Source organism: Carya illinoinensis, chromosome 14 (genome assembly GCF_018687715.1).
Source record: "Carya illinoinensis cultivar Pawnee chromosome 14, C.illinoinensisPawnee_v1, whole genome shotgun sequence".
Taxonomy (NCBI): Eukaryota; Viridiplantae; Streptophyta; class Magnoliopsida; order Fagales; family Juglandaceae; genus Carya; species Carya illinoinensis.
In genome coordinates this window covers 3,488,982-3,546,324 of record NC_056765.1, presented here as the reverse complement: position 1 = coordinate 3,546,324, position 57,343 = coordinate 3,488,982, and the positions used below count along the sequence as shown (strand labels likewise).

At 35.1% G+C, this 57,343-nt stretch overlaps 5 protein-coding genes and 1 non-coding gene across 7 annotated transcripts; 4 read left to right on the top strand and 2 right to left on the bottom strand.

Moving 5' to 3' along the window:
* Positions 1-5,972: 5,972 nt before the first annotated feature.
* Positions 5,973-9,160, bottom strand: LOC122293275. Its single transcript, XM_043101798.1, has 2 exons — positions 8,628-9,160; positions 5,973-6,263 (listed from the first exon to the last, which is right to left on the bottom strand). The coding sequence occupies exons 1-2, from the start codon at positions 8,931-8,933 to the stop codon at positions 6,147-6,149; spliced, it is 423 nt and encodes a 140-aa protein (XP_042957732.1). The 5' UTR covers positions 8,934-9,160; the 3' UTR covers positions 5,973-6,146.
* Positions 9,161-17,297: 8,137 nt separating this feature from the next.
* On the top strand, positions 17,298-26,567 carry LOC122294413 (pyruvate kinase 1, cytosolic-like). Its single transcript, XM_043103121.1, has 16 exons — positions 17,298-17,490; positions 17,795-17,891; positions 18,081-18,178; positions 18,357-18,512; positions 19,457-19,534; positions 19,930-20,061; positions 20,834-20,914; positions 21,158-21,229; positions 21,345-21,434; positions 22,745-22,889; positions 23,109-23,197; positions 23,604-23,699; positions 23,856-23,923; positions 25,195-25,294; positions 25,573-25,632; positions 26,230-26,567. The coding sequence occupies exons 1-16, from the start codon at positions 17,422-17,424 to the stop codon at positions 26,380-26,382; spliced, it is 1,584 nt and encodes a 527-aa protein (XP_042959055.1). The 5' UTR covers positions 17,298-17,421; the 3' UTR covers positions 26,383-26,567.
* Positions 26,568-28,633: 2,066 nt separating this feature from the next.
* TRNAR-UCU lies at positions 28,634-28,706 on the top strand. Its single transcript has one exon. It is a non-coding gene; the product is annotated as a tRNA-Arg (tRNA).
* Positions 28,707-34,951: 6,245 nt separating this feature from the next.
* Positions 34,952-35,677, top strand: LOC122295154. Its single transcript, XM_043104222.1, has one exon. It carries the CDS (start codon positions 35,172-35,174, stop codon positions 35,448-35,450), a length of 279 nt encoding a protein of 92 aa, XP_042960156.1. The 5' UTR covers positions 34,952-35,171; the 3' UTR covers positions 35,451-35,677.
* A 319-nt stretch (positions 35,678-35,996) lies between these two features.
* LOC122295153 (bark storage protein A-like) lies at positions 35,997-38,548 on the bottom strand. 2 transcript variants are annotated; one of them, XM_043104219.1, is made up of 6 exons: positions 38,231-38,548; positions 38,072-38,139; positions 37,273-37,428; positions 36,962-37,171; positions 36,622-36,801; positions 35,997-36,324 (listed from the first exon to the last, which is right to left on the bottom strand). In XM_043104219.1, the coding sequence occupies exons 1-6, from the start codon at positions 38,496-38,498 to the stop codon at positions 36,127-36,129; spliced, it is 1,080 nt and encodes a 359-aa protein (XP_042960153.1). In that variant the 5' UTR covers positions 38,499-38,548; the 3' UTR covers positions 35,997-36,126. The 2 variants fall into 2 exon arrangements, with proteins under 2 accessions (XP_042960153.1, XP_042960154.1); XM_043104220.1 differs by having other exon boundaries at positions 35,997-36,282; positions 38,231-38,539.
* A 2,765-nt stretch (positions 38,549-41,313) lies between these two features.
* LOC122294699 lies at positions 41,314-53,189 on the top strand. Its single transcript, XM_043103617.1, has 3 exons — positions 41,314-41,420; positions 44,925-45,148; positions 52,709-53,189. Exons 1-3 carry the CDS (start codon positions 41,314-41,316, stop codon positions 53,155-53,157), a joined length of 780 nt encoding a protein of 259 aa, XP_042959551.1. The 3' UTR covers positions 53,158-53,189.
* Positions 53,190-57,343: the final 4,154 nt, after the last annotated feature.

Sequence of the window (57,343 nt, the reverse complement as noted above, 5' to 3'; positions counted from 1 at the left end):
AGTTTTGTATAAGAAAACTTTTGTGAATGTGATGACTTGCATAATTTAATATATTTTACCATCTTTAACTTTAAAATTTATTTTAATTTTATTTATTTGTGTTAATTTTAGACTTCATTGTTGTTATTTAAATTTTATTTCAGATTTGAAGAAAAATAAAGATCTAAATTTTAGAAGTTTATTATCTAAAAACTTAGATTTAAATGAAGATTTATTTGAATATAAGAATTGATCATAAGTGCTATTTGAAAATAAAAATTAAGTTAAATTTTTGAAGAAGTTAAAGATAGAAGAAGATTTGTAAATTTAAAAAGAAGAGAAGTAGATATAGAGATGATTTATATAGAGTTTTGCTATATACAAACACAGTTATGTACTAATCTGTGTATCAATACTGATTCATTCATACTTAAAATTTAAATTAATACTGTTTTTAATAAAATATATTTTTTAATCAATTATATCATATTAATACATAAATTAGTATATAATTATATTTTTTTATTTATATATATTATTGGCGTCTACCACCACTTGAGAAAGGGTTAAAAAAAAAATAAAAGAAAGTATCAAATTCAAAAAGAGAAAAGGATGAGGGAGGCTTAGATTTCTACCTATCTATGAATCTAACGTTAGACCCATCGTAATTATTACTTCCAAATTAAAAGTCTATTGGTTGTAACTTGGTCAATGGGTGAAAGATGGAGAAATGGTTTTCTTGGGGCACAAAATACGGAGAGTTATTGTCTTTGACAATTTGACTTGGATAGAAATAAGAGTAATATTATATACAATCGTGAAAATATAAATATTATATAATTATTTTGTAAAAGAGTAGAGTCTATGATTAAAAAGTTAGTCTTTTTTTATGTAAATTCTATATTAATTCATTTTTTTTAAAATGACTACATATTATTTACACAACTACGACTACAAATACTATTTTTCTAGAAATAAACAGCTGGAAGCTTAGAAAAAAAAAATGCAGAAGCTGGGAGGACGCAACAAACGGACGGCAGTATTTGGAAAATAATTTTTTTTTTTTTTCGGATTGGCTCTTGGAGGACGCACGCACGGAGAAGAGTTCTGAAATTTTTTTTTCCGGAGGAAGCTACGGCTCGAAGGAGGAGATTGTAGACTGCAATACGAGCATTTTTTAGTGTGAATTTTCTTTTTATTATTCTAAAAAAAATTATGATAAATTGGTTTATGTTGAATTTAATCTTTAGCATAATCTAAATTTTATTTATAGTAAAAAAATGACGTAATTTAGTTCCGAACTATACTTGATTTTTTATATTAGTTTAAAGCAATTTTTTCTTTTTTTTATCTAATTTATTCTGAGTTTATTACTTCTAATTAACTGGTCATTAATTAGATGATTTTAATCTTATGATTTGCTATCGAAAGAGGGAATTATAGGATAGATATTGAATATTTCAACATAGGTAAATATAGAAATTGAAAGACTTATATGAACCTATGTAGTATTTAAATCATTAGTCTTATTACTTTCTTGTTTTAATAATTTGCATACTCTTGTGTAAAATGATGAACAAGAATAATTTCAATTGACTATCGAAAGAGAAAGAGGCTTTTGGATGAATTAGAGATTTGTTAATAAACAAAAAGAATTAAATTCAATTAGTTAGATGAATAAAGTATAGTGAGAAATTAGGTGAAATCGATTTCCTAGAAGTTTTATTTTCCATTAATTTGATCTTCGAACATCATTTTTGTGACGCCCCCAAATTCCGTTTGGGATCGGACGGACATTTGAAGCGTCAAGACATGTAACACAAGGTTACCTGCCCCCGTTCATGACATATAAGATGCAATAATCCTAACATGCATCTAACATTATGCAATATTCGCAGCGGATAATTTTTTTTTTTTTTTAGCAATACTATGCACCAAACTGAAAATATCCCAATACTTAAAACATACTTCATACATAAAGATCCATTGAATAACTAAGATCACAGCACTATTCCAAAATAGTTATGATCCAAAAGTACTGGAGATGTAACTCCATCGTACAAGTAGTAATTTAACTACTATATTAACATTAACGACGCACCGTAGTTCAGTCGACTGTGTCTAGTTGGTCAGCTCCTGATCCTCCTTCAGGTCCTGTAACAAGATCTACCATTCGGGGGGAATGGTAGTTGGGACTACCACAGTGAGATTTGATTACAAATCTCAGCAAGTTAACAAAAAACTTCCATACAGACTAATGATGCATGTATGACAGTAAAAGCATAAATGCATAATCAAATTCATAAGTAATTAAAGCATAACTTAGCGTACAACATAGCATAATTGACATAGCTTAAATTGAATCATAAACTGAACTTGACTTGACATGAACTTGATCTGAAACTTGACTTAGCATGAACTTGCTCTGAAACTTGAATTTAACATGAAAAATACATACTCCACAGTTGTTGTGGCCCCATGTATTCTACGTGTAAATACATACTCAACAGTTGTTGTGGCCCCATGTATTCTACACAAACTTGACTTAACATTAAAAATACATACTCCATAGTTGTTGTGGCCCCATGTATTCTATGTGTAAATATATACTCCACAGTTGTTGTGGCCCCATGTATTCTACACATCACTATGCAGTTAAATACATACTCCACAGTTGTTGTGGCCCCATGTATTCTACATAAACTTGACTTAACATGAAAAATACATACTCCACAGTTGTTGTGGCCCCATGTATTTTACGCATCACAATTGTAGTTAAATACATAACCAACTTGAGATAGTAACATTTCGTAACATGGCATAACATATAACAGACAACATATTTAACATAACATATTTGTAATGTATAGTAATACATGACAGAATATATTGTGTAACAGATAAAAATTGATGACAGAATAAATTCTGTATAATAGACAATTACATGATAACTTGGCATGGCATGACATATATGATAACATACATACATACACTGTAATTCTTTTACTTAGCACACATACACAGTAGACTGCTAGTAAGTTAAAAGCTAACTTACCTCGATCTCCGCGTTTCTTATAAAACTTCAAGTGCGATCACGAGGAACTGTAATTAGTGATTCTAAAAATTAGAACTAAATCACTAATAATTTGAAATATGGAAAATACTAACTTAAAGAGTAAAATTTTCATTTTACTCTCTACATGTGAGAAATTGACCGTTTTACCCATAACTTAAGGATTTTGCATACTAACTTCAAAAGTTTCCAAAATTTACATTCCTCATGTAAATTTTGTCATAAACTTAAATATCAACTCATAAAAATTTAAAACAAAACACAACCATGAAGAACACACTATGGTCGAAACATCCATAGGCCATTTCCCTTTATTTTTGTTGCAATTCCTTCCAACTTCAAAACTCATGCTTAAACCAAAATTTTGCAACAAACATCTTCCAATCCTAAGTTCAAAACCATACTTAAAACATCCATTTAGAAAAATCTAATAATCAACACCAAACTTTTTTTTGTAAAAAGATCCAAGCACTTGAATCACAAGTTTTGACCTTAAATCAAAACATCTCCAAGAATTTCAAAAATCAAATCTTACTTCTAACATATTCATAATATCATCCTAACATCAACCATGCTTTAAATCATCAAACTAAAGTCACCAAAATCACAAAATAACATTTGGAGTTTTTGGTTTTACACTTAGTCCAAAAACAGGAACTTTTTCCTCAACTAGTTTTGATAAATCTCTTGATCTATGACTTATAAATATATGATCTTCAAACCAAACCATTACATGGTTTAAAAAGATGTCCTAAAACATATACAAGCTTCTAATTCAAGATCACATGGTTAGAAATTAACCAAAACATAAATTTAGCCAAGAATATCCACACTTTGGCTTATCTGAATATCTCTTTGCATAAAATTTTATATCTTTGAAACTAACATCAAATATCTTCAAAATAATAATATAACATGTATATAAGATGTTTAGGATCCTCCAATAAAATTATCAAAGTCATTAGAATAGGTTTAGACCACCAAAGAGTTAAACTTTCTCAAAACAGAAACTGTTTTTCCTCTTCCAGTTTCTAAGTTTCTAAATCTAAGAACATCTTTCATCAAAACCTTTAATCATGCAAAAATCTTCAACCAATAGTCACATATATATGTTAACAATACTCCATAAAAATTTCGGATCAATATCTAACCATTAGCTTGGTCAAAAACTCCAAACTATAACATATTCTCCAGTTTATCTCCCAGAATGACCTTTCTATAGTTTACACAATATTTGACTGACCAAATGATCTTCAAATGGGGCAAATAAGATATCCATGTAAACTAGACTCAAAAAGGAACAACTTATATGAAGGAGACTTTATGATAAAACACTTACAACAGCTTCGAAATGGGCGTGCAAAAGATCTCCTAAAATCTGTCCGAGAGAGAGTGTTTGATAATCTTTTATTAGAAGGAGTAATTGAAGATAAGTTCATGGGTGCTGGCTGGACACATTTATGGACGAGATAAGGGAGGTGATAAGGCTGGAGTTGAGAGTTGAGTGTGGTTTTCTCCTACCCAAAATATCTATAAAAGATTATCTCATAATATTCTATCCAATAATATCTACAAAAATCAACTTAAGATATTCTTATCTAATAATATCTATAAAAATCAACTCAAAATATTTTTACCCAATAAAATTCACGAAAATTACCTCAAGATATTTCTTTTTATCCAAAAATATCTACAGTTTTGAACAGGGTCCGAAAATATGAAAAAATGTTATTGCGCCATAAGACTTTAAATAACCCTCCGAGTCTAATGGCACAAATCATAATACATTTTGACACTTCTAACTATCTCCAATAATCAAAAATACACTTCTGATACCATAGTAAATAATAACACTAACTATGTAGTTAGACAAAAACTTATACGATTAATGGATTCGTGAAAACTTATGGGTTTTTCACGAAATTCCTAAAGTTAATAGAAATTTCACAATTGAATTTCTAGCGGGCTGTTACAATTTTTATTTTTTTGTGCCTATTTTTTTTTAATTGATTTTATTTTAAATTGTAATTACAAAAATCTAAATGACTTCTCTAAATAAAATCAAGATTGGTATAATTTCGATATTTGTCAAAAGTAAGTTACCAATCCTTGAGGAAGATATTTTTTTTATCACTTTACTATAAAATTACGATATTGTACACTTGTAATTTTGTACTGATCAGAATGTAGTGCATGGAACCGAGATTTAGTTTACAAGAGTGAATTCAAAGAGCCCGGCCTTGGAGAGGTCCCGACATTCCCAAAAAAAAAAAATGGGAAGAAGAAGAGAAGATAATGCTTATTATGATTTAGAATGAAAAGCGAGCTGTTGCCTCATTTAGAGCTTTGAGCTCTCTCTTCGCTGGATTATAAAGCCACAAAGTGACCAGAAATATTTTGGGTTTTAATATATTATTAGGTAAGAGGATTGGATGAGGCATGCATCCTAAAACAGCTGCATGCATCTGCCAACTGACACATTCAAGAGGCCATCATGCATAAAACCCTTTGGTTTCGAGTTTTTTTTTTTTTTTAAGCAACAATGCATGGTGAGAGTAAATGACAATTCAGTGGCCATCATTATAAATGGTCAGGCAACATTGCCCTAACATTTCAACCATGTAACTGAAAAATACAATATCAACTTTCTCAAGATAAAAAATCTTTGACATAACTGAGAGTTTATAACAATTTCTGATGAACATTGTCATTGAATTTTATTAAAAATTGCAGCCATCCTCCGCACATCTGCACACAAATTTCTTCCTGACACACCTCCTCTGTGACACCATATTAACTCCACAATTATGAACACATTCACAATTTTGTAACTCTATTTTTACCGGATACCAGCATGATGAGGATATTGCTAGGAACATTGATTGGAAAATGAAATAAATTCATAAAACAAGTTCACGAATTGAGAAATAAACATGTAAGGCAATTGGTAAACATGAAACCCTATGAGTTGAAAACAATTGTTTGCTAGTTCAGTGACCCAACTAGTTTTCACATTCATAAATGAAAAGAAACCATGTATTAGCATTTATTTTCTAGTATTCTTCATACATTGAGATTTAAGCAAATGATAAACCTATTCAACATCTGAAGATTCCTCATTATCACTCTCAGAAGACCCCTTCTTGCCCCTCCTCTCTTGCCATCTTGCCCATATCCACCTCAATACAAGGAACCCTCCAAGAGCATAAACCTGTATGTAGCCGGAGTATGTTTATTACTATAAAAATATTTAAAAAGAAGCATGAGTAGGAGGAGGAGAATTACAACCTCAGTTGGTTGAAAAAATAAATTTACAATCTTCCCTTTGTTTATGGCCTCAGTTTACGCCAAAAGAGCGATACAAAATGCAATAAATTATATACGCCCAACTTAGGTAATTTATTTACAGTGCCAAAAATCAGCTAAAACTAGCTAGGGTAAAACTGTGCAGTTAATGCCTTTGAAATAAGGAGACCAACAACATAATAAACTACCAAACAAAAGCTGACAGTTGGCTCTGAATAAAGAGATAATAAAGAAGGTGAACAAATGCATTATCACCATTATTAAAGATCAGAGTGATTGTACATAGGACTTAAATAATGCTTTGAGTTTACCCAACCCAGTTCCTGCCCTTTTTAACTATTTTTCCCCTTTTCTCAAATATTCTTGTAGTTAAACTAAATTTCACAAATATTCAAATGGCATGCATCTCAAATCTGGAACCCATTAATAGAACAAATTCCACGTTACAATATATCCTCAATGTTTGTGATAATCAGACAAATAGAACCCGTTAAGAGCAAGAATGAATGACAGAAAGGCAACTGCATGAAGTATCATCGACACTTCATGGTAGGGCCAAGAACACTAAAAATGGTGGAAAAAAGTAGCACATCAAGAAAACAAATGCAAGAGTGAATGGGAGAGTTATAATGAGAAGTGTCATAGTAAAGGCTGATGGTGTTTAAGGGTAGCATCACTGGCAAAGTCACTAAAGGCATTGCATGGCAGAGTAGCCACGGCTATGGTGCAGAAGGCTACAATAAATTTTTCCACACGGTGGTAGGCTCATTAGAGTTGTCAGAAGGAAAGGACTGTCTCTAAGAAGGCCAGATTAGTGCACATGCATCCCCTTTGATCTTCATGTTAACCAATTAAATAAAAGAAAAGATAATCAGAAAAGAGGAGAATTTGATATCACAAAAAAAAAAAAAAAATGCACACTTATACATGTGGGTGGGTGGGTGTGTGTGAGAGAGAGAGAGAGAGAGAGAGAGACAGACAGACGGACGGACGGACAGACAGGTGACTTATCACAACTCCAGACAATCCTCCAACCATTTCTATGTTTTAAAAGTATCAGCTGTAGAGCTGTTTAGTATGAAAATGGAACATGCATTAGCAAAAGAAAAAAAGGGCATATCCATGATCTCCTTTACTAGAGCATTACAGTGACCATTCAACAAGAAATTTGGCAGTTGTTGCAAAAATGTACTGGACCACCTCGAAACCAACTAAATATAACTTTCTCTGAGAACTCCGGGTATACTCCCAACCCACACCTACATGTTATGCTGTCCCCAGCAGCAATAACAGCATTTTAAGAGTTTCGACTCCAATTGAAGATACTAGATTTCAGAAAACACACCAGAATATTTATCTGATCAAGATAACTCTGCTTCGACAAGGGTAAAACAAACTCATTGTGTGCTCAGAATAAGCCTGAAGTGAACAGGGCATAGATTAACAATCAAGTGATGTAGCCAACCGTACTCAGAATAAAAAATCAATGTCCAACCTTCTCGTGAAAATTCAAACTCGTCCAATCCTCATTAACCAAATAAAACACAAGTTCATGTTCCAAGTCCTCATGGTTTCTTACAAGACGGAATAATCAACTAACAGTATCTGCTATTCCTCTTTCTCAAAAATGAAAATCCTGCACTTTGCTGATGCTTTCCATGTTCCACTATCTTCACAAAATAATCAACTACTAACAACATTTGGTCCCACTCTCCCCTAATCATCAAGAGTTTCCAATACTCGTGATTGATTTACTTATGCCTTCGTTACTTTCTGCAACTTCTCCTTCCCATAGTATTCTATTACTGTGAAAAACCTTTTTTACTCATCTTATCCTATCCCACTTTCCCCGTTTCTATAGTTTTTACAGACATGTTCAATGGACAACTTCACCATTAAGTTCCTCCTTTTGAGAGTGAAAGTGGACTTTCGAACACCTTTCGTGAAAAATCAGTATTTGCCATTATAAGGGCCTCTCGATTTTTTGGAATTTACACGTAAAATTTATTTTTAGGAGGAAGAATTTTCCGTAAAAACTCTTGCACTCAAACAGAGGAGGCAAAACAACATTAAGGAAGGTCCTCTCTCAGAACAAGCAAAGCGTAAAATCATAAATATCACGCAAACTTTTTCCAACCCCAGTCTTAAAATGTTACTCAACCGAGCAAAATAACAGCATCCAATGGTCAAAAAAGAAACAATCTCGAAGCCGTAACATTCAAAGCAACAAAACACAAAGAACAAGGAGAAATTTGAAGTGCATACAGACCTGCCAGAGAATGACAGGGTTGGAAGTCTTCGCAGAAGACTCTTCCGCCTCTGTAACCAAAGGGGCTGGGACCAATGCTCTTCTCTCTGAAAACCTCACCACGTCCGGTTTCTGATTCGTAGTTTCTGATCCTTCATCACCACCAGTCACTATTTCTCCTTTCACTTCCTCTACAACACGAACCTCCGGTTTAGGTCCCGGCTTCAGAAAAGGGAGTTCGAGCTTAAACTTGGGGAACAGCGAGAACAGGTTTTTGGGTGCTTTTGGGTCTTCTTTACTGCTTGCGATTTGGGTGTTTTCAGCCATTTTCTTGTCAGGTCAAAATCGGTTTTGGATTAGAATGTGGGGTTGATTTGGAGGTGGCGGTGAAAACAGAGCAAGTAAAAATGAGGGGTTTTGAGTTTTCTTGAAGGTACGAAGCTGTATCCGGAACCGAAATGTCTTAGCATTCGACATCAACGTGTCAAGATTCGGCTCCATTATTCCATATATGCATCAATCAATCATTTTTTTCTTGCCCAAAAAAAGGGAAAAAAATTACAGATAAAAAGAAAAGAATCCTGTTCCTGTGAATTTGACGATGCGATCCAGTTAAATTTTTTTTTTTTCCCTAATTTTTTAGAAGACAGAATGAAATCATCATATTCATACGTACTCATGCTAAAGGGTGGTGAGAGGTTTATTACGATATTACTATTCATCTATTATTTTAGTTCATTTTAAGTTTTTTTTATTTTTTTATTATTTTCTTTTAAGTATTTTTTTAACATTTTTAATCATTAAAAAAAATTAAAAAAATATATAACTTTACTAATATTCACTTTCTTAATCATTAAATAAAATTAAAAATTAAAAAAAATTAAATATAAAAATAGCAGTAGATGAGTAGTAAGTGGATTGTAACCTTATCATTATTCCATGCTAAATATGACAGGAGATTGCTTGGAGGCACAGATCTAAGTATAAAATAAAGAGAAATCATGTCTTAAAAAAATAAATAAATAAAGAGAAATCATATATACAATCCATTTGATATAAATATATATATATATATATATATATACAATTCTTAAATGAAAAAATATTAGGAGCAGTCACTATTTATCACTGCACACTACATATTTTATAAAAAACATCTATATATCTTATAAAAAATATCCATATATCCTATAAAAACCTATATGTGTATGGTATGCGACATGAATAGTGACTGATCCCTATCAAACCTCTTCTTAAATATATATGTCTCGCTTAAGTCTTTTATTAAAAAAAGTGGATTACACCATAGAAAAGTATGAAAACTCACCTATTTTTACGAGACCTATATTTTTATAAAAGATTTGTACATTCAAAATTTATACCTAACATTAATTTAGAGAAAATAAAAGACGGAACAATGTGCACGGATCAGTGCCTTGAAGACTACTGCCTTTCCCATTTAATTTATACGAATATCTCTTTATATAATTTTTCTAAATATCAAGTAAACTTTCTAAGATAAAATATTTAAAGTGCTTGTGTTTTATGAGAAAAAGGGTTATTCTAATTAATGCATCTTCCTTGATGACGTGGCAGGGATTAAGTCCAGCTATGGAAATGTAGTAGGCAGAGCAGAAGTTATTGTAGACTTGGGGGATAATTCCATGAAGTTAAGAGATGATCAGTAAACTTACCATGGAGAGGAGCTAGTAGCAGCCAAAGATCACATATCCCATAAGGAAAGTGGAGATTTCACGGAGGAGCCATCAGAGGAAGGTACTGATAATTTATTTAAGAAAATTTTGAAATCTAAGGACACCTATATGTTAAGTGTTCAGGAAGGCAACCTAGAGAAGATCTCTCATCTGGACACGTGTGTGTTAAGCAATGTTAAGGAGGATGACTTGCACATGACCAACTCTATTAAGGCTACAAAATGAAAGATGAGGGCACATGACAAACAAGTTCAGAGTATTGATGGTCATACTTCTATGCAAATACGTCTTGACAGCAAAAGGACTAGAAGAGAAGGGGGGAGGGGGAGGAAGAGAAATAACTCTGGTGCTAAGAAAAGCAAACACTGGTGCTAAGAAAAGCAAACACTTGCTGGATGAGAATGAGGAGGTTATGGCTGGTCTCCAATCCTACCAACATCAATGAGTCTATTAAGCTGGAATTACTGAGAGTTTGAGAACCCTCAATGGGGGTGTAAAATAAACCGGTAAACCGGACTGGACTGGACCAAACCAGTGGCATCAGTCCGGTACTGATTTTAGTTTTTTTAAAACCGGTTAAAATTGATCCAGTTCCAATTTTTCTTTTTCTAAAACTGGACCAGACCGGATCGGACTGATTTATATATATTTTTTAATTTTTTATATTGTATATAATATTTATATATAATATATAACTATATATAAAATAGTTTTGTACTATATGATAAATTATTAATTAATATAATATTAAATTTTAAAATCTTATATCATTTTGCTTATTATATTAATAGTTATACTTATACTATATCACTATATATTATAATAAATTATAATATATCATTATATTCTATAATACAATTATAATATATAATACAATTATAATATATCATTATAGTCTATAATACAATTATAATATATAATATAGTACATTAAAACCGGTAAAATCGGACTGAACCGAATCGAAAACCGGTAAAACCGGAGTATCGGTTTAGGAGGGTAACCGGTGCGTAATTGGTTTTGAAAAATGTAAAACCGGTACATACCGGTTCGGTCCTAAATTTTGTTCAAAACGGACCAAACCGGACCGGTTACACCCCTAACCCTCAACTCTTGGACAATCAGATTACTTACTATTTTGATTAAGAAAAAGTACTCCAACATGGTTTTCTTAATAGAGACTAAATGTTATAAGAACGATATGGAGGAAGTTAGAAGATTTTTGAAATTTGATTGCTGTCTTACTATTGAAAGTGTGGGCTATAGTGGTGGACTAGCTTTAATGTGAAAAACTAAATGGAGTGCCAAAATTTGCAACTACACCAGATGGCACATCAGTTCTACAGTTCAGAGGATGAGAATGGACCTAGTTGGATGTTCACAGGGTTCTATGGGTATCCTAACACTTCAAAAATGGATGATAGTTGGGTGCTTCTGAAATATCTCAAACCTCCATCATCTATGGCTTACTTATACACAGGTGACTTCAATGAAATTACTTGCTAGAGTGATAAGTTGGGACAGCCTATAGACCTTATAAATAGATGGAATCTTTCAGACAGTCTATTGATTTTTGCCCTCTTAATGACTTATCTACCTCATGCCAAAAGTTTACATGGTCTAATAACAAACCTGGAAGGGAATTCACTAAAGAGAGAATTAATAGAGCCATGGCAAACCAAGAGTCGAAGGATTTGTTCCCAAATGTTATGTGTAATGTGCTGCCTATTGTCAAGTCTGGTCATTCTCCTCTTCATGTCAACATGGCTACGAACTTTATAGGGAGGAGGAGGTCAAATGTTATCTTCAGATATGAAGCAGCTTGGGCTTCAAGCGAGAACTATTCTAAAACAATAGAAACAGCTCGGTGTAAAGGGATTGTAGGAGATAACGAGGCTTCTATGATAAGAAACAAGCTAGCAAACTATCAAGTAGCTCTCTAGAAGTGGAATGCCGTAAGGATTAGACAAGACTCAAGAGTAATCAGTAGAAGCTTGCCTATCATTGGAGAACTTCAAGAGCATGGAACTGATGATCATATTGACAAAGTTAAGAAGCTGCAACTAGAGGTGGAACAATCACTAGCTGAAGAGAGAACTAAATGGAAGCAATGGGCCAAGCGACACTGGCTAAAAAATGGTGATAGAAATACTAAGTTCTTCCATATGCAGGCCAATTAGAGAAGGAAAACAAATACCATCAAAAGTATCATGGACTAAAATGGAGTGTTAGTCACTGAGCATGATCATATTGTTCACTGAAGAGGAAGTTAGGGAGATAGTATTTCAAATGAATCCATTGGGATCCCTAGGTCCTAATGGTTTCCCTGCTCAGTTCTATCAAAATCAGTGGGAGGTAGTTGGGAAGGATATATGCAATTTCACTCTCCATATCCTCAACTAGGGTGGGCTGCTTAATGGTATCAATGATACCTTCATCACCCTCATTCCCAAAATCAAGGAACTAAAGAAATTGGTTGACTTTATGCCTATTAGCTTATACAATATGATTTATAAAATAATTTCAAAAACACTAGCTAATAGGCTTAATTCAATATTACATGAGATCGTCTCCTTCAACCAAAGTGCTTATGTACCAGGAAAGCTTATTACTGACAACATTTTAGTGGCTTATGAGACACTCCATTTAATGAACTCTCAGATGAAAAGGAAAACAGGTCTTATGGCTTTTAAGCTTAATATGAGTAAAGCTTATAATAAAGTTGAGTGAGGTTTTCTTAAAGCAGTGATGATCATATTAGGTTTTTATAAAAAATAGATCTCCCTCATTATGACTTGTATTACATCAATGTCCTATGCAATATTAATTAATAGAGAGCCCCAAGCAGCTTTCAATCCTTCTAAGGGTCTCAGATAGGGAGATCCCATCTCTCCCTACTTGTTTGTTATTTGTGCAGAAGTTTTGTCTTTCCTATTATCTTAAGCTGAGGCTAGTGGCAATATTATTAGTGTTCCAAATGGATTTATCAGATCCTAGAAACTTATGAACTGGCTTCAGGACATATCTTAAAGGGATAACCTTAGGACCGGTCGGGCTGTAAAAGAGTGAAAAACAGTCAGCCAATAAAAACCCAACATGTAAGCCTTCCACCGAGACGGACGTAGACCTGCATTACATGTGAGTATAATTTGGGGCACTTGAAATCAGAAACACGAAACGGGAGGCGTCTTCTCTCCTCAAGCCCTAACATTCCAGATCATGTCGGGCTGTAAATCGATTCCTCCATTCCTCCACCAAGCTCGATTTTCTCATCCGTGGATCGTGTTTTCTCCACCAATCGCAATTCGGCCGTGGCTCGATTTCTCCAGCAAACTACCTGACTGTTAGCCATGAAAAATCAGGGAGTGATAACAGTGGCAGAGGGGCAGCGGTAGAGGGGCAACGACGTCGGCCTCAGCGTCGGGTTCAGACTGATAAGGCGTAGATTTCTCATCGTCTACACTCTCGGCGTCATGCAGAGCTGCGGACGGGGCTACGGATGGGCCGTGAGATGCATTCGTCTGTCGCTGTTGTGCTGGCTGGGAGGCGTCCGTCGGCCTCGCCGTCGCCTTCAGACTGGGAAGGTGCTAAGCTCTTCATGTCGATTTCTCCCACTCGGCTTCACGTCGATTTCTCATCTAAAGCTTTTCACGTCGATTTCTCCCACTCGTCTTCACTTCGATTTCTCTCACTCGGCTTCTACACTTTCGGGGTCCGTCAGCGTTGTGCTGTGAGGCGTCCGTCGGCGTCGTGCTGAGATGGGACGTCCGGGAGAAGGAAGGGCCTCCGGGAGAAGGGCTATGCGAGATGGGGCGTCCGGGAGAAGGTAGAAACAGACGGATTACATGTGATGAATTGATGATTCCCTGTGGTTGACCCCATTTGTCTACAGACTGCTTTTTCCTACGTGGCACTACATGAATGGAGGGCTGTTTTTCACTCATTTACAGCCCTATCGGTCCTAAGCATTTCTGTATCTTAAACACCTATATTCTTTAGTAGGAACACAACTAAAGCTACTCAGAGAACTATTCTAAGCGTTGCTAGGAACCTGGGTAAGGATTTCAAATTGGAAAACAAAATTCATTTCAACTGCTAGTAAAGAGGTACTTTTAAGGCTGTTCTTCAAGCAATTCTCACTTATGATATGAGAATCTTTCTTCTTCCCCTCTCTATTACTCAAAAACTTAACATGCTCCTGAAAAAATTCTGGTAGGGTTATAATGAAGATCACTTGAAGATTCAGTGGGTTAAATGGAACCAGGTGAGCCATTCCAAGGACTACGGTGGGTTGGGTTTTAGAGGTTTCAGGAGGTTTAATGTTGCCATGATTTCCAAACAAAGCTGGAGGATGCTTCAGAATCTCATATCTCTTCTTGCACAAATTTTTAAGCAGAAATACTTCAAATATGAGAACCTGTTGGAGGCTAAACTGGGCTATAACCCCTTTTATGCTTGGAGGAGTATTTTTGCTCATTCGAAGCTGCTAAAGAAAGGCCTATTCTAGAGATTTGGTAATGGCAAATGAGTGAAAATTTAGGAAGATAAGTGGATTCCAAGACCTCATTCATTTATAGTTTTATCACCTAAAGTGGATTCTAGAAGTTATAATCAAATGGCTGACTTAATAGATTCTGATGTGAAAGCATGGAAAGAAGACTCTTTGCAACCGTTATTTTCCCCTCAAGAAATGGATTTGAACAAGTTCATTCTAATTAGTCTGGGGGGCAGAGAAGACAAACTGGTGTAGATTCATTCTAATAATGGCTTCTTCTCTTTTAAGAGTGTCTATCACATCCACAAAGATCTTGAAGCCAGCTCTGTAGGTGAATTATCAAATGGAAGGAGGAACCAGGGAGGTTGGAAAGCTATTTGGAAAATGAAGGTTCCAAATGCAATGAAAATGTTCATTTAAAGGGCTTGTAGTGAAGCTCTTTCCAATTTAGTGAAGAGGAAGATAGTAGAGGATGGTGCATGCCCTATTTGTGGATTGATTTTTGAAACCTCATGCCATGTGTTGTGGGGTTGTGATACAACCAAAGATGTTTGGAGTCAGGGTTGTAGAAAAATTTTAAAAATGGTGCGCCAGAGTGAACTTTTTTTTGGATATATGGAACCACATGGTTAAAACTTTGGAGTACGATGAGCTTGAGGAAGATGTTGTAACCACAAGATTGATATGGACAAGAATAAATGAGCTCACACACGAGAAATGATTCAAACACTCAACTGTGCTTCTTAGAAATGTAAGAGATGAGTTGGTGTTGTTTAAAACCTCCACTAACCATCCCCATAAAGAGACAACCAGGTTAGTTCAATTCCCACTCAAATGGTAGAAACTTACAGAGGGAGTTTATAAGCTTAATTGAGATGTTGCGACTAAGAGTACAAAGTCAAAATTGGCATTAGTGTGATAGCTAGGGACTTTAAGGGTTCAAGTTCTTGGCACTCTTAGAGCTCCTAGACAAACGATTGATAATTCTTTCACTGTAGAAGCTTAAGGTTTGTTGGTAGTTGTTAATTTTGTTTGCAAAGAACTCGATCTGACAAAGATCATTCTTGAGGGGGATGCGATGCAAGTGATTAACATGCTAAATAATACTACTACAAATTGGAGTTTAGGGGACTTATAGATCGAGGATGCAAGAAAAGTCATAAATTCTTTTGCTACTTGGTCAATGATTCACACCGGTAGATATGCTAATATGATAGCTCATTTTCTAGTTAAAGATGTTCTTAATTTTGATGAATATTTTGAAAGATTTTCCTCAATGTATCCAATTTATTATTATTAGTAAAATGCAATAAGTCTTCAGTTATGAATAAAGATTAGTTTCATTTCAAAAAAAAAAAAAAAATTGATCTAAGATAATATAAGATGATCGTGTTCGGTTTGGGACCAAGGTGAGCTAGGTTTTGTGTTTTGTATGAATCAAATCGGAAGACTTTGTTTCCCTCAAAACCTTAATTAAAGGGACTATCCATTGTTAACTCGATGGAAACTCCTAGATATTATATATATACAATAACGTTAGATATAATAATAGACATAAATGAGTATGTTTACATTGTATCCATGTCGGCGTCCGTGTCACACCGGTCCTTACGATCAAATGAAAATAAATTATCCCGAAAATAAAAAAGAATAAAAAAATATTGTCAACAATACGAAAATCGTGTGTTAAATAACTTTATTATTTAAGCGGTTGATATAAAAATCTACTTAAAGCACTTTTTATAAAGCAATGTAATTAAAAATAACAAAGTTAGAATAAATAAATTTAAGGCTAGTTTAGATGTCGGGTTAAGTTGAAATGAGTTGAGTTTTTTATAAATAATAATGAGTTAAAATGATGTAGTAAATTTTATATGACATGGATTTAGATATATTTAAATATTAATATGAATTTATATGCATTTATAGAAAGTTAAAAAATATTATAAGTTCTACATGTAAATATGTGTTGAGTTGAAAAAAATCATAAATATCACGTGTAAAAAAATTTTAAAATAGATAAATTTAATAATTTGACAGTTATTTATTAAATATTAAATCCAACTTAAAATTAGACTCAAATCTCATTTCAGTCCCTCAATCCAAAATCATTGGCTTGCCGAGGTGACAACCATAGTTTATGACTGTAATCAACCCACAGGATGCCAAACCACAGTGCTTGCCCAGAAGCAAAAAATCAACCTTTTTAATCTGTCGATAAAGGAAACAATACCACACAGTAATAATAATAAAAAAAATGAAATCAAAAGCCCATGAACCTGGACCGTTCAAATGCTAAAAAAATAGGAAAATAAAATTATCTCAACCGTTAAAAAGCTTACTCGGATATTATCGTTATTTTTTTTCCGGGGGCTTCTTTCCTGCGCAATCGTCTTGGGGTACAAGACTCTAGCGCGTGGAAGACACGCCACTCGCTTTCCACAATGATCTACAGTAATGGAATATTTATATTGATATTTCGCCGATCAAGATATAAAACTCGGAAAGTGTAGTATAGAGACCCAACAAGCTTGTTCTCACGAACTCGAATCTGAAGTCTCGAAGTTTCTGTCTTTGGTTGATACACTGATCTCCGATCATCGAGAAAATGCATGCCAATCACTTGCTTCTGGAGGAGCCTATAAGGATGGCCTCCATTCTCGAGCCCTCAAAGCCTGTAAGTATAAACACTGATACAGTGTGATTTTGGTTTTTTTCTTTAGTGTTCCTTCTATGCACTGTGGCTATTACGAGAAAAAGTCAAAAGAAAAAGTTTCATTTTCGTCAGCCTGACTTCGTTTGAACAGATTATGATAAAATTGAATCTTTTATATCCCGTTGTTTACTTAATTCACTTGGTACCATCGACATAGCTGTTTTTCCAGATTGATCTGGTTGGTGGGTTCTGGTTCTGATTGGAAGCATGAGTAGTTTGGATGTATCATCATTCATGTTTCGGAATTGGACTATGTTATGTGCAGACTTTCTTTCCGGCGATGACGAAGATTGTTGGAACCCTTGGTCCGAAATCAAGATCTGTCCAGATTATTTCGGATTGTCTGAAGGCGGGAATGTCCGGTATTGTCCCCCTCCACCTGTTGCCTTGGTTGAAATGTTCAATGAGCTCTATTCTTGTCTGAATATTCTTTGATACTCTTTTGATTGCGTGGTTTTACCTCCACTAAGTTTCAGTGGAGTCTGATATGGACGTATTTTTCTCTGTCAAATTTATATAACTTCCGTTCATTTTTCTTCAACTGAAATTAGTGGCGAGGTTTGACTTTTCATGGGGTGACACTGAATTTCACCAAGAGACTCTGGAAAACTTGAAGTTAGCAGTTAAAAAGACAAGGAAGCTTTGTGCAGTAAGTTTGTCGCTGTTGCATACAATACTTACCTATAATCAGTTATTTCACTAATGCAAATTTAACCATTCGCCATCTAATTTAGAATTATGAAGTTTTCTCTGAAGTGATTTGCTGCTCTAGCTCATTTCAGTTCTATGCTTTGCAGAGATAGGGATAATTTATTTTCATATTTCAGGTAATGTTAGATACTGTGGGTCCAGAATTGCAAGTTGTCAACAAAACTGAGCACCCCATATCACTTCAAGCAGATTCGCTGGTTGTCCTAACACCTGATCTAGAAAAGGAAGCTACTTCAAATACATTACCCATAAACTTTAATGGCTTATCAAAGGTCAGTATTTTTTAATGATCTATATTCATTTCTGGTTTTATAAAAAAACAATCACTTCAAAATGGTTGGCCTATGTTTAGGTCCAAAAGCTACTAGCTTTTTTGCTGTGCTGGAAACCATCTTACGAGATGATATCATTTTGTTGCATCTAGTGTGTCTTTTAGACAGATCATGAAGTGGCCTGCATACTCTCACTTGACTGCATTTTTTTGGTTTCCTTAACAGTCCATGGAGTTGATCACTGGCGTTTGAGTTTAAGTTAGGATTTTATTTCCAGTCACCATTTCGTATTTGTTCAGATGTTTATTTGGTTTGGTAAGTGACTTTGTATTATCCAGAGAATGTTCAGTGCTTCACTGAACAAAAAATAAAATAACACTAATTTATATGTTTCAAGCCTGATTAAGGTTGTATATGATGTCTTACCTTCAGTCTTGTTTTTGAAAGGAATTACTGAATCTTTTAGAAGCTCAAATTGGCTCAAATTACTTGCAAGATGCCTTCGCTCGGTGAAGATTTTTATTCTGAGTATCATTTTGAGCCGAAATTTAAAAATAAAAACAGTGAAAGTATGGGCATTTAAATGTGAAATCTTTAAACTGATGACTTTTTTAATCTTTTGCTGCTTATGCCATTACCTGGGGTTTTGAGCTATATCAGATGTTTTCACTGGTCTACATAGAACACTTATGAAGATAACTTTTGGCTCTGCTATATTGTACCTTGATCTGAGTGTCAGCCAGAAATACTCTTGGCCGTTTTTTTTTTCCTCCTTAAAGTTTGTTTTGCCATTTATATTTCTATCTGCTCCCTTATTGTTTATTCCTACATTTATAGTGAAGATGTGTAGAATGCTATTCTAGTTATTTATTTATATACCACATGATTCATTGCAGGTAGATTGTTAGACAATTGACATTACTAAAGATAACTTGGTTTTTCAGGCGGTGAAGAAGGGGGACACCATATTTATTGGTCAGTACCTCTTTACAGGAAGTGAAACTACTTCTGTGTGGCTGGAGGTGAGGCAACACAGGAAAATAATTTCAGTTATGAGGTCCATGCTGATTTGGAATGAAACTTAAGAAATTAGGCATATCAGTGTATTCTTTGTATACTTCCTGTGTACTTGGGCTACGCCTTATTCTATATTAATAAAATGTTAATTTTACCTATAAAAAATGAAATTAGGCAGATCAAATCACCCACACCTTAATGAGACACTGTTTGTCTTGATCATTTTATAATACAAGAGAGTAGTGGCTAGGTTGCTTCTTGGTTGCCATATTGAGCATGCTTGTTTTTAATGTAATTAGCTTGACTACGAGAGATAAAGGCAGCCAAACTTCCAGACATTACACAAATTTTACTTCTTGGGTTTTTCAATAATCCGTGAAATTTCACTTTCACAATGCAGGTCACTGATGTGAATGGTGATGATGTGGTTTGTTTGATTAAGAATTCTTCTACTCTGTCTGGGTCATTGTATACCTTGCATGTCTCCCAAATCCGCATCGATCTACCTACACTCACTGATAAAGATAAGGAGGTAAGTTATGCTCTTTGCACCAGACAATGCACAAAAAATCAGCTGTGAACAGTGTTTTTACCTAATTTTTATCACCCATTAAGGTTAGAAAAGGCACTGTGGGTTTGTGTGCTAATTGGGCCTCTTCTCCTACTAATTTAAGCTTTAAGATTGGATCCTTCTAATAGATATTTGAATTCTTGGGGTTATGTTTCTTGATTTTTATCCGACTAATTTAAGCCTTTGAAATTGGATTCTTTTGCTGGATAATTGAATTACTGGGTTTGTGTGCTAAATGTTATTTGAAGCGGCAAACAGAGCAGTGGCTTAAATTTCCTGATTGAGTGGGGTTTTTCTCCTCCTGTTCCTGTTGATAGCTCAAGTTTAGTGAAGCTGCTGCAAAAGAATTTGTCAAAGGGGTGGAATCAGTTTACTTTTCAATGAAACAGGAAGATGATTTTTTTTTTTTCAATTTATAGAATGATAAAAGAAAATTCAAGTGATAATGATATTGGATGCTTTATTTGCCCCGCTTTAAAATTTCTTGATTAGCTGAAGACTTCCTATAATTCAGTGATAGATTATATGACATTCGTGTGACAGAAAAACATAAGTTTTGGGGGACAACTGCATGAATAAAATTGGTGCCATTTTCCCCGCTATGAGACTTATATCCATTTTTACTCAAATCAAATTGAGATAGGCTACACGAATTCTTTATGGTGTGAAAATAATAAATGTTGCAGTTTTTTCGTATTAATTTTTTCCATGAAATCTTGTTGATTAATATCAGGTTATAAGCACATGGGGGGCTCCAAACAATATGGACTTTCTATCGTTGTCATATACCCGGCATGCTGAAGATGTTCGCCATGTAAGGACTGTTCCCACAAAGAATATTGTCCATTTTATTGTTCTTATTTCAATTATATGATTTTGATCACTCATCTTCTCCCATCTTAATTATCTTTGTTCTTTTATATTAACTGACAACTTCATCCTCACTGTTCTTATTAGTTCCCAACTTAATGATGGGGTTAAGTTACATTTTAGAGTTACTGCAATAGCCATTGCTCTTTTTATTTATTCTTACATTCAACTGTGACTGTTCTTTCAGGCTCGTGAATTTCTTTCTCAATTTGGAAACCTCAGCCAAACTCAAATTTTTGCGAAGATCGAAAATGTAGAGGTGAGGTACATAAACAAGAATATTGAATGGAAGTAAGAGGTGCCATAAGTGAATTGTATTGCGCTGGAATTTGATTATAATTATGTATTTTGTTCTATCTCATTTGTTCGTGCAGGGATTAAATCATTTTGATGAGATCCTAAGTGAAGCAGATGGTATTATTCTCTCTCGAGGAAATTTGGGGATTGATCTCCCACCAGAGAAGGTAGGTTTCAAATTGAACAGGGTACAAATATGATGTTGCTAGTTAATGGCCTTTAGACTGAAACTCATCATTATCTCCATAAACAACAGATGGAAGGTGAAGCTATGGGTTTGATCCCATGTGCTTGTGTATTTACCTACAAGGAAAAAGAATGATGCTTTAATGTATGACCCAACAATTATTGTTTGAGGAGAAGAAAGGGCCTGATCATCCAACTAATATGCTGATTAAATTTTCTTTTTTAATCGTTTTGTTTATCCAGGGGGATGTCAGATACAGAAAGTAAACCCTTTTTGGAAGTCCAAATTTATAGTGCAGGCCAGGGGAGGAGGAATCTGTTTTAGGATTTTGAGAACGTTGCATGTTTGGATAATGATATGAGATGAGCATTCTGTGAATAGTAGTGGAATGGTTTGAGTTAAGATGTTTTATTGGGTTTTGGGACAGGAGAGAGAAAAAGTTGAATAAAAATATTATAAAGTTAACAAATTGTTTGGATGTAATTTTTGTATTGAAATTTGAAAAAGTTGTATTATTTTTTGTATTTTGTTTGGAAGTTTGGGAAAGTTTTAATGATTAGGTAATGATTAGATGAAAAGGTAGAATGATTTGAAATTGAAAAGTATTTTGTGTTTGAGTGTGGCTTGGGAAGGAAATTATGGGAAAATTTGAGATGGAATGTTCTCAGCTCATCTCACTTCCCAAACATGGCCTTAGAGCTGCTGAGCTTTCTCTTTCTTGCCTGTTACTTGTTTCCTGTAACTAATCCACTCAGAAGTTCCTTTTTTCCTATATTACTGTTGGGTTATGCTTGTTTTTTCTTTGCTGCCCCCGTATTATTTTTAATAAGTTGCTGCATTCCTATTTACAAATTGTCAAATTGTTTTCACTAACTGCTTTGAGCTTCGTAATAGAAATGATAAGTCATTGTTATATGAGTTGTGCAGATTGATAGAAGTGATGGAATTCTTAACAAAGTGACAAGTAAATCCTCAGATCGGTTTTATGTGGATGCCTTGGTTGAAAACAATGTCTTACACTTGAATAAGTTAATTCTGAGATCTGTGCACTAGTTAACATACATATGTTATTTGTCCAGTTTAAGATGGACTGTGATACTGAAGGAAAAAGAATAGTTCCTCATGTGAAAGGCTGATTTTCATCTTATCCCAAACCATTTAAGAAAGTTATTTATATTGACGAGGAGAGAAATAACCGAATGTGGCTTTTTTTAACCGTTAAATGTTTGTTTGTGCACCATCAACGAGCTTTTAAGTATGTGCTGGTAATCTACGTTTGGGATTTCACAGGTGTTTTTATTTCAAAAGGCTGCTGTTTACAAGTGCAACATGGCTGGAAAACCAGCAGTGGTTACTCGTGTTGTGGATAGTATGACTGACAACTTGAGACCTACTCGTGCTGAAGCAACAGATGTTGCCAATGCAGTATTGGATGGTGTGTTTCGTAATTCTGACTTTGTATTCTATTTATTAGTTCTGGAGGATAGCCATTGGATTATTGTTTTCTTTTTTTTATGTCTACTCTCTTGATATGGGAGAATATTTTGCTGTATCATTATTTTTTTCCCTATTTCATTTCTTGAGCACTACCAACACTACAAGTACGGTTGTGAACCAATCTAGAACTTTAATTTTTTGCCCCTTTTCTTTTTAGGGAGCGATGCAATTCTTCTAGGTGCAGAGACCCTTCGGGGATTGTATCCAGTTGAGACGATTTCCATTGTTGGAAAGATTTGTGCAGAGGTAAGTCTTGCGGTTTTCTTCAATTGCCCATTTCTCAACCCCTTCTGCTCTCTAGCTCCTCTTTTGCTGGATAAGTTGCCCATTTTGTAGTGCGGAAATCATGCTGTTTAATTTGTTCTCTCTCTCTCTCTCTTCCCCCTTCTGATTCTCTCTGAACTGTTTTTATTATTTCTATCATATGTTGGCCTTCGCCTGGTGGTCATTTGGACAGGTTGTATTTTACTGTGAGACAAATTTCCTAATTTGAAGAAAACAAGACTTATTTTTATTATGGCGCGTGTATCATAGCCTGGATATCACAAGTATTTTTTATATCAAAATAAAGTCCCAGAAATTCTTGCTTCCACAATATCCCCCCTTTTGTCTCCACTTTAGGTTGAGTTTCTTAATTAAGACCTGTCTGCAGGCAGAGAAGGTTTTCAATCAAGATCTGTATTTCAAGAAGACTGTCAAATATGTTGGAGAGCCAATGACCCATTTGGAATCTATTGCTTCAACTGCGGTACTTTCTTTTGATGGTCCTGCATTTAATCTATTCTTTTTTTGGTTACCATCATGTAGACTATTGGCCAATATTTTTTCCTTTCCCTTCCCCCCTTTTTGAAATAAAAGACAGGCTGAGCCTGCTGAAATGTGATTTTTTACCCTTATATTTCAGGTACGTGCAGCTATCAAGGTGAAGGCCTCTGTAATTATTTGCTTCACTTCATCTGGAAGAGCTGCAAGGTCCTTTTCATCTTTCATTCCCATCCTTTTTTTCTTGGGATTTTCTATTCTAATTCATATTTTTGTGATGCGTCTTCCATTCAAGGTCGGATTAGGGGATTAATTTGTTTAGGCAAACTTGGCATGCCCTATATTAGACAGTGATCTTTTGTTGCGTGATTTGGTTGGGTTGGGTTTTTGTTTGGGATTTTTTTTGGCACCTGAGGTTTCTTTGAACACTCAACGGTGACCTTGGGCTTGTTACCATGGCATTCATCTGCCATAAGTGAAGTTTTTTTTAATAAAATTGGGGCAAGTAACTCATGGACAGGTGACTTTCGTCCATTTACAAATAAATAAATAAATAAATAAATCTGTGACTATAACTGACTTTTATAATGCACATACATATGATGATTTAAAAAAAAAAAAAATTGGTAAATAACATTTTATTGATCATAAGAATAGGCAAGAGTCCAAGTATATGAGACATATACAAGAGTAACACCTAGGTCTGGACTGTAGATGTTAGATCTTACGTACGTACAAGAAAAAGTACCAAGTAGTAAATTTGAAATTGTCCCTAACGGATCCCCTCAAACTGATGAGGTGACAACTGCAACATCATGGACTAAGAAAAGTGAAGGAAGCTTTATGGAAGTATCTTCGCGAAAAAATAAGTAGCTGGCATAAAGGAAACATAATGGAGGCCATAACTTGCCAAATTGGGAGAAAATGATAAGAAACTTTAATATGCTTTGTTTCTGTTATGAAAGATGGATTAGTCGCTAGGTATTTGCTACTCGTGTTGTCAGGGTAAACAGCAGGCGGGTGGCACAACAAATATGATATCCAGTGTTGGTAAAAGCATCCTTGAAGCACACTTGCGTGCAAGGTGCCAAGGCCGAAGTGGTTACCTCACTAAAAGCGAAGCGCATTATCGGTGCTTTTAGGCATTTTTCTAATGAGCTTAGAGTTGAATAAGTGTGCTTTTGTAGTTTTCTGAGAAAACATTTTAAAATATCAGTTTTAACAACTATTGTTTATCTAGACCATTGATTTGGATGAAGTATACGAGGAAGATGATGAGGGTCATGAAGCATATCCATCTTAGAAAATAATCGAGTGCGCATATAATTTTGTGTAACTTTCATACTACATTTTAGTTTTGCTCTTTGTTATTCAGGTTGTGTTTTGATGATCAATTATAAATGTTATATATTAATATCAATATGTACTCACTCTTGCATGCATATCCATTAGACCTGTCATCTTCTCTTCATTTAATGCAGGTTAATTGCAAAGTACAGGCCGACAATGCCTGTCTTATCTGTTGTTGTTCCCCAGCTCAAAACAAATCAACTCCGCTGGACTTTTACTGGTGCTTTTGAGGTATATTGTTGACTTTGATTTATACATGCAGCTAATGGGTATTAATCCCAGGAGCCCACCCTCCACGACTAAAAGGTGTTACTGTGGATAATTCTTATTTTTATTTTTGCTGCTGCTTTTCTGGTATCTTTTATGGGATACTTATTTTATTATTTATTAGCAAATATAATTTCACTTCATTTTATCTATAGCTGTTCTTCCCTCATGGGTTGCATTGTCTCTTGATCTGAAACGGAAGCTAATTATTGCTACCTGCTCCTTTGATGATATTGTGGCAGGCAAGACAATCACTGATTGTTAGGGGCATTTTTCCCACACTTGCAGATCCTCGACATCCAGTAAGTATTGCATTCTGTTTATTGAGATACCTCACCAATATAGATGGAATCTCTCTCTCTCTCTCTCTCTCTCTCTCTCTCTCTCTCTCTCTCTCTCTCTCTCTCTCTCTCTCTCTCTCTCTCTCTATATATATATATATATATATATGTTTGTGTGTGCACGTATTAATGTGGAGAAAGTGCCTTAGAGGTGAGGTTGGAGTGTCAAGTATAGAGCACTTCATGCCATCCAGAAGTTAATACTACGATTCTTGAACAAGTATTTTTACGCAGAAATCCCGGTGATCCTGGCAAAGCTTTATACTTATAGAACTGAAGTGAAGTGGGTTAGGTTTTCTTGTCCAGATAGATACTACTAGAAATGGTGGAGAAGTGATTGGTATAAAAGACTAGAAATTGTTAGATCACTTGCACCTCTATTTTCATTCATCTAACATAACATGACATATGTAGTTCTTTATGACAGCCTAGCATATATCGATGCTGTTGATCCTTCTGTTGATACAAATTGTTTGATATTCTCCTTTGCAAGTTTTTTTTTTATGCTTTACTATCCCACCCATTAGATGCTGAAACAAAACAATGCTGGTTTTGCAGGCTGAGTCTGGAAATGGAGCAAATGAATCGATTCTAAAGGTTGCATTGGATCATGGCAAGGCTACTGGTGTTATAAAGCCTCATGATCGTGTATTGGTCTGCCAGAAAGTTGGCGATGCATCTCTGGTTAAGATCATAGAGCTTGAAGATTAGAGTTATCTCCACTTTTGAACATTAAAGTTTCCAAATTTCTAAAAGTTTGTAAGACACCCATATATAATTGGGGTTGTTTTTGCCATTTCATGCATGCATGAATAAATCTCTCCCAAGAATACCGTTGAGAAGCAAATGCTTGGGTTATTTTCTTTTATAATTGAAGAGAGGACAAGTTTCTTTTACGGTGGTCATTTCACTTCAGATCGGGCATCGGACCAAATTCGGATCGGTGTGGGTCGGATAGAGTTGCTTTTAGATTGATTTCGGCCGGTCCCATTAGCATAGATAAGGCTGTTTAGGATCTCGTCTTATAAAGCGAGTACGTAGTTATCAGGCACGCGCGTGAGCTTGGTTACTCGAAAGCAAACCGTTGAGAGAGTCAACGACTGGCTCCGGATATCGACGGCCGTCGGAGGACACGTGAATATCTTTCTTTTATTTTCTCAACAAAAGGGAAGAGTGACCATAGGCGTTGATTTCCGCTCAAGTCATAGCTACTTCTTTAAGGACGAGTCTATGGTCACATTTTCAAAGTATTTAGCTAATCCAACATCCATTCACATGATCTAAAGGTGAAGTTTGATTAGCACAAGTGGTTTTAACTTACGTGTGGACTCGAACTTGACATTGAGTCGTGGAATTTCAAGCTCTTATCAACTAGATTACCACCTTGGTAGTACACGTGAACATCTATCATTCATCTAATTTTTCAATTATTGTCTTTTAATTATTTTTTCTTATAACAATTAATGGTTGAAAATGAATTTAGGTGTAAATCAACCCTTTTTTATCTGTTAAAAACAAGTAGGCATACAAAGCATTTGAGAAGTGTTACAACTCGGTACAATCATAAAAAATAAAAAAAGATAAAAAAAAAATTACAAAATTAAATTTACAAATTAACATGGTTATATATGTGATATCTTTATATAATAAAGATAAAAGTAGGTGGTGTATGAGATCACATATTATTTAGAAATGAGAAATTTTTTCTCTTTATAAGATTTTAATGAGACTCTAATTGTATTATTAACTAGTCTTTTTGGAGTATATGTCATATGGTTTGAACCTTCTATTAAAATCTATCATAATAAAAAATGTAGGACTTGAGCCGTACTACCTAGAACAGACAGACCCGACGAGAATGTTAGAAATTTTAGAGGGTAGATTATAATACTCATATATGATAAGAATAAGAGAATGTTGTGTATAAGATCTCACATTACTTGAGAATGAGAAGTTCTTGGTCTTTATAAAGTTTCAAAGAACTCTAATTATATAATAGACTAATCTTTTTGGAGTATAGGTCATGTGGTTTGGGTCTTCGATTAGAACGTTACAATATATGATATATTATATCAATCATACGATAAAAGTAATTTTATAATTTAATATATCATATCAAATTACGTTAATTTATAAATTTAATTTTTGTAAAATCTCTTTATAACAAAAGCATCTTTTCAAGCTTTTTACCATACATTAAAATAGGATTATCTACTTTGAATTAAATGTATCGAAGTATGATTTAAAAAATACATATTCTTAAAGAGATGGTTGTCTACCATCTAAGGGGTGATCTTGCCATCCCAAGCGGAGTGATTGTGGTTAGCCGTCCACCCCAGCCACATGGGTGGGACGGGGTGGTCTGCAGCCACCTGCATCGAGGTGGCCTGATAATGAGTGGTGGCCGCCACCTCCAAGGAGGTCCAATATGTCTTACTTTCTTACCTTAGATGGTAATGATCTAGAATTGAAGTAGGTAAAAATTATTTAGTTTCGTGTCAAGATAATTAATAAAGGAATAACGAATATCATACTCTTCAAACCTAAACATAAATAAGTAAAATAAAAAATTTAGGCCAGTAAAACTTAATTTTGTTTTTATTTTAAACGTTAATTTGTCAAGTATTTGCATTAATCTAAGGCCTCTACATCATACATCATTAAGAATTGTAATATATTATTAGGAATAATTCTACTTATCATCTCCACGCATTACATATATTTTAATTTCTTTTTATTTTTATATAACAAATATGTGGCGTATAGATGATAAGTAAAATAACTCAATTAGTTTAACAAAAATAAAAAAAATAATATTAAAATATGTGATGTAAAATAATGAGTAGCATTCCTCTATTAATAATATATTAACCTTAAGAGTATCAGGAAATTCACTTTTAACACATGACCTAGAAATTCAAAAATTGTTATTATTAATATATTAAACTTATCATTGCAAGAAGCGCCCATGGCCTAATGGATAAGGCGTCTGACTTCTAATCAGGCGATTGTGGGTTCGAGTCCCACTGGGCGTGCCTATCTCTTTTTCTTTTTTTCCCATTTTCCAGCTATTCTCCCATCCACCCATCTTTTGTCATTTTTTAAGGTTTGACTTAAGAGTCTCCTTTAGAGCCATTGTTTGTGATGTTCTCGCTCCACGTGCGTACCCTTGTCGGGGGCTGCGGTGAAAGCGCAGCGACAAAACCTCGAAATTGCAAGAAAACATCTAGGAATTTGCATAGACAAAACAAAAGGGGACCATTAATGTTGACCAGTCGTGCTTGGTCTTCTGCTTGCTCTGCAAGTATTTGGACTCATCCTTCTTTCATGCGTCACTTAGTTTTCCGTGCTCTTCAATCCAAAAATTGCCATATCATATCAGATAAATATCACTAGTAATTAATGGAACATCTCACTTCATTCATTGCATTCTCATCCATTTCAACATCTACCTATTAATTAGCCAACAGCATAGTACAGTAGGCCGGGAAGCACATGATCATGTCTCTATTCTCAGCGTTTTTCGGTTGTTTCATGCTCTCTTCGTCTCGGGTCTCCGATGATATTAATGTTGGAGGCTCCGGAATGAAAGAATGTTCCTCAAAGAAAAGCAGGTCAAAATCATCCGGAGCTCGGATTGTAGTATCCCACTTCCCAGTTAATTCATACCTCTCCCGCCTGTAGTGGCCGTAATATATCCAGCACTGAACTGGAAGATTAAGGCCAGTGTAATATGCATGCAATCGTGAAGTACTAGTTCATGTAGCCATGTCCGTCGCTGGCTCAAAGGAAAAGTACTTTCCGGAAAGAAATATTTGAAGGACATACATACATGGGAATTCGAGCTGGTTTTCATGGTGACTCCAGTATATACCTGGCTAGCTTCTGAATTATTTGGAAATGAATAAGCTGGCGTCATGAATTATTGAATCTCATGTATGTCAGAAGATTAATCTTTTCTTTTTCTTTATTTTATTTTTTTATTTTTTGCTTTTTTTGTTGTTTTGTTCTTCCGATGAAAATTTACAAAAATCTTTTCGCCGGATATGTTCAGCTGCCGGCAGCGATGCCCGGCCAGCTAGCTACATGAGTGAAACTAGTACTGGCCGAATCATGTCAAGAAAGGTGAAACAAATAAAAATGGAGACTTGTAAGGCAATTAAATATTAATTGTCGGGAAATTTGTTTTCTTATGATTGTTATTATTTAGTACTTAGCGGTTTGCACCGATGGTTAATTACAAACGAGTAATATTATATATAGTCGTGAAATATATAAATTTCATGCAATCGCTTTGAAAATGAGTGAGATTTATGATTAAAAAGTTAATTTTTTTATGTGGATCCCGCATTAATTCAATTTTTTAAAAAAGATTGAGCGGTATTTGCACAACCACAACTGCAAATAACATTTCTCATAAAAATATATTCAAATATCCAAGATTAGAGAACAAAACATGTTATTTGATATAATGCAACGACAAAAAAATAATAAAATCATCACTTCATATAAATTTCATAAAAAAAATAAGGTCTCGTTTGATTAGATGAGATGAAATTATTTGTGAATAGTAGTGAAATAGTTTGTAAATAATGAAAAAAATTTCTAAGTTAAGATATTTTATAGGGTTTTGAAAAATATTATAAGATTAAAATATTGTTAAATTAATATAAATTTTTAATATTATTTTTGTTTTGGAATTTAAAGAATTGAAATTATTTTTTGTGTTTTGTTTGGAAGTTTAGAAAAGTTGTAATGATAATTAAGTAATGATTAGATGAAAAAGTTGAATATTTGAAATTGAAAAATATTTGTATTTATGGTTTTTGGATATTAAAATAAGATGAGATGAGATGATATGAGATGATAGACTTTTTTAATATGAGATAAGATGGGAGGCTTTGCTAGAGAGAGACAACCCATGGCCTCGACGGCACCACAGTTAGGTGTAGTTTGGATAGTGAAATGAGATGAGATAGTTTTAGATAAAAGTTGAAAGTTAAATAAAATATTGTTAGAATATTATTTTTTAATATTATTATTATTTTAGGATTTGAAAAAGTTGAATTGTTTATTATATTTTGTATAAAAATTTAAAATATTTATAATGATAAAATAAGATGAGATCAAACGCTTTCACAATGTTCAAGTAGAGCCTTAGGTTTTGCTTTGCACTGAGATTTTTTGGATGAGAATTTTGAGTTTTAAAATTAAATATTAAAATATTATTATTGTATTGGATTTAAAAAAAGTTAAATTGTTTATTATATTTTGTATGAAAATTTAAAAAAGTTATAATAATGAGATGAAAATTTTATGTTTGAGATGAAAATTTCTTATGGTCAAACAGTACCTTAATTAGCTTTCGATTGGTAAGAGGTGTGCATGCACGAGGAGGTGGTAATAAAATCTAGTACCACAATTATTAGTGATCAATGTACGTGAGAAAAAAGGACATGATTTGAGAAGGGTCCAAGCTATTCATGGTAGTAATTCCTAAAATTTGATTGCTTATATATAAAGTATTCGTATAGAGGAGCATTGTACGTACGTGTATATATATATATATATATATTAGGATATGATCAATGTGTAAAGTATGTCAGGAACCGGTCGGCAAGCGACAGAAAATTAACAAAACTGACTTCCGTCAGTTCGATCGCGATTTGAGCCGGCGGTTTGAGGTCAGCTCAAATCGCTGAACCGGCCGACCACATATACATATATATTTTTTTTTAATTTATACCTATATAAAACGATATCGTTCCACTTAAACTTAAGTGAAACGACGTCGTTTGATACTATCAGTTGTAAAACACATGTAAACGACACCGTCTGTATTAAAGCAAATGGTGTCGTTTTATCTATCAGAAACCAAAAAAAAAAAAAAAAAGTAGAACGACGCCGTTGGATTTAAAACCAAACGGCGTCGTTTTGATCTTCTTCTTCTTCTTCCCCAATTCACCTGGGTTTCACATCCTCTCTCTCTCTCTCTCTCTCTCTCTCTCTCTCTCTCTCTCTCTCTCTCTCTCTCTCTCTCTCTCTCTCTCTCTCTCTCTCTCTCTCCTCTGTAACTCTCTCTCTCTACTTTCTCCGAGAACCAGCACCGCTAGAGGAATCGAAAACTGATTGTGAACTGCCAAAGTAGATACGGACGATTTTCCTCCTCCCCATCGATCGGTTACGGTTGGTTGTTCCAGCAAATCTCACCTCATCGGTCGGCGTCGGTTTTACCCAAAAACCACGCCGATGAGGTCAGTTTTCACCCCTAAACATAGTAGAATACAATAGACTAATCTATTCAAACAATTTTTAATTTCTTATTATCATTATTACTGAATTTAATTGTAGTAGAATAATAGTTAATAATATAATTTAAATAAAACTATTATTTATGCAAATACAAATATTGAGGCTCAGTACAAGGCCTACACTAAGGGTATATATGTAATAATAGCAAAATAATCATTCATTAAATTCTACAAGAGAGTTACACGTCAAATGGTAAAAGGTTTTTAAGGACCTTTTGGTAAAACAAGACTTAACGGAAAAACAAAACAGTTAATAAAAAAAAAAAATTTACTATTCACAGTTAGATGGCCACTTATTATAATAGAATAGATATAATGAGAAATTATATAGAATCTACATGAAAAAATTAACTTTTTAATATATAGTAGATTTCACTCTTTTAAAAAAAAATATATGTGGAGCTTTTAAAACCCATAATTATATCTAGCATTATTGATATATGATACATGCATGATAAGAAGTATTCATGACTATATATAATTAAAGTATTACCACCATGATTCATGTCTTGTGCTGATCTTAATTAAGTGATAAGTAAAATGAATAGAATTGTAGTTATCTACTGTTCATATCACAATTAAGGAATTTATAGTATATGTGGGTCAAGTAATTACAAGAATATTATAATTAAGCAAATTTGCACTACATGAAGATGAGGGTTATGTTGATGTCGTGTTTTGCAGCTTGAGTAGTTCCACGAAAGCCCACACATTGAACCTACAACCAAGAAGAAATGTGGGCTCTGAGGTGGTATAGGACACCTCAGATGCTAAAATAAGTGGGTGTTCTCTTTGTAAATTATGGAGAATAAAGTGTAAAAGTGTGTAGAAGAAGAGGAAGTCTCCCTCTCTCTGTGAGTGAGGGGGTATTTATACTTGGCCTGGCTCTGCCAACAAGGAAGATCATGGGGTGCTAGTCCCTACTCAGGTTAGGCATGCTGTCAAGCTCCCTACTAGGTGACAATGTGGCAATGTGGCAACCATAGGCGCCTGAGGGAGCACATCGTGGGGTACCTACCCTTGGGGTATTGAATGCGGCGTGGTTCTCTGGCTATAGCGTGTTTGTCTCTGTGCCTCATTTAATGCAGCATGCCCTCGGTCAGGTGCACCCACTCTTGGATGTGCTCGGTCGTCAAGGCTTTAGGGCAGGGACTACTCTTGTCCCTACTTGCAAAATCTTATGGATTAGTGATGGTGTCAAGTGATTTCCGATCAGCACGTGCCCTCCAGTTGCTCCTACTACTGGCCCCCCTGGGCTGGCCTGCCCTGGTCCTTTCCTTGCTCCCGGGCTTGTGGCCTTCCTATGTCTCATGGGCCAAGCCCGTTGGGCCGGTTCAGTCCCGGGGATAACCCTATAATTGTCATTCCACTTTATAAAGTTTTGAAACTTTTTTATCATGATCAGTTTTTATTTTTTGTAAAGAAAAATTGATAGATTAGTGGGTAATATAACCTCCTTGTGAGAATACCATGCGTAGAATTTTCCTTTCAATATTTCGATCAGAAAGCCTTCACAGAATTGACTCTAGTCAAATATGACCATTTTTACACCCATCTCTTGATCAGAAACTTCTACGTACCCTTTCCTTCGATAATATAATAATAATAAATAATATTTTTAGTCATGTGTAAGTATATCATATTTTAAAAAAATAAATAGATAAGAAACTCATATAAAAAAAATTAATTTTTTAATAATAAATCTTATTCTGATTAAAAAAAGGTATACATTTCTTAACCATATATATCTTTATATATATAAAGTGACTATCAAACGGAAAATCTTGTTTTAACGGTTTTTATTGTTTTCCCGTTAAAGTTAACGCCATTCATTGCATGAATCATGGTAAAGTTAATGTTTGTTGCTTTCCTGCGTGATTTCGACTGCTAGCTTTTATTTTGGTAGGCATGCATGAATCATTACTCACTCAGTAATTACTGTACCACCCATGCAAACCAAAAGACACAAAACACCACCCATGGATAGGGGGAATTGCAACAACTCTATTTTCCTTCATCCAAAGCAGAGCAGTCACAGCCCCACGTTCAAAATCCAACCACGGCTGAAACAAACGGAAGAGCACCATAGGGAGCCACCATATGAGAAGCCAAGCCACTGTGTCAACAAGCAAACCACCCACACAGTTGAACATCTTCAGCAACACCAACATCCACCTCCACGCATGGACAGCACATCAGTGAAGAACTAAAAATAAAACCAGATGAAAAATGAAAGAAATGATAAGATGAAGCAATCGGCTCAAGAGAAGGAAGGAAGAAATGAAAAATGAAGAAGAGAAGGAAGAAGAGAAAAGAAATAAAGCCCTAAGGACATTAAGGCCAAAATGCACCGTATGGTGTAGGAGCTAGAAAAAGCCCACGGGCTGGGCCTAAAAATCGACTGGGCTTGGGCCCAAAACAGAAAATAACCCACTAAAAACAAGCTCAATCCAAAAATAAATGTCCAATAAAATAAAAATGGCATAATAAAAATAAATAAAAGTTAAATAAAAACACTACAACTCAATATTAATAAAATAAAATAATTAAAGCCCAACAATAAAATAATTAAAGCAAAGAGTAATTTAAATGTAAAATAATAATTAATATTAAGAAAGCACATTATTTAAATTTCATAACTTGGAAATAATAAAATAATACAACACAAAACACGTTAAATTTAAAACAAGAAAATCACTAATTATAATTATTTAAATAATCCTTCAATTAAAATACACGTAAATATGAAATATCACATCCTTCTCTCTTAAAAATAAATCTTTAAAATTTTCTGTTCAACAAATAAAATTTCTAAAATATTACACATTTCAATTAAAACGAGCACGTTGAGTATATATATATATATATATAAATATATATATATATATATATATTATCAGTACTGGTCGATCGTTTATAATATTAGCTATTGTCTTGCTTTTCTGATGTCTAATTAATTGACGCGTTTAATCTAGTTCTGAGGCGGCTGGTCAAAGAGGTAGGCTTTTGTAATTAATTATCCTGTACTGATCGGCCAGTCTTTCTGTCTATATATGGATGTCTGATCTGCGTGGTCTTTTCTTATCCGAATTCACCTCCATCTCAAGCTAAATCTTGCTAGGACTCAAACAACAAGCAGGCAGTAGCTGCAGCACCTCGATCTATATATAGTCGATTAAGATCAGAATCATGATCATGGAAATCAGCAGCTTAGCAGATGTGCTCCCGAAGGTTGCCATGTTTGTTCTTGTCCAGGCTTTGGTTTATCTCATCCTCTCCAAATCATCGAGCATCTTCTCCAGAAACAGCGACATTAAATCACTTAGTTTTAGACAAGTTCGCTCCCTAAGTATTAACCGGATCCTTGCTGCTCTTGGCGACATGCCGGCCGAGCTGTCTCCTGTTTCAAGAAGCCCCGGCCAATCTCCAATCCAAGAAAATTCAAAGCGGCATCATCACACATCTTAGGAATATTCATATATTCTTGTTTAATTTGCCGGTTGTTTATTTTGGTTTTGGTTTTTCATAGATCGATGGCACAAAGGACGTTGCTGCTGTTGGCAACTTCTAATATTGTTTGAATATTGATGGTGTATTATATATTTTGTGTGTAAAAGTTTAATTTACATACATGGATTGGAAGGTTTTTGTTGTTCGTTCATGATTTTCATAATTGGACAGACCCAATTGTTGTATTTGTGTGTGCGCGTGTTTTTTTTTTTTTAAATTTAAATATCGGGGAACCTCTCTAAACCAGGACCCTTCGAATCCACTCTTACAGAATAAACCTCAGTTTCATGCACCGCATCCTCAAAAGTTTACTATACAGAACTAGTTAAATTGCTGGCTTTTCACCAAGGATTGTAGCCCTAAATGATTGTTTGCACCCCAGTTGTTGTGTCGTGTTTGTGTTAATGTTTAATGATCTATAAACTCATGATCATAAATGCTAAGTCCATGATCTATATGTACATACCACACATGACAATCTAGCTACGAAGTAGAATGAGAAGGTGTTTGAACTCTGTGAAACATTATTAGCATTAAAAATATAATCAACTATCACATTTTTCCATTATTTGTGTTTGACAAACCATTATGTTACAATATTACATCTCAATAATTGAGAGACCACATCATTGAATTATGGTAATGTCTTGATGAACTGAACAACCACTTTGACAGCATTTTGTGCTGCAAGGGATCCGAATATCTGAATTGCATTCTCTCCTGATTGTCCTCCAGCCATGTCTGATAGTCCTCGAATGACTACCACCGGAAAGCCATTTGACAAGCTTGTCTGGAAAGAAAATGTAAAATCACCCGCTCTGTTAGTTGTTTTCTGTGAACAGAACAAGTTCCAATCATCAGAAGTTCTAAAGCACACTCGTTTTTGTGTTTGATCATCTAAAGTGTTCTTAGAAGTTTGCTGTTTTGAACTGCGCTAATTAGATTTAAGAAACCTAAAAGGAGGGCCATGTAAAAATTGCACTAGTAATTATAGGATTCAGATCTCCTAGATCAATTCACCTGGACAACTATACATGTTTTCAGGTCCATTTCACGTGTCTATTTCGTTCTTACTCTACGTCTTAAAGTTCGGATAGAACTGTAACTGTAGAGTAAATAGGAAACTTACCATTACTACAGCTGCACTCTCCATGTCAACTGATGACACCCCAAAATTTCGTATCAGAAAGTCCCTGTAAGCCGCATTATCCACAAAAATGTTGGCTGATGAACCCCTCAATCCTACTACTAACTTAGGCTTTTTTGGGAGGCACAAGCTTGAATTCACACATTGTTGCAGTTCCATCCCCTTGGATAGTTAAATTCAAAAGGCAATAAATCAATCAAAGGTGGACAATCTAAATATGCTTCGAACTTTAGACTTTTTGACAGTCAACAATAGCAGAAAGTTCTCAAAGTGAGATCAGTCGTTTCCTTAAGAAGAGGAAAGCCTTAACTTTAAGTCATACCTCCAAGTTGGCAGCAAGATCCAGCCATTGCTGACTTGTTTGTGCCCAAACCAGAGGCCGAGCTGTATTGGGTTTCCCCAGCTCGGAGAAGAATTGTTCCGAATGATATGCAAAACTTCCCAGTAAATTGGCTCCTTCACCTTTTGGTACATTGTATCTTGCAACATCCAAGTGAGCAACAGCATCAGGGATCGATGGTGCACTGGGGTTCTGTCAACAAAAGGGTTTTTTCCAGACACTTGGGCTGAAAAACAAAGGGAGATATGCATGGAAGATGAAATGAGACTAAAGTTATCAACTTAAATATGTACCAGCCAACTCCAAATGCCGGTGTGAGCAAATTGTTTGGGTATGGTAACATCTCCAATGGACAAAGAATCATTTACATTCCCAGCAATGCCAAAATGGACTATCCCTTTTATGTCAAACAAATCCAGCATTTGTTGCGTTGCTGCTGCAGCATTTACCTGATTGACCAAGACCACATTAAATGAGGCTGAGGCGATACTTATTGAGGCAGTAGAATTGTGCGCTTCCAAAGACTCTTCTAGAATAGTTGAGAATAAGTCTGCAGAATCTTCTTGTAATAAACTAGGCTAGACAGGTGTCAAAAGATGAATGGCAATGGACTGCAAAATCTGTTATGGAAAGGTCTATATATACTGACCTCGTATATACTGTAATGTATGAAAAAGAAGAAAGGAAAATATTCAATGAATGAAAAGTGAGGTTTCTGTGAGGACTTTCTTCAAGAGCTTTATTCAAACACTTAGTATGCAAATACATTTACTCTGTTTTATTAATACTTCCCCCGAAGCAAGAACAACTATAAGGTCAAAATTAAGAGAATATAGATTCAGTTTATTCATTCTGAGAGTGAAAAATCGAGTGAAACTGGTTATGTTGGTATTCTCGGTCAACCCCGTATAATAGCATGACCACCATTCGCAGCGGAGTTTAATTCATTGCTGAATGCTGAGTACTAGCTTTATATGGTGAAGTGCCATTTCATATCAACAATTGCAATATCTATGGCTATCTGTCAAAGAAATTACTCCAAAACCTGGTGCATCAAACAATATCAAGACAGATTGAGAGGGCTTATTTTACCATTCCATCTCCACACCTCACGTAGATGACTTTCTTATCAACGATCTTTCCCACCCTAAATCTTCGGCCTGCAATTCCAAGTCGTTTTCTTAAACTACACCTCAACTAAAATAAGTAATTACCACATATCCAACAAACATGTATGGAGAAAAATCAAACCTGACAAATCCACAAATGGGTGAGTCTTGTGAGGCTTGAAAGCCCCAGTGGCAAGAAAAGCAGTCTCTTCAGGTGGAAACACTGTAACCAGACCGATATAAGGCCCTTCACAGTTTATTTCTTTGATTTCTTTTAAAGATTTCCTCTTTTTTAGTGGAGAAGCAAGTGCAGAAACCAGCAGGAAGAAGACTAAAACCTGCATAACCAAACATTTTCTTACTAGTTTTGCAGCCATGCTTGTGTCATGCCGAAAGAGATTATAATTCATCTATATATATAGACACACACATATGTCACAACTTCATATGGTATCGATGAGTGATGACATGGACGTGAAATAAGCACAAAAAAGAAAGTACAAAAATAAATATAGATTATATCGTACATGCACCATACAATATTGCAGTGCTAGCCGGCAATCATGACTTTCAAAGGTTTGTTCTTCCTTTTCCAAAGCATGCTTTTCAAAGTATAGGACCACATTGAATGTCGAAAATGGATTTTCTTGCTTTTTTTTTTTTTTTTTTTTTTTTAACCAAGTTAACTTCGTTAAACTACATGAGAAAAATGTGGAGTTTTCTAATAAACGCTTCAAAGCAATAAACGATAATGCAAAGCGGTAAAACAAAGAAAAAAAATAGATATATTTGAGATCAATTTCTTGATCCCTATATATATCTTATAAAAAGATAGAAATAAGATATTTATGCTGTAAACAATGGAACCACCGTTGGTGGCAATGGAACCTCTGCTAGAAGCGATAAAGGTAGCGAGTGTACTGTTATTTGTTATCTTGAGATAATTTTTATAGAGATCTACAATCCCTCTTATAAGATCTCGGATCAGGAAAAGCGGTAATATAGAATACTAACAAGAATCTGAGTCAAGTCGTCGGTAAATGGTTAACACAAATGGTGGTGGCGCGTGCAAAACATGCGCCACCTGAAAAGGTGAACGAATGGCAGATACAAAGAATCTGAAACCTCTTAAGCCGGTGGTGCGGCCTCAAAAGCCCCTCAATGACGGGGCTATTGTCTTTCTTAATAGCATAGAATATTGTGTGTGAGCGCGCATATATGGGGTTAAAGTACAGTACTCCAGCTTAAAATATCTAAACAGTAACTTGACTGTGAATATCCGTACGTCCGCCGCCAAGCAATTTTCATTACGTATAAACTCAAACCATTCAAACAACTCTATAAATAAGATATATGGTTCCATCTTTTCTAAATGGGAAATTTAATCGGAACTAATGTAATCAAATGTCTGTTTTTTTTTTTTTTAAATATATATTTTTTGAGAATATGGCAAACTTGGACTGCTCATTTTTATAGGAAAAATAATTGAATTGTTATTTCTTATGTAACTGTTTTTTATAGATAAGAATATTTAATCCATATATATATTGACTTGAAAACCAAAAAGAGTGCAAGTTGTAACATTTCATCATTATATAAAATATGGGTGGGTTTTCATAAAAAATAGCAAGCCATTCTCCAAGAAAAATGCTACATTCATAAGAGATTTTATAAAAATAAATTTATAAACTGATGTAACTTCATATGATACATTAGATCGACTTTACAATAAAATTATTTTTAGAACTTGGCATATCTTATCAATGCACATCAGTTTGTAAATTTACTTTTCTTCTAAATAAATACATTAACTATAAATAGATTTTATAAAATTAAACTCATAAATTGACTTGATTTGATCATATGATATGTTAGATCTACTTTATAATAAAAATAATTTTATAATATGTTATACAATAACAAATTATGTGAATATATAAATTTATTTTTATAAATTTTTTTACGATTAAAATATTTATCTAGAAGAAAATATAACTATAAAAAATTATATAGTATTTGTGCACCTCCATAGGTACACGAGCCCTTGCACACCTTGCGTGGCCATCAAAAATGAAAAATAGTTCTTCTACAGGTACACGGGATGGGTACACGAGGAATCAACTGATTTATATAATGGAAAACTCTATGTACAACCGCGCGGTATCCCCACCGCGTCCTCTTGTCCTATGTGGATAAAAACAAAACGGCGTTGTTATTTTCTCTTCAAAATTCCTTCTTCTTCTCTATTCCATTTTCAGAAACCTTCAATTTTCCTCTGTTTTCTCTCATCCCTCTCCTTCGATATCTGTGTTCTCTCATCCCATCAGGATCCCGAGAAACTCCATCGATCGATTTCCCTCTGTGTTCTCTCTTCTCCTCGACCCCGCGAAGCTCATCCCCTTCATCCTCACCCCCGATCTTGCATAGTCTTTGCATACCTTTCTTATCCTTTTCCTTTTTCATCCGCTCTGTTCCATACACTCGCCTGAGAAGAGAACCGCCACCACCATCTCTCTCGCTGCAGTTATTAAATACGACATCGTTGCACTCTGCTGCGCGAATCACCAACTTTGAAGATCCTAACCAGTGGTTTCACGATGTCGGTTGAGCGTTCATCTCTTCATTCTCGATGCGCCGCCACCAACACTACTCGACATCGATGCCCTGACGGATGAGTTGTCTTCTCAGCACATCCGCTACCGAACACCGACCTACCCGCGATGGAGACAACCACAGACGTCACCGCAGCACCAAGGATATTCTCATCACCAACGGCGTCCCCACCAGTAGGGCCAGGGAGGATGCTATCGAGAAAGGTAGGTAGAATAAGACGAGATACACCGGCGACTTCCCAGCACCAGATCACCGGAAGCCTCGCCAGGACATTGCGTTCGTCGGCAACGCCATTAAGGATTGGATTCCTCGCCACGCCAACATATTCGAGAAGCTCACCAAGGTTCTCAAAAATCCCCAATTTTGATTCCATTATCCATTGTAATAAGCTCAAGTTTAAATTTTGGTTTTCTCCCAATTTGGTATATTGAAATCAAAATGCCCTTATTATTATAATTGTTGAAATATATCATTTTTGGAGTTTTTTTTTTTGTTGAGATCAGGCAAGGGACTTATAGCAATGTATATAAAGCAAAGGATCTAATAACTGGGAAAATAGTTGCTCTGAAGAAGGTTAGATTCGATAATTTAGAGCCTGAGAGTATAAGATTCATGGCCAAAGAGATTCTTGTTCTGTGCCGCCTTGATCACCCTAATGTGGTTAAGCTCGAAGGCTTGGTGACTTCCACAATGTCTTGTAGTCTTTACTTGGTTTTCGGGTACATGGAACACAATCTCGCAGCTTGCCAAGGAGTCAAGTTCACTGAACCATAGGTTCATTTTCATTACCACTCAAAGCTACGGGTACGTGATGACGGCAACAGCAATGAAAGATGGCGAACAAAGACGACACTTTAGCGAGGGCAATCTGTAGCTCAGGTTTTGGTGCTTTGCAACTCTACTTCAAAATGAATTTTTCTCTTCCCCGCGTTTTGTTTCTGCTTTTTCATTTTTTTCTGACGTGGCAACTGCCACGTCAGTCACGGGGACGCGGCGGGGTTATTTCCCGGGGGTATGTAGCAGTTTTGTTATTTAATGCCACGTTAGTAGAGAGAGAGAGAGAAGAAACACGCGAAACACAAAATGATAGAGAAAGTGTAAAACCAAATCGAGAAAGAAGAAAGCAAAGATTTTTTTATTTTTGTTGAGGAGAGCTAGATCACCTAGAGCAGGACCCAAATCCAGTCGAAGAAAACCACCGAATCTAGACCGGTGGTAGTCGTTGGGGGTGGCTGAAGCTCTGCCAGTAGTCGTTGTCGTCTCGTCATCGTGGGTAAGTTGTTTATAAGCATGTTCTGCTTCCAGGAATTGGTTTGCATGCTTTGAGAAGCAGGCTCTTTGAAAAGCATGTCTTGTTAAGTATTTTTTGCATTCTTGTGAATTCCTGGTGCGTTTCTTGCGGTTTACGTTGACACTTAAATATTATTTTAGTTTGCATTTCAGGGATTTGTATTGTTGTTTGTGACTTTCGGCATTTACAACTTAGAGAAAAAAAAAAAAAAACAGAGCTAGGCAAGCTGAAGCATCTCCAGTACACTTGTATTGCTCTTTTTCTCTCGGCATTTATAGCTTACAAAAAAAACCGTACTTTTTTGGCATTTACAGCTTATAGAAATAAAAAAAAAAATTAAAAAAAAAAAACATACTTTGAAATCTGACATAATTGATGTGCGTGTCAATGTGAGAAAATAGAAAGGAAACGTCTGTGCATATTGTGTGTATTCCAAACTTTGTGGTCTTGGAGATTTCTCCAAAACCCCTCATCACAATAATTCCAGTCTAAATCAAGTTCACAGCAAATCTGTTAGCTACTTAACTATCAATTTGACTTGACTGTGATATGATATTTTAGACATAATGATTTGTTTACTTTTCTTGGTGGAGTGATTAACTTACATTTGTAACTTACATTTTTTTATGAATTCCTTTTACCATATATCAACATTACTCATCATCTTCTTTATCCTTCTTTTTTTTGTCATCCTTTCCACCAACCATCAATGTGCATTTGACTGTGAATGTAAAGTTGGGAGCAGCCTCTAAATGGATAAGAGAGTGATCTCAGAAGCCACTATTAAAGGACTTGGGGAAATTTACCTCAATTAAAGGATCCTTGCATTCCCTATTACTTGATGAAAAATGGCTTCAGGCCATCTTTAAGATAAACAAAATACTTTATTAAATGGTTTCATTAAGATTCTTTAGTTTTGTGAGGTTTTAGAAAGTTATTAATAATATGGATTTATTTTCTTTTCTTCCTTAAAAGTGAATAGAGGGAGCACATATAGCTCATATCCTCTCAGCATGGAAAAAGGGGGAGAACACACATCTCCACTAACACCATCTAGTTCAAACCCCCCAATCGCAGTATATTAAAATTTTTTAAACTTTTAGGACTGTGTTGAGTTTATATTTATTTCCAAAACACATGAATAACTTATCATATAACATCTTAGGACATACCATCAACAATTTCAAACTTAAAAAATTACATACACAGTAACTATGAACCAATTCCAACGTGGTCATCGGCTTTTTTGCCATATTCAGCTACCAATATTCAAGCAACATTCAAGTAGTGATACAACTATGTTCTTGTATTATTTTTTGTAAGTTGAGTTTTTTTTTTTTTTTTAAAGTATAATGTCAACCTTTTTTGTTCTTTTTGCAGAATACCGGTTTTCCGACTCCTCTCATGACTACAAACTCTGCTTCGAGTAGAAAGTTGGTGTAGAGGAAATACCCGAGTGTAGGGAAACTAATATTCTATGTACCTCCACTAGAGTTGAAGAAAGTTACAAATATAGACCATATTCACAAGAAACTGAGAATGGCACTGCCGGAACACCTCTGTTAGAGAATGAGGTTGTTGGTGATACGATTGAGGAGCCAAAGTTGAGGATAGAATTTAATTCTTTTAAAGAAGTAATGAGTTATTATAAGCAGTATGTTAAGAAATGCGGGTTTGGAGTGATGACAAGAAGGACTGAGAAGGGAGAGGATGACAATATTAGATATGCTATCCTTAGTTGTGTCCATGGTGGGAAGGCTCGTAATAGAACGTCGAATGTCGCCAGACCACAACCGACAGGAAATACAGAATGTAAGGCCAAGATCAATGCCTTAAAAATTGATGGAAAGTTTCGGTTGACAACAGTCCATAATGTCCATACCCACCGTCTCATTCCAACTAAATCTCGCTTCTTCATATGTAATATAGAAGTAAGTGAGTCAGTAAAAAGAGTATTAGTTACAAATAATTTGGTTGGCATCTGGATGAATAAGAGCTTCGGATATCTTATTGTTGGTGCGAGTGGATTCGAAAACCTCTCGTTTTTTAAAAATGATTTTCAAAATTATATCGACAATGCAAGACATCTGCGACTTGGGAAAGGTGGTGCTAGAGCAATTCGAGAGTATTTTTTAAAGATGCAATACAAAAATCTTAGATTTTTTGTATTGATGGATTTAGATGATAATGGGAGGTTATAGAATGTCTTTTAGGCAGACCCCCGTAGCAGGGCAGAATATCAGTATTTCGGTGATGTGGTCACATTCGACACTATATATTTAACGAATAGATATGAAATGCCCTTTGCACCATTTGTTGGTATAAACCACCATGGTCAGTCAATTCTATTAGGTGCATGATTGATATCCAGTGAGGATACGGAAACGTTTGTATGGTTATTCCAGACCTGGTTGCAATGTATGGATGGTATAGCTCCAAAAAATATTATCACAAACCAGGATAGAGCGATGAAGAATGTTATTACTATTGTCTTTTCAAATACTTGACATCGATTTTGTCTATGGCATATACTAAAGAAAGTCCCTGAAAAACTTGCCTCCCATGCTTCAAACAAAAGTGAGATGAAAAGTGTATTGATGAAATGCGTGTATAACACACAAAGTATTGATGAGTTTGAAAAATGTTGGAATCAACTAATCACCACTTACAACTTGTAGTAGAATCCCTGACTGCGAAGTTTATACACTGAGGAGAGCATTGGGTACTGGCATTCTTGAAAAAATTTTTTTGGGTGGGAATGAGTACAATGCAATGAAGTGAGAGCATAAATACTTTTTTTGAGGATTATGTTCATGCTAAGATGAACTTGAAATAGTTCATCGACCAGTTTGACAATGGATTAAAAAAAAATTGAGAATGAAAATAGTGCAAACTTCCACTCATTTAGTGTCACTATTCCCTGCATCTCTAGATCTCCGATTGAAAAGAGATTTCAAAAATTGTACACAAATGCAAAATTCAAGGAAGTTCAGCAGCAACTTCAGATCATTATCGATCTGGCTCAAGAGTTACTTAAGAGAGATGGTGCAATAAAGACCTATCTGGTAAAGGATGAAGTTCGTGTCGAAGACTTCACTAAGCTGGTTACACATTCAATGGACTTTTGTGAAGATAATGTAGCTGCAAAGTGTTCATGTAGGTTATTTCAAATAAGGAGTATATTGTGCAGGTATATTTTTGTCGTATTCAAATGGCATAAAATCTTTGCCAGAAAAGTATACTTTAGATTGATTGAGGAAGGACATTAAGAGAAGATACACGTTAATCCACAGCAATTATGACACAGGGGATCAGCGGGTAGATGCTAACCAATATTCATGTTTATTGAATATATGTTATAAGATGATTACTCTTGCAGCGGATTCGAAAAAACATATTAAGGATGCAATACAAAAGTTATTTGCAATGATGAACTTATATGGTGACGACCAAGAACCCCCATCAATAACTCTCATGGGTTCCAATGTTCATTACGGCAAAGGACACCACTACCATGGGTAGTTCAAAGAAAGTACTTAGTCCACTAGCTGTGAGAGGGAAAGGCAGATCCCCATCATTGAGGAGAGCATCAAAGATGGAGAAAAGCATGCGAAAAGTTAAAGTACAAACAAACAAATTACCAGTGAAGGAGAAACGTAAACAAGTGCACTTTTTTTTTTTTTTTTTAACTTTACATGTTTATTTATAGTTTAGCACTACTGGGATTACCAAATGTGTTTTGTTATTTGTTATTTGATTATTAGGGAGATGAAGGAGATAAACCAACTGTAAAGACTTCTAGGAATTTATTTGCCACTTCAGAAATAGATATGACCAATATTAGTGGCATGTAGGAGTTAAGAAAGTTTAAGAGTTCTTAACTAATTACATATTTATTTAGTAGTATCCATATCACAATCTGGTAGTTAATATTATCCGTTACAAATACAATTTTAGTTGGTTGAATCACAACGAGTGCAACTTGGGATCGATGAATCACAACCGGTGCAACTTGGGTTCATGGACACACAACCGACACAATGAAGTTTGTGTATTGAATGTAATTCATGGACAGTGGGTGAATTTGTGTTTTGTGTATTTGGAACAAATGACACTGATATTTTTGGATGGTATTCAGTTTTTGGATGGATAGCTTTTTATTTTTGGATGGTATGAAATTTTTGGATGGATAACTTTTTATTTTTGGATAGATAGCTTTTTATTTTTAGATAGTATCAAATTTTTGGATGGTATGAAATAGATGGATGGATAGCTTTTTATTTTTGGATGGTATTTAGGTTTTGGATGGATATCTTTTTATTTTTGGATGGTATGAAATTTTTGGATGGTATGAAATAGATGGACGGATAGCTTTTTATATTTGGATGGTATTCTATTTTTGGATGGATAGCTTTTTATTTTCGGATGATATGGAATTTTTGGATTGATAACTTTTTATTTTTGGATGGATAGCTTTTTATTTTTGGTTGGTATGAGATTTTTGGATGATGGATGTGGAATCATAAATTGAGTTGTCAATGAATGTTTGTTTTAGGTGTATGACAGCTTATTCGATGAGAAGGCTAGTGCTTTATGACGTTTACTTCGTTTGCACCTTTTGTATTGTGCTACAGTTCTGAGTGTTTATGACAGCTTATTTTAGTTACCTATCATCACTACTAATGGCTGGCAAGGGAACCAAATCCACGTTTCAGCACCCATTGCTCAAGCTTTAAAATTGTCGATGCATTGATCCATCAAAAAATAAAGAAAGAAAAAAGAACCTAGCTACCCATGCTTGTGTGAGTAATTTGCACAGTTGAATTTGCAATGTGTATGTACTAACTCATGGGTTCCATTGTGTATGTACAGAGTCATGTACAAGCACGAGTGAATTTGCACCAAGTCAGTGGTGGGATCGAAAGTTCTTGTGTCATTGAAGCAAGGAATGCGGTCCTCAATTAGGCTCCTGCTACACGTTGTTTTGGCCTTAGTATATTGAAATTACACTCAATACACCAAAAAGCATAACAATTCTCAATACACGTTTCAATTAACATAAATTATAGCATATAACATTAGACAAACTTATGAATACATACATGAGTAACGCGCCCCAGTTAATGCCAAATACTAAACAATATTCACTTGTCAATTTTTGAAATTTCTTAGATACACATAAGTAACATGAGCCAACAATTGAAAGAACCCAATACAATCGGAGTAGGACTCGTGAACATCTTATTTCAGCTTCTTGATCCCAAAGCACCATCTTTCTCTTCTCAATATCATCCACACTCTTACGAACCTCAAGCTTCATCTTCTCGATGAGTTCTTCTTTCTTTAACAATTCATCGTTTCTTTCTTGTAGTTGAAGCTGCATTTCTTGATTATTATCTACCCACTTGAAAAACTTATAATTTGGTAATCCCTTCAATAAAATACATGAATGAAAATGTTAGATGTACTATATATCAATCATTTTTTACCAAAAATTTAAGATTTACAAATAATGGGGTTACCTCTGTGTTGTATTTTGGACATCTTAAGGTCGTCCGGGATTTTTTCTAATATTTGAGTATTTTAGTGTGGCTTCAACCCCTCAAAATATGTTTAATAAAAGGTGAAAAATACAATGATGATGATAATAATGACGACGACATTCTAGCATGGACCAAAATCACAATCATAAAAATAACAAACCACTTGGAATGTTCTGTTATGTGGCACACAAATTCTTCCAAAACAACATGACAAAGTAAGCATCACATACAAGGATACATGCTAAAAATATCACAACCAGTCTTGCTCATTGCTTTAAATTAATCAAACAATCCATTAACATTTTGCAATGAAATCCAAACCATGAATATAAAGAACAAATGACCAATACAGATTGAACTTATTCTTGAAGACTCTCCCCAAATAGCTGTCATTATACATAAATAGTTGTCATCGTATAATTCACCTAATTTGTACAACTTAAGGATGAGTTTACATCAATGTTTTGAATACCGTACCGGATGGCGTACCGGTCAAGGCACTGAAACGAAATATTTCGGTACCGGTACCGTTTCGTGTACCGTTTCGGAATAGTCGATATATAAATAAATTATATATATAAATATATATATAAATTATATTTCAAAATAATAATCTATATATGAATAAATTATACATGAATACACATGTATATATAAATTATAAATAGCCTAATATGAATTGGGGTAAAAAAATAAGATTATAACTTAAAAAAATGAAAAAAAAAAAATGAAGGCCGAATTACCGAAATACCGGCCGGTACAGGCCGGTACAGGCCGAAATACAGGCCGGTACGGCCGGTATTTCAGCCGGTATAAAACAGGTACCTTACCTGTACCAGCCTGGTGACCGGTACGGAATGTACCGGCCGTACCGGCCAGTACGGTACGGTACCAAAAACACTGGTTTACATAGCTTAGCAGATTAGATAGAAGGGCCCACTTAAGTTAGATGTTAGATGTACCATTTCCTCAGTCACTCTAATAAGCACATAAACAATAATTTTTTAATAGACGACAAATCTGATCGAGGATAAGTAGTAGCCAAATAAGTAGCTGACATCGTATAATTCTGATTCTCTAAGAGAAAGAGACAGAGATAGAGCAAAGTTGCAACCATGAATAACTATGATCATGAAAAAAAATATCTTCAATATAAAATATCTTCAAAAAATATGCCTTCCCTTTGTAAATTGAGTGACCCACAAAAAACCTAGGCGGAATACAAAAGAAATCGAGCCAAAATTTGCATTATCAACACTAAACAAAGAAATTTTAACTTCCACGGTCTTTGGTCTATCTTCATTACTTTTGGAAGGAATTTATGGGGAAATAATTAAAATAAGCCCATGCTACGTTGAGAAAATTCGTATAAACCCATAATCTCATAGACAATCGAGGAAGAAAATAATTAGAATAGAGGCAATCATGCGGTTGGTGAGAAGATGAAGGCAGGGAGAGGCAAGGTTTGGTGGGGCAGTGTTTGGTGGGTTAAGTTTTCGGGCTTCGTGGGATTGGTGAGAAGAAGAAGAAGATACGCCTGCATTTAATCAGCAGCTAATTGGTGGGTTGGGGTTGGGGTTAGGGTTAGGGTTTTGTGGGGTTGGTGAGAAGGTTTGGTGGGTTGGGGTTGGGGTTAAGGTTTCGGGTTTTGTGGGGTTGGTGAGAAGATGAAGGTATGCTTGCATTTAATCAGCCGCTGCTTGGTGGGTTGGTGTTGGGGTTAGGGCTTCGTGGGGTTGGTGAGAAGAACAAGATGAGAAGACGAGAAGACAAAATGCAAACCTGTTTGTTGATGACTGCAATGGGTTGTCCAAAGAAGAGTGATTGTGCTGCCTTTGAATCTACTTGTGGGTTGTCCAAATGGAAGGAAAGAGAGTGAGAGCAACGGCTGTTCGAATTCAAATTTGATTTGTTTGGAGCTTAAACATAGGAAACCCAGGCATTTCATTTATCCATGTGGAGGTGTGTACACGGGGGTTGCCCCTCGCGAGTGCAAACAGACTTTTTGAATTAAAAATAGGAAAAGTCTTCTTGCAGGCATGATGCGGACCGAATTGCGCACCATTCTGACGTGGATTAAATGAAACGGCGCGTTTCGTCTGGAGCGGGAAGCACTTTCCTCTTCCTTGTTCAACCATGCATTTTCCATCTTTTTCAATTCTTCCCTCTTTTTTCGTTGTGACGCTCGAAACTCCTCAAATTGAAAATGGCACAAGGCATTGCAGGGTAGAGAATCAGAGAGAAAGAGATGGCGCTGCCCTAGGGGATGGAGGGGCAAGTTCAAGGACAAAAGGTAGACAGCAACAACAACAACAGGGTGGGTTCTCTCAGATGATTATGGATATCATAAGGATGGTTGTCTTTTGGTACTTCGCTTCCAAATTCTTCTCTCCCAAAACCAAGCCTTCCCAACTCATCTCCAATCTCTTTCACAAGGCCGAGCCCTGGTGTGGCTGATTATTAATGTATTTTTTTGCGGCTAGGTTGTGTGGCGATTTGGAAATTATGGTCTTTTTATTTTATTTTTTTGTTTCTTTTGCATGTTTGAGTTTTGATAATTGCATCGTTATCTACCTGATAAAAAGTAGAGTAGATAAACCACAGTATCAACCAAAAGTAAGTAAGTGGAATTTAATTTGATATGCCAACATAGTAGACTCCTTAAAACCCTAACCATCCATTACCATCTTTAGATTTTGCCACTTACGTATAACGCAGTTGCCCGAATTTATTCTTGGCTGCTATTGCTTTATACTGTTTTTCATTGTTGTGCATAGACCAAATATTTCCCATTCATGTATTCTATTTTCTTGTTTATGTCGTGTACATTACCAAAGCAGGGTCTTTCGGACCCAAACCATGGGGAGTAAATGGGGATGCACGATCCTATTTTTGTATTCTTCTTCTTCCCGTACTTATATTTTATTTCTTGTTTCTTGTTTGATTAGGATATGTGGTTATATGTCTATGAACATGAGAAGTTCAATGAGCTTGGCAACGAACAGGCACTTATTTGGCATGAAAGAAATATTTCGTATGCAGTTTGGGGACTTACTTTGAAGTATTATCCATCTTATGTATCACTTGTAGTAGGATATACTAGATTTATCCGCATTGTTTTTTCTTTGTATGTGTACAGTATTAAAGATATTGGGCAATGTGTAATCATTTCCTTGTTCTTGTTGCTTCTGATAAGTTATTTTCTTCTGAGCCATGCTTTTGATAAGTTAATATCCTAAAAGGTTGATTTCTTTTTTTCCAGGCTTTGAAGCACAATTGGAGTCTATATGCTCACGTTTTCTTGAAGTAACACCATTGTCTTCTTGAAGTAACTTGATTGGCCAAGCATTTTTGCTTGAAGTAACCTGTGCTGCAAAGTACAATGTCTTCTAGTTACGAGATAGTGATTGTTTATCTTTTTCCTTTATCTTTTTCTTCTTCTTCCTTTAGTTTTGTGTATTTTTTAATGTGCCTATACTTGGTGGAATTTGGAAAGACCGGTTTTACCACCTCCAAAACAAGACCATGAGAAAGAATTTGTAAAGATGGAAGCTGCATTGTTAAGTGAGGAGCTTAAAAAAGAGAAGAAAAAATTGTGAAGAGGGAGTTGGGAGTCCGCAACAAACAAGTTGATATTGGAAGGCAGCAACAAGACATTTGGCGTGAACACATACTACTTCATGTGTATTGGGTTATTACCATTTTAATTTCATTGTATTTGATACGATCGAAATGAAGGCATACTGTCGGAGAACTTTGTACATTGTATGTTGGGGCTATTTCAAATGTTGTTGTCTATTTGACTTTTGTTGGAACCTGTACTTGATGCATTGTAATTTGTATTCTAGAACCTGTATTTTGAAACTTATACATTGTATGTAGGAGACTATTTGGAATGTTGTATATATGTTAGAACCTCTACTTAAATTTCAAGTTAGCATTGAGAATGCTCATCTATGTTGAGTTAATTTTGGAACCATATTTACAATGGGACTGTGCGCTTGGAGGCAAGATTATTTAAACATCAGAACAAGAAACATCAAGCAAGGTATTATCCTTGTGACAAGGCACAAAAAAGACGATAAACTTGTAAACATCAACATTTCCTCATTACACTACTGGGAACATATCGTTTACAATAGAATAAAATGAAAGTTGTCTTTTGATCAAATGTGAAAAATTGAAAAAGCAGCTCCATGCGTGCATCCCCATACTAATCATTTGAGTAGCTCCCGATAGACCTCTGCCAGCTTCATTTGAGTATAACTGCACCATCCTGGATATAAATAAACAACCAAATATTCAATTACTGCAAAGAAGAACTTGTAAGCTAAAAAGTCATTGCACCGACCCAACATATCACTGTAGCATATTTATCTTTTATTTTTGTTGGTCCTCTTTCTCTTTACTTTTGGCTGTATGAGCATATTTAACTCTTTCAAAAAACTAAAAGCGTATATAATCAATTTATTGAAAGTCGGGGGCTACCAAATGGTGGGTCCAAAGTCCAAATTACTACTTGTGGAGTGGATTGATATGCCTATTGCAGAGCACCAACCTTATAATATTCAAATGCAATTACAATAGCTAGTTGAGAAGAACATTAACTATTTTTGGGCTATATATCAGTACATGAGAAAGTTCTTTTTTTTTTTTTTTTTCTCTATTTTCAAAGAACAATAGTCAGTGTTGAGCTATATGCAGTTTTGAACTCACTACCACCTTGGTTTTTTGGATTCTTTGATAATTAAAGATGCTTTGTAAAGTAGCAACCAGCAAGATGCATAAGACCATCCCACGAAACCCCTGTATCACCATTAGTTTTTTGTAAAGCATATGCATATGACCATCCCACGAAGCTATATTTTTTCACTGCTCAAGCTTGAGCTTCACAACCCTTCCATCTGCCCCCAAAATCTCCAGCACTCAATAAAGAATCAATAAACAAAAGCTGCAAGATTTCATGTAAAGTTGTTGGACCTAGACCCACCACAATAAGTTTTTTCACTGCTCAAGCTTGAGATTTCATGTAAAAAATTCAACGCTGACTGGACATTATCGTGTAAAATCAGACTACAAGTTCATATGCTAATTGCAAACAAAATTAATGACCCATCCATAGATTACACAACAGAGACTAAAGTATTGAGCATACATATCTGAAAATTTGAAGTGAATATTTCTTCTAACAAATGGGCAGTGGACAACATGGTACGCGATGGGGAACACCTTATACTAGTTACTGTATGCCCCGAAGGGAACTATGAGGAGGGCGAGATACAGTTCTGGGAAGCCACCGGTTCCCCTTTAATCCCTCTAAGTGATTTCTCCGATCCTATCATTATGAAGAAGTATGGAGTGAAGCGTGACCCTGAGACCCTAGACATTGTAAACACTGCTGCTATGCAAAAACATATTATGGTGATCTTGAAGATCTACTGGGGAGATGCTCGCGAGAAGATATGTGAAGCAATTGATAAGATTCCTCTAAGCTGCCTTGTTATAGGAAACAGAGGTCTGGGCAAGCTTAAGAGGGCCATATTAGGTAGTGTGAGCAACTATGTGGTGAATAATGGTTCTTGTCCTGTTACAGTAGTGAAGCAGGTGGAGCATGAACACTAGTTTGTGTTACCAGCTAGCTTACTCTGTGTGTGTGCACGCTATTCTCTTTGTCCATGATGGGTTGCTTTTTCCTTGTATCTCAACCATTCTACAATATCTTGTATTGCTTTTGCTAGTGTTGGAAACACAATCAAAGCAAGTTTTGCTTTGAAGTTAAATAATCAAACAAACTATGCCTTAGAAAAAGTTGGATTTATGCACAATTAGTGTAACAAGCTGTTGCTAGCTTTAGTATTATCAATTGGAAAGGGAGAATCTTTGAACTTTCCAGGAAAGAGAAAAAAAAAGAAAAAAAAAACACATGGGCTTTCATGAAAATGGGGGAAACATAACCACTTACCATAGACGATGCCAACGACTAGGGAGCTTCTCTTCCAAAAATCTGATGACAGAGTTCACGTGGGTGGCAGAGGAGTGCAGCGCAGGCGACCTTCAAGATCTGAGAGAGAGATGTGGGTCGCGGAGGAATTGAGGAACGTGAAAATGGCCCGCAAAATGGGGTGCAAAATACCAAAAAAAAAAAAAAAGCTTGGGGAGACCACATTCAACCCAGATCTGGGAATGGGAATGGAGAAACAGAACCAATTCCTTCCTCTTCATCGCGTGTGCTGGGTGCAAGGCCTGCCGAGATTCTTATGGACTCTAATGTAAAGTTTGAAGCTGAACAGAGAAAGCTGTGTAGTGCTTCAGGAATATATCAATCCAAACAAGCAGTTGCAGATAGAGAAAGTGAGAGAGGAGTTGGCGAGCAGAAATGAAAATGGCGGAGGAGATCCGCCAATCTGCAGCGGAGATGAAAATGGCAAAAATGCTAAGCACTCAGTCAAGGAGGAGCAAGAGGGGAGAAGCTACCTGTACCTGTGAAGGAGGAGCGACGCCATGGTGGGGAGACGGGGGAGAGATGAAAATGGCAGATTCCTCTCTTCTTCTTCGTATATTTCATTCCCCCCCCCCCACCCCGCCTTTTTGTTTTTTTAATTTTATTTACTTGCCACGTCATCGATGGTCCGCAGTTTCGTCCGCGGTCTGCTTGCATATAGAAGAACTCTTAAAAATAAGGGTTTGTTGAACCTAAAAGCACCATGCTTCGTACTTGAGTTGTAACATTTGACTTGTGTTATTAATTTATTTGACTTTCCCACTTTGACCTTTGATCTATTATATATCAATTTGGTTGACTGTATGTTGACCTCTGAAGTATTTATCATAAATAAGCAATTGAAATGAGTAAAAGGAGCAATTACATATTTAGAGTTGTGGTAGAAAATATTGTTTTTAATTTAAGATTTATAGTTTAGAGCTTAATATAATAAGCTTTACATTTAAAAATTTATTTACTGTTTGGGATCGTATATCTAAAGTACTTTCAAATATATTAGATTTATTTTGAAACAAATTATAAAAAAATACTTTTTAAGGAATAAATGACATAAAAAAGACATATCCTTTATATAAATCAAGTATTATAATACGAAAAGAATGAAAAATATTGATGGACAAAATCTTCAATAGATGATACGAGAAGAATGAAAAATATAGATGGGCTTTTAGTGCTACTATTTCAAAGCCGAGTTATGAATCTTCAACTTTTTTTTTTTCTTTTTGCATGAGACTTTTAGTGGAGGGTCATTTTGTCATAATGTTAAATGATAAGGGTCATTTTGTAATGTATATAGCACCGTAAAATAAGGGCTACTTTGATGCTTTTGTTGAAACGTAATTTTCTACTTTTTATTGGTTTAGAAGTACTTTGATATAAAACTACCAAACGGATAAAATTTTTCACTTGAGCACTTTAAACCGTTCTATTGCACTTTTTAAACTTCCTACTAGGGTTAAGCAGAAATTCAAAAATCTGACTCCAACCCCGATTTCGACTTGTTGGAGTTGGAGTCGAAGTTAGAGTTTTTTTCTCAATGAAAGTCGGAGGTGGAGGTGAACCGACTCCGATCCACTCCCACTCCGACTCCGATGCTCTGGCTCCGACTCTGATTCCGCTCCGACTTCACTCTGATATTATACATATTTAATAAAAATATATGTATCTTTCTCTATATTAATCATATAAATATAATAACATGTAATAATAATGTATAAATACTAAAATGCATAATAACATGTAACACCAATGGATAAACACTAATATATAAATAATAATAAATTTATAATAACATGTAATACTAATGTATAATAACTAAAGTATTGATTATATAGATTTTATATAACTATATCTTATATAGTTAGTTAAACTCAATAATATATATACTAACATGAGTTAATTATTATCATAAAAATATCTATATTCTGTATACATTAATCATATATATTTTATATAACTATAACTTATATAGTGAGTTAAATATTAGTATGAACAAATGTACCTAAAATAATACACTTTTACTATAATAACATGTAACACTAATGTACTTAATATACCATATAGTAATCAATCTATGATTCTATAATAACTTATAACATATAATACTAATTTTGTTCTTTTTTCTTCAGGCACAAGTTGGAATGAAATTCGTTGCAATTTGTATTGGTTCTTTTGTTATAAGTTGTAACTTTTTGATAGAATTAGAACTTGATAGACGATGAGCCATGAGTTGGTTGGATAATTTGGGAGGATAGATGATGATGGATAATTAGTTTGTAATTTTGATTATGTATTTTTAATGTGTGTATCATAGTTAAAAAATTTCTTATTGCAAGTTTGAATTTTGTTTTATTTTATAGAGTCTAAGATTTTAATGTGTGTATCAAGTTCTAAGGATGAAGGATTCTTATGTGAATGATTTCTTTTTACAAATTTGGTTAAATAAATTAGAAATTAGAAATTAGAAATTATATTTAAAAAAAAAAAATTGATATGGAAGCCCAAATTCGATTAGAGTCCAAAATTGTAAAATTAAAATATCAAATGGATAAAAGAAAAAAGTACAATAAAAAAGCCTAACTCCGACTCCAGAGCGGGGCAGAGCTTATAGAAGTCGGAGTTGGAGGAGGAGGAAGAGGAGGTCAAAGTCGGATTTGACCTCCGACTTTGTCGGAGTCATAGGATGACAATACCGACTCCGAAAAGTCAGTGCTCAGCTCTACTTCCTACCGCAATTACAAACATGTCCTAAGTATATCATGCCCATTTTCTTTTTCTCGGTCCAAAGTTTTATCCTCAAAAAATGAATACGTCTTATTTCATGCCAAAAGGCAAAACTGTTAAATGATATTAATCGAGTTCATGATTGAAGTCAGGCAAATGGCCCAGTGGCAGGCACAATTATCCGCACCGTGCAAGTATGGGTCGGTCAAAACTAGGGTTCAATCCCCATGCCACTAGAAAATCATCATGAAAAAATGTTCAGGGAAGTCAGATCTGGCACCCATTCCATCATCTACGTTCTAAGTACGGGATGGCAGTGGAACCTGCACTTGAAGATCAAGCACGAGGTAAATTTATGCAATTGAAAAATCAAAGGATTTTCCTCCTTTCATGATGCAAGATGTCATGATCCGTATTCTCAACAAGAACAGTAAAGAGAATCCACCATCCATGCCTTCTGCTTTAAATAGGCTGTGCTGTTGGAAACTTTCCGAGCAATGAACCATGACTGATAAATATACAATAACCCTTTCTACTTCCATTCCCGGAGGGCCATTTCTCCAACATAATACCGATTTACGGAGTATCAGTCCATCTGTTCACCGCTCAAAGAAAACCAGATGCAAATGATGTTGGCCTTTTTGTATGGAGCCTAGTTCTATTTTGTACCGTCCCAATTATGATCTAGGAATATAAAGCATATAAAATCAAAATTATGATCTTTCAATGGCGGAATTGATAAAATTTTCCCTTGGAAAAGCTTTGGGTTTCCTAGAAATAATTGAGAAAAGGGCGAGGGATTCCAGATTATGCTTTTCAATATTATATTTTTCTTGAAATAAATTTAGTAATAAAGGCTTTTGTTTAAAAATAAAAAATCCGGATATAGCCTAAAACCCAAGTTTTGGCCCTAGTTATAACCTAGGCCAGATTTGAAACCTGAACTCCAAGCCAGTCATACCCAAGTACCCGTTTTGAAAATTGGATGAACAGTGTTAGAATCGATATGATCCAACCCTTAATTAGGGTTTATCAACTAATAACCCTAATTAGGATTTTGCTATATATATTGCATTATTTCGT

What these genes read in the sequence shown, in the direction of transcription:
- LOC122293275 (XM_043101798.1), bottom strand. Translation starts at nt 8,933, where the DNA reads ATGGCTGAAAACACCCAAATCGCAAGCAGTAAAGAAGACCCAAAAGCA. An exon ending in ACCCTGTCATTCTCTGGCAG is followed by an intron (nt 6,264 to 8,627) that starts GTCTGTATGCAC and finishes GGCTACATACAG; the next exon opens with GTTTATGCTCTTGGAGGGTT.
- LOC122294413 (XM_043103121.1), top strand. Translation starts at nt 17,422, where the DNA reads ATGCATGCCAATCACTTGCTTCTGGAGGAGCCTATAAGGATGGCCTCC. An exon ending in TTCTCGAGCCCTCAAAGCCT is followed by an intron (nt 17,491 to 17,794) that starts GTAAGTATAAAC and finishes TGTTATGTGCAG; the next exon opens with ACTTTCTTTCCGGCGATGAC. An exon ending in AATCTATTGCTTCAACTGCG is followed by an intron (nt 23,700 to 23,855) that starts GTACTTTCTTTT and finishes CTTATATTTCAG; the next exon opens with GTACGTGCAGCTATCAAGGT.
- LOC122295154 (XM_043104222.1), top strand. Translation starts at nt 35,172, where the DNA reads ATGATCATGGAAATCAGCAGCTTAGCAGATGTGCTCCCGAAGGTTGCC.
- LOC122295153 (XM_043104219.1), bottom strand. Translation starts at nt 38,498, where the DNA reads ATGAATTATAATCTCTTTCGGCATGACACAAGCATGGCTGCAAAACTA. An exon ending in ATCTTGCTGCCAACTTGGAG is followed by an intron (nt 36,802 to 36,961) that starts GTATGACTTAAA and finishes TAACTATCCAAG; the next exon opens with GGGATGGAACTGCAACAATG. An exon ending in AGAGTGCAGCTGTAGTAATG is followed by an intron (nt 36,325 to 36,621) that starts GTAAGTTTCCTA and finishes TTCTGTTCACAG; the next exon opens with AAAACAACTAACAGAGCGGG.
- LOC122294699 (XM_043103617.1), top strand. Translation starts at nt 41,314, where the DNA reads ATGGCCAAAGAGATTCTTGTTCTGTGCCGCCTTGATCACCCTAATGTG. An exon ending in AGTCTTTACTTGGTTTTCGG is followed by an intron (nt 41,421 to 44,924) that starts GTACATGGAACA and finishes CTGCATCTCTAG; the next exon opens with ATCTCCGATTGAAAAGAGAT. An exon ending in TGTAGCTGCAAAGTGTTCAT is followed by an intron (nt 45,149 to 52,708) that starts GTAGGTTATTTC and finishes GAAAATTTGAAG; the next exon opens with TGAATATTTCTTCTAACAAA.